We start from the raw sequence: 72089 nt of genomic DNA on the forward strand, positions 1-72089 counted from the left end.
TGGCATGACCCATAAAGCTTACATTAAAAATCCTAATTATATAAACTGATTAAAAAAAATCCTATTTAATCCTTATTATCAATTAAATATTTATTTATCACACTTGCATTTTTGTACTCTCTGTGGGATATGTCCAAATAAATATTATTTACATTAAAATCCGCCTGTCAGTTCAAATATATTTATTTATTGGCCATCACGATTCAAGGTAGATCTCGAAGTACGTACGACTCGAGTAAAAGTTAATTCTCAAATAAAAACTATTTAAATTATATATATAATATTATTAAATATATATTATCTCTATCGTTGGAAAGAGTCCGGATTCAATGAAAAAGTCACCCAATGAACTGAAAGTTTACTAAAGTATATTTTACATATATATAGAACTAATCATACCAAATGGCGTATTATTGTTGTTGCTATTATTTAAAAAAAAAAACTACCGATGGTGGTAAATTCTTTTATATGAGTCAAAAACTTCTTGATCAAGGCGAAAAGATAAATCCAATGATATATATGAATAGACAAAGATCCGAAGAAGATGACAATAAACACCGATCCTCAAGAGTGTATTTCTCACAATATTTCTTAAGCTCCATGTGAGAATCGATCTTATAAATTGTGAAAGATTGTTAGTTTGTATAAGAAATTATATATTTTTTTATTCTTTAAAGAATTGTTATATGCCGTTTGCCCGTTTTGAAGACCAAAATAGCTTGTACACACACACACACAGATATATATATATATATATATATATATATATATATATACACACACATAAAATTACATTTTTAGCCCCTTGTTCTTTTTCTATTTTTTTTAAAACAGTCTACACTATATATACACACAAATAAAATTACATTTTTAGCCCCTTGTTCTTTTTCTATTTTTTTTTAAAACAATCTACACTTATTCTATTTTTGATATGTTAATTACAAAGTTTTATTTTAAATCTTGTAATTTGCATGTTTTATTCATTTTTTTCCTACAAATTTCCTTCAAAAAATGCATATGGGTATCTGTAGCCTTTACATAAGCAATTTTAATGCAGAGATACTAGAATCTGGTAAAAAAAATTATTAAAAAAACGTGGGTTACAATATTAAAAATGTAAATTAATTTTTAATATGACCAAAAGTGAGAAAAATGTAAATTATAAGACGAAAACACAATATTCCGTACATGGTCCAAGAAAATTGTCCAAGAATACACAGCCATCAGTTAATGGACAGACAAACATTGTACAATGAAAGGTTGCCCATGTGATACAGATTATATAAAATGTTACATTCATGTGGTGAATACACCTAATTTTCCATCCACTCTTTCAATAATGCCCTACTGATTTATTTAAAGACTATAATAATATTTACTTATTATTCTTTTTTTTTTATCAAAATTATATAATATAAATTATAGTTTGTAAAGAATAATAATTCTTTGTGGAGTAAGTCTTTTGTGAGACGGTCTCACAAATCTTTATCTGTAATCACAATAAAAAGTAATACTTTTAACATAAAAAATATTATTTTTCATGGATAACACAAATAAGAGATCCGTATCACAAAATACGACCCGTGAGATCGTCTCACATTTAATTTGCCTTCTTTGTGAGATTAGACGCACATATGTAACATACATGGTTCGTGTGATTATAAAAATAAAAAAATATTTGAAAAAAATTATACGAACACGCGATATGTATCAAAATTTGCTGGTATTATATTATATTGCCTTGATGTTTTGATCTGGAATACCGATCGATTAAACTTTTCATTGAATGGATTTAATACAATATTCAAATTCCGAAATAATATTTCCATTTCTTTTTTTTTTTTTTACAGATACTTATAATTGATTTGTTCCTCAACCACTCAACATATGGTCCTTTAAATTATATAATCAGACAGTTGCATGGGCTTAGTGGAGCTAAAGATTTATGATTAAAAAATAAAAAATATAATAAATCATAGTACTTTTTGAAATAATTTTAAAATACATATCGAATCAAATGTTATGGATTTATCATCGTGCACTATGAGGAATAAATTGAGATGGATTTGAATCCAAGATTTAAATAAAATATAAAAATATTTATTGTATTATTGAAAAAATTAATTAGTGCGACTAATTTTGATACGTTAGTTTTCCGGATTTATCCTTTTTCTCCCTCATTTCAATATTATTATCAACTTGTTTGATCTGACATGTTTTCGAATGCATTTGAATTTTAAAATATAAACATATTCTGAAAATACAATAAATTATATATAGATTTTCCATACACCAAGTAAGGATGACAATGACACTGGGCGAGGACAGGTTTGCCAACCCATCTCCGTCTTTCATCCTCACCTCTATACCCATCTTGATCAAGACTTTTTCGGGTTTGAGGATTGCGAGAGATCAAATCCACATCTTCGACCCCATTTCGGTTTTAAAAATATTATTGTGGTAAGACGAGGGCTCTTCGAACCAAAATTTATTATTATATAATATTATTAATGATAATAATATTATTAATATTTTAAATAATAATATTATTATTTTATTATTAATATTATTTTCGAGGCGGATTTGGGGATGATGATAGCAATCTCTCCTCCAACTACTTCAAGAGTTTTTAAAAATCACCGAACCCAAACCTGAAAAAATGGAGCATCTACGTCCCCATTTTCGGTTTTCCCCACACAGCCCCGAACTCGTGGAAAAAGTTGTCATGCCTGACACCAAGTAGTTGACATATAAAGATAGTGAATTAGTGAAACCATATTTTACCCAACATATATATAATTTCCACTTATGCCCATTTTGATAATTATGTTGATAAAACGATATTATAATACCAAACACTAGAAAACCTTTAAGCTATATAAAATAAGTTAATACAATCATTTTAACAACTTATTTTTAAAATAAAACTTTAAATTTACAAGTCATAAAACAACTTATGAGAAATACATTGGAAATTTACTTGTATAAAACCAAAATTCCATGTAATTTTATAGGAAGAAATTAAAAAGAAAAGGTTATTTTATGGCAAGCTGCTAATGTTAAAGCTAGATAACTACCCCAAAATTAAGAGCCCACTTGTTCAAAAACTTGCTTGATGGTCAAATTAATTATTATTATCTAGTTGCTTAAACAATAATCTTGTTCTATAAAGATCTTCAAAAATCTAGTGGCCACATTTTTTTTTAAATTCATTATTTAATTTGTTCATACGAGATCTAACCACGATAAAATAAAGTTATTAAAATGTTATGAATACGTGTAAACACATCAATTGATTCCTTGCAGCACCATCATTTGAAAGGAATGAAGAAGTGAGATTGACAAAGATGTGTAGAATGAGTAGGTCTCTTGTGAGACGATTTCACGAATCTTTATCTGTGAAACGGATCAACTCTACTAATATTCACAATAAAAAGTAATACTCTTAGCACAAAAAGTAATATTTTTTCATGGATGACCCAAATAAAAGACTCGTCTCACAAAATATGACTTGTGAGACCGTCTCAAACAATTTTTTCCGTGTAAAGAATTATATGGTGTGAGGAGATCATAAATTGTCGCATTAATTGATGGCTAAGTTTTATTATTTGGCTCGACCTTTCATTATTCTTTTACAAGATAAATCATGAAGTATCTAGTTTTTGGATTTATTATTAAAAACAAGAAAATTAAATCGAAGGTGAAAGTGAGATATATTTCATTTTTTTACATTCTCCGTCTTGAGCATTGAAAAGTTTGGTCGAAAAAAAGCCACCAAGATACTTCAGATTTAAGCACATTCCATATAACAACAATAACAAAAAGTCTTTATCCTATTAAGTGAGGTCGACTACATGTATTGTTGGGTTGTAATTATTTGATTTTGGTGATAATAAATGACACCTTGTTGAAAATAATATAGTTGAATATTGAAAAAGTAATAGTTGAATATTTGAATGTTGAAAATAAGAGTTGTAAAGTTAGAAATTTGTGTGTGATGATGTAGGTAATGATGTATTTTATTTTTTAGATTATGTGTAATGAAACTCTATAAATAGATCTCTCATTTGTGAAGAAAATCACAATTGAGTAGAGAGAAAAATATTATAAAATGTGTAGTTTGGTAAATTTTGAGAGTTTGAGATTTTTACTTTTTACCATAAATTTTTACTTTTTCACAACACATTATCAGCACGAAGCTCTAAAAGTCCTACATACTTTTCCAAGCTCCAAACAGAAGAAAAAAGTAACAAAAGTAATTATATTTATTTTACTGTTATTTATTTATTGTGTATTTAATATACAATATAATATTATTATTAGAAATAATAAAAATAAATTTTTCATAAACTTGTTATAAATCCTGGGAGGATGTTAAGACGACATCCCACACTCCCGGTAAGGGATACGACAAGTATAAAAGCCTATAAGGTTTTTAAACAAAATAAATTATGACACTCATTAGTAATTATATTTATTTTACTGTTATTTATTTATTGTGTATTTATTTAATATACAATATAATATTATTATTAGAAATAATAAAAATAAATTTTTCATAAACTTGTTATAAATCCTGGAAGGATGTTAAGACGACATCCCACACTCCCGGTAAGGGATACGACAAGTATAAAAGCCTATAAGGTTTTTAAACAAAATAAATTATGACACTCATTATAATATTATGATATGATATATATAATTATTTAAATATGTCTAATATTATATACATCATATTATTACCATAAAATTATACAAATACATACATTTATTTTTTGTACACCAACGGTCATAAACGGTAACAAACGGCTAGTTTTGCCCTATAAATATCATCTCACAAACACATTCAATCACTCCAACTTTCTCTTCTTCTCTAAAAATTATTCTTCATCAAATTTTTCGAAGAAAAAAAAAGATGGCTTTCTCAAGGATATTTTTAATTATTTTGGTTATCATACTCACGAGTCTTGTATTTATCGGAGAATATCCTCCTCGTGCGTTTTCTTTATTTTTACAAATGCTTGTACTTGTTGTTTATCCGTTACTTTGTATTGCAATATTTATTAACTAATAAAATGCATCGTAATTTTTTTTAGTACCACCATGTCAAACTTGACAAAGCTCGAATTCATCGCTCTTGATATTACGGGGAAAAATTATATGCCGTGGACTCTCGATGTAGAAATGCATCTTGAGTCATTGGGTCTAAGTGAGACCATTAAAGAAAATGGCATATGTACGTCACAAGAAAAGGCAAGAGCCATGATATTTTTACGTCGACATCTCGACGATGGATTGAAATGTGAATATCTGACTGAAAAAAATCCCATGGCTTTGTGGAAGGGATTAAAAGAGAGATTTGAACATATAAGGGAAGTTATACTTCCGACCGCCCGGGATGAATGGAATACGTTGAGATTCCAAGACTTTAAAAAAGTCAGTGATTACAATTCGGCGATGTATAGAATAATCTCGCAATTGAAATTTTGTGGCCATGAGATTACTGAATCTGAGATGCTTGAAAAAACATTTTCCACATTTCATGCATCAAATATTACTCTACAGCAACAATATAGAGTACGTGGATTTGCGAGATATTCTGAACTCATCGCATGTCTTCTTGTGGCGGAAAAGAACAACGAGCTATTAATGAGAAATCATCAGTCCCGACCCACTGGATCAACAGCATTTCTCGAAGTAAATGCTGTAAATAAAAATGAATTTAAACCTCGGAACCAAAATCAAATTCAAAGACAAGATTTTGGTCGAGGTCGAGGTCGAGGTCGTGGACGTGGACGTGGACGTGGAATTGGCCGTGGTCGTGGTCGTGGTCGAGGCCGTGGTTTTGAAAATAATAGAGATAGTTATTTTTATAACTCATCTCAAAAGAACGTCCCAAACCATCCACAGAAAAGGCATCATGAGAATACAAGTGTTAATGAGAATCACTCAAAAAGATATGAAAGTTCTTGTTACAGATGTGGTACTCCAGGACATTGGTCCAAAGTTTGTCGAGCCCCTGAGCACCTTTGTAAACTTTATAAAGAATCATTAAAGGGGAAAGAAAAGGAGACCAACTTCACTAAACGCAGTGACCATTTGAGTTATTCAACTCATTTTGATGCTGGTGATTTTATGAATGATTTCTCTGGAAATGATCAACATGTTGGTGGGATAGAAATGAACAATTTTGATGCTGCAGATTTTCTCAATGATTTTTCTGAAAATGAACAATATAGTGATAGAATATAAATGTACAATAATTTGTTTTTCATGTATTCATATAATAATGTTTTATTGTATAATTATGATATGTGTTATATTTAAATATATATTGCCAGTAATTTTATTTCATTGCATATTTTTTTGAAGTTCAAATATGGAAAATGCTATGAGCAAAGCTGAAGTTTGCATACCCGATAGTGGTACAACGCACACTATCCTCCGAGATAAAAGATATTTCTTGGAACTAAAACCAACAAAAACAACGGTGAATACAATATCAGGTCCTGTAGACTTGATTAAAGGATGTGGTAAAGCACAATTTTTGTTACCTAATGGTACAAAATTTTTGATCAATGATGCTTTATATTCACCACAATCGAAAAGAAATTTGTTGAGTTTTAATGATATATATTCCCATGGGTATGATACTCAAACAATGAATGAAGGGAATGAAAAATATATGTGTCTTATCACATATAAATCAGGAAAAAAATATGTGATTGAAAAACTACCAATGCTCCCTACTGGATTGCATTATACACATATAAGTCCCATTGAATCAAACATGGTAATTGATAATTCTTCGATATTAACCAATTGGCATGATCGATTGGGACATCCTGGTTCAACAATGATGCGAAGAATTATAAAAAATACACATGGTCATCCACTGAAAGACCAGAAGATCTTTCAGAATAATAAGTTTCAATGTAAAGCATGTTCTCTTGGAAAACTTATTATAAGACCATCACCAGTCAAAATCCAAACTGAATCACCAATGTTTCTTGAACGTATTCAGGGTGATATTTGTGGACCAATCCATCCACCATGTGGACCATTCAGATACTTTATGGTATTGATTGATGCCTCCAGCAGATGGTCACATGTATGTTTATTGTCAACTCGAAATGTTGTATTTGCAAGATTACTTGCTCAAATAATAAAATTGAGGAATCAGTTTCCCGATTATACAATCAAGAAAATTAGACTTGATAATGCTGGTGAATTTACTTCCCAGACTTTCAATGATTATTGTATGTCTATGGGAATCATTGTTGAGCATCCTGTTGCTCATGTACATACACAGAATGGATTGGCTGAATCATTGATTAAACGTCTGCAAATGATTGCTAGACCAATGATTATGAAAACAAAGCTCCCTATTTCTATATGGGGACATGCAATTTTACATGCTGCTTCATTAATTCGCATCAGACCAAGTGCATATCATAAATACTCTCCATTACAGCTTGCATTTGGTAAAGAACCAGACATTTCTCATCTGAGAATTTTTGGATGTATGGTGTATGTGCCTATTGCACCACCACAACGAAAGAAAATGGGACCTCAAAGAAAGGTTGGAATTTATATCGGTTATGATAGTCCATCAATCATTCGATATCTTGAACCTCAGACAGGCGACGTGTTCACAGCACGTTTTGTTGATTGTCATTTTAATGAGGAAATCTTCCCAATGTTAGGGGGAGAACAGCAACATACCGAAAAAGAAATTACATGGTATGTATCATCATTGTTACATCTGGATCCAAGAACAAAACAATGTGAACAAGATGTACAACAAATTGTACACTTGCAGAGAATAGCAAATCAAATACCAGATGCATTTGCAGACACAAAAGGGGTAACTAAATCATATATACATGCTGCAAATGCCCCTGCTCGAATTGAAATTCCAAAGAAACAAATGGAAGATACTCATGATGTCATTAAACGCCTGAAGCGTGGAAGGCCAGTCGGTTCCAAGGATAAAAATCCTCGAAAAAGAAAATTCATAGAGAAACAAGATGATCACAAAATAAAGAATGATGTTTCTGAAGAAACACATGATGATCACAAAATAGAGAATGGTGTTCCTGAAGAAACACATGATGATGAAAATATTCTGTCAGAACCACAAACTGACGAGAATCATGAAATCTCTATTAATTACATTAATACTGGAAAAATATGGAACCGAAAAGATATAGATGAAATTGATGATATATTTTCTTATAATGTGGCAATCGACATCATAAATGACAACGAAGATCATGAACCAAAATCTTTTGGTGAATGTAAAAATCGGCAGGATTGGATAAAATGGAAAGATGCCATCCAGGTTGAATTAGATTCGCTAAATAAACGTAATGTTTTTGGACCTATAGTCCTTACACCTGAAGGTGTAAAACCTGTTGGATACAAATGGGTTTTTATTCGAAAGCGAAATGAGAAAAATGAAATAGTAAGATATAAAGCTCGACTTGTTGCACAAGGTTTTTCTCAAAGGCCTGGAATTGATTATGAAGAAACGTATTCTCCTGTGATGGATGCAATTACGTTTCGGTATTTGATTAGCTTGGCGGTATCTGAAAATTTAGAAATGCGTATTATGGATGTTGTTACAGCTTACTTATATGGATCACTTGATAGTAATATATATATATGAAAATCCCTGAAGGATTTAAGATGCCTGAAGCACAAAGTTCAAAACCCAGAGAATGTTATTCTGTGAAATTACAAAGATCATTATATGGGTTAAAACAATCAGGTCGAATGTGGTATAATCGACTAAGTGATCACTTGATGAAAAAGGGATATGTAAATAATTCAATATGCCCTTGTGTTTTCATTAAGAAAACAACATCCGGATGCGTAATTATTGCTGTATATGTTGATGATTTAAACATCATTGGAACGAATAAAGAAATTCAAGAAGTTGTGTCATACTTGAAGGAAGAATTTGAAATGAAGGATCTTGGAAAAACCAAGTATTGTCTGGGTTTACAAATTGAACAAAAAGAATGTGGAATGTTTGTTCACCAGACAAATTATACAGAAAAGATCCTTAAACGTTTTAATATGGATAAAGCAAATCCTTTAAGTACTCCAATGGTTGTTAGATCATTAAACATAGAAAAGGATCCATTCCGTCCATGTGAAAATGATGAAGATATTCTTGGTCCAGAAGTACCATATCTAAGTGCCATCGGTGCCTTTATGTACCTTACAAATTGTACAAGGCCTGATATATCTTTTGCCGTGAATCTGTTGGCAAGATTTAGCTCATATCCAACAAAGAGACACTGGAACGGAATTAAACATATATTCCGTTATCTACGAGGAACGACAGACTTGGGACTTTTGTATTCAAAAGATGCTAATCCAAGTATAATTGGTTATGCTGATGCTGGATACTTATCTGATCCACACAAGGCACGTTCCCAAACTGGATATGTATTTACTCGTGGAGGCACTGCAATATCTTGGCGTTCACAGAAACAAACGCTCGTAACAACTTCATCAAATCATGCCGAGATTATTGCACTACATGAAGCAAGTCGTGAATGTGTGTGGTTAAAATCAATGACCCAACATATCCAAATTTCATGCGGATTATCATTCGATGAGAAGCCTGTGATACTATATGAAGATAATGCTGCATGTGTTGCTCAAATGAAAGAAGGATACATAAAAAGCGACAGAACTAAACATATTCCTCCTAAGTTCTTCGCATTCACCAAGGAGCTTGAGAAGAATAAATGTATTGATGTTCGTCACATTCAATCAAGTGAAAACTCGTCAGATCTCTTCACAAAGGCACTTCCTACGTCAATATTCAGAAAGCACATATATAATATTGGGATGCGCAATCTACGAAATTTGTGAAGAATTGTTCATGTCAACATCAGGGGGAGTTTACGTGACTGCACTCTTTTTCCCTTACTATGGTTTTTATCCCAATGGGTTTTTCCAAGTAAGGTTTTTAACGAGGCAGTACAAAAACACGTAATGAAGACATCATCGTATCATGATCATCATCACAAGGGGGAGTGTTGAAAATAATATAGTTGAATATTGAAAAAGTAATAGTTGAATATTTGAATGTTGAAAATAAGAGTTGTAAAGTTAGAAATTTGTGTGTGATGATGTAGGTAATGATGTATTTTATTTTTGGATTATGTGTAATGAAACTCTATAAATAGATCTCTCATTTGTGAAGAAAATCACAATTGAGTAGAGAGAAAAATATTATAAAGTGTGTAGTTTGGTAAATTTTGAGAGTTTGAGATTTTTACTTTTTACCATAAATTTTTACTTTTTCACAACACATCTAACTGTTATAGGATTCAATCACGTTTTAATGTATTTACAAGTACCAGACCGGAGTTAAAGAAGTCTAACTGTACTGTCTTTTAGGGTTCATTTCACCCTACCTTGTGAGGCACTGTCCTCATGAGGTGATCAAAGGCCCAGATTTAAACACACATACACCCCATGAAGTGATCAAAGGCCTAAATTTAATCACCATGTAAAATCAATGGCTGAGATCCTGTGAGGGCACTGCCCGCAAAGGTAGGGTCGAGTTAACCGTCTTTTAGAATCGGATTACCCAAGATTTGATTATAGAAGTGCTCAACATAACTGAAGAAAAAAAAACAACTTTGCTGACAATTACATTTTTTTTTACTGAAAGAAAGGAAATCAATTAGTTATTTATCAAAGTCTTATTTATTAAATGACCAGAATTAAACGGGGATATATAGCTCGGATCAAACTCGACATTTAAGTATCAAACCAGATTTTCTGAAGCCCAACTGGACTCTGCAAGTCTAGTTCATCTGATCTTCGAGATAAATTTAATAAAGTTCAAAGCAATCCTACCTACCAGCTCGGTTGTAAGAGAAGATCTTTTTGACCAATTATGCACGAAAAAAAAGGCTATTAGAAGATCGGATGTCTCCCAAGAACACAAAGAAGAATTGATGCAGCATTCTCTCTCATAAGTATCACATTTTTCCGAGCCGTTTCTACAATTTTTGGTAAGGGGCCAACAATAATTTAATGCAGCGTATGATGTATCAAGAGAAGACTGAGACAAAATTGATTTAGCATTAGATAAAGTAAACTTCGAACGTTGCAAGGATCTGAGCGTTAAAATCAATAGCAACTAAAAATTGAGAGCGTTCTCATTCATTTGAAGACCTTCGAACAACCTACCAGTCTAAAAGCTTTCGATTTTCTCCAGATATTCGAACAAACTTATTTGAACAGATTCTTAAACCGCTCACAATACCTCACATTCAAGTATATTACAAATCATCAAGGATCAACTAGAGTTTCTTGCAATCTCTCAAGTTGTTTAATCATTATTAAGAGTTGTTGAATCCATTGAATCTAAGGACTCATTTACTATTGTAGTTGTTGTATTGTCATTTTAGTGGTGCTAGAAGTTTTAATTTAGGCAAGTAATAATTTCAAAATTTAAGTGGGTCTGTAAAAACCGTTATAAAGCAAAGTCTTCTAATGAAGTTTTTCCTAAATTTAACAAAGGAGACATAAAAGGATTAAACTTCGAACTTCCTTAAAAATATATTGTGTTGCTTTTTTTACGAAATTTATTATTATCTCTTTTACATTGTTAAAAGCTTGGTCATTGGTTTATACCATTATCCAAATCCAGCCGGACATTTCCTCATTTTGAAAATTATTTTTAAGTTGTCCAGTCACATTTATCTAGTCGAAAAAAAAAGCTCTTCTAGTTAACAACTATTGAGTCCGGTTTGAGAACCATCTCAAACTTAAATGTTTCAAAAATAGTTTCAATATCGAGTTTATCTACCCCTCTGAACTATAAACCCGATACTAACAGTTACTGTATAATCATCCATATTTAAATAAATTTTATCCTGAATTAATTGTCATATTGCTTTGTAAACGGATCATCAACATATTTTGTGAATTTTCAAATATGAAGAACTCAGTTAGACATGGGGAAAATTTATTTTAGATGGAATATAGACTTAGTCGGAGCTCTTATGTCTAACATAAGTTATTACAATTACTTGGTTACATTTGGTAAAACATTATTGATGCGAACACGGAAGGTCAAGCCCCAAGGAAAGCATGGGACCCTTTAGAGTTGCCGGAGGGACCAATCACGAGGGGACGACTGAAGATATTCAAGGAAGCGTTGCAAGGGCTTATGAGCAAGGAAGAAGGACTTACATGCGAGGTGCAAAGTGCTGGAGGGTTCGTGATACATGGGAGTAAGTTTGGGAGCCAAAGGAACATTATTCAAGTGATAAATGAAGAGGAGTCCAGAACCATCGGCGCTCGAGCGGCCAAATATTACCAACTGAGCGCCACACTTACTGTCCAAGGAGAAAATTTCCAGAACGCCTCGCGTCCGAGCGGTTATATTCTACCGCCCGAGCGCGAATAGTACAGAAACCTCGGCGCTCGAGCGGTCAAATTCTACCGCCCGAGTGCGAGCCAGTTGCGAGAAAATCTTAGTTTTCTAGTTTAGAGTTTTGGTTATTTTGGCAACTAAATATTGTTATCTTTTGAGTATGTAAAGGATATTGGACGAAATTTTAAAACACAATTCAGATTATTACTTATATTTTATCAAGGTTTTGAGTTTTCTCTCAAACTTTTTCAAAGCTTCGCTTTGTGTTCATCAAAAATCAAACTTATCAAGATTCGTTATTGTGGCATTTGTCGATTGATTTCATACGGATTGTCAAGGACAAATTCTTTGAAGGTTCGTCTGTTTCTCAATTGTTTATCGTGAATATTTGTTGCTAAGTTTCATAATTTAGAGGTGAATATCACAAAACCATACTTGATTCAAAATATCGGGACAACACGAATTATTCGTTCGTTATTAAATTGAAGGCGCGATTCTTATTTAATCGTATTTGCTATTCGTTCGTACAAAGATTCACATCATTTGGTATCAGAGCTTAGGTTCATTGAATTCGAGTAAGTATCATTCTTTCTTAAATTTTCAGATCTGTGTTATTTCTTCGTTATTTTTCAGATCTGCTTTCTGTTATATCGTTCTTCGTATTTTTCTCGTGAATCTTTGATTCTCGAAAATTTGGTGTCTTTTTTTTTTGGAATTTTTTCGAGTAGTACTCAGTCAAAAAAAAAAGAGTACAAAAAATTCCAAAATTCAACATTATTTCTTTTTGGTATCTTGTTCTATTTGCTTCAGAGAGTCATATTCAATAACCTCTCACGATAAAAAAAAATTATCTTCAATTTCTTGTCTACGCAGTCCAAGTGAGTCGATCACATTTGTTCACGAGTTGAAACTTGATTGTTTGATACACTCAAATACAAAGCTTGAAGCCCTTGAGAGAACTCTCGAATTTGAGTAACATTATTTGAGTGCAAGTGAATTTTCTTTGAAGTGAACGGTGAGTATTTGTTGTGAGCAAAAAAATAAGAGAGGAGAGACGAGTGAATTTCTTTGGAGTGACCATGAGAATTTGGGTGAGGAACATTTTGTTTTCTACTAACGTTTTCTTGCAGGTACAAATTTGAAATTAAATGGAGAGGGAGGTATGAGATAATTCGAACCAAGGATTGTCTAAGGTTCAAATGGAGGCGTTGTTTAGGCATTTTAGTAGGATGATGAGGAATGAATTAGAGCCCTTACATGAGAGGTTGGATAAGCATGAAGTGAGTACTAGTGGGAGTAAGAATAAGCCTAAAGATGTGGGTGTAGGAGGAGAAGAAGATGAAGATTATGATTTGGGAGGAGAGGATGAGAGCCAAAATGAGAATTGGGGTAGGAATGGAAGAGGTAGAGGATTCGGTAGAGAAAGAAGAGAAGCCGTACGGGGTAGATATGGTGGGGATAGGGAAGATGGTAACATGGGTAGTATTAAGATGAAAATTCCATCATTCCATGGAAAATCTGATCTGGAGGCGTACTTAGAATGAGAAAAGAGGGTAGAGTTCGTGTTTGAATGTCACCACTACTCCGAACAAAAGAAGGTGAGGTTGGCGGTGGTTGAATTCTTAGACTATGCTCTCATTTGGTGGGATCAATTAGTGACCACTAGAAAGAGGTATAATGAGAGACCCATTGAATCTTGGGATGAGATGAAGAGGGTCATGAGGAAGAGATTTGTGTCCAATCACTACTATAGGGAGATGTTTAAGAGGCTATAAACTTTGAGGCAAGGGTTGAAGAGTGTGGAGGACTACTATAAGGAGATGGAAGTAGTCATGATTAGGGCCAATATTGAGGAAGATAGTGAGGCGACCATGACACGTTTTCTTTGTGGTTTGAACATGGAGATACAAGATCAAGTGGAGCTTAGGCACTACTTGGATCTAGACGAGATGGTGCAAATGGCCATTAAAGTGGAGCAACAACTCAAGAGGCGAGGAGTTGGTCGCACCAATCAAAGTGGGACTTCGTCATCTTCTTGGCGACCAAATGGGTCAAAACGCGATGAAAGTAAAGTGGTGACCAAACCCAAGATGGAGACCAAGCACGAACCGCCTAAGCATGGAGTAAATGTAAATCTGAAACTCCTATTACTCGATCTAGAGATACTAGATGTTTTAGGTGTCAAGGGTTGGATGATATTGCTAGTGAATGTCCTAATAAAAGGGTGATGATTTTAAATGACTCTGGTGAGTATGAATCGCATAGTGAGGGTGATGATGATGATGAGATGCCTGCATCAGAGGATCCTGATGAGGGATATTTGGCGGTGGTAGGTGAAGCACTAGTACTTGGCGGATCATTAGTTCCCAAGTCAAGGAGGATGAGACTAACCAAAGGGAGAACTTATTCCACACTAGGTGTTTTGTAAATCAAAAGGTTTGCAATCTGATCATAGATGGAGGTGAGTTGTACCAATATGGCTAGTAGTGAGATGGTGGAAAAATTGGGGTTGCCTACGTTAAAGCACCCTCAACCATATAGGCTTCAATGGTTGAATGATTCTGCGGAGGTGAAGGTGAACAAACAAGTGTTGGTGTCTTTTTCTATTGAGAAGTATGTGTATGAGGTCTTTTGTGATGTGGTGCCCATGCATGCTTGTCATATCTTGTTGGGTCGGCCGTGGCAATATGATAGGCGGGTGACACATGATGGGTACAAGAATAAGTATTCATTTATGTTGAAGAAGGATTCCATTGTTTTACTTCCATTGTTCCCAAAGCAAGTGTTGGAGGACCAATTGAAAAAAAAAAAAGAGATGAGGCCGAAAAAAGGAGTGAGCTAAAGAGTGAGATGGCCTTTGAAAGTAAAAATGAAATGGCTGAAAAAAAGAGTGATAAAAAGAGTGAGATAGTCATACAAAATAAAAAGGAGAGGAAAGAAAGTGAGGAAAAAGAAAATGAGAGGAAAGAAGCAAAAAAAAAAAATCATATATGGCCCAAAAGAGTGAATTGAAACATTTAATGCACACACATGAACCACTTGTGTTGATTCTTTACAAGGATATTCTCTTTAACACAAGTGATATAGCCGGTTCCCTTCCGAGCATTGTTGTTTCACTTTTGCAGGAATTTGAAGATGTGTTTTCGGAGGATTTACCTCAAGGCTTATCACCATTGAGGGGAATCGAGCACCAAATTGATTTCGTGCCGGGGAGTGCATTGCCAAATCGTCCAGCCTATAGGAGCAACCCGGAGGAGAGTAAGGAGCTTCAACGGCAGGTAAGTGTGTTGTTAGATAGAGGGTTTGTGCGTGAGTCCATGTCACCTTATGTTGTCCATGTTTTGTTAGTTCCTAAGAAGGATAGCTCATGGCGTATGTGTGCAGATTGTAGGGCAATCAATAACATAACCATTAAGTATAAACATCCCATACCTAGACTAGATGATATGTTAGAAGAGTTTCATGGTGCATGTATTTTTAGCAAGATTGATTTAAATAGTGGTTATCACCAAATTAGGATGAGAGAAGGTGATGCGTGGAAAACGGCGTTTAAAACCAAATACGGGTTATATGAGTGGATGGTCATGCCTTTTGGCTTAACTAACGCTCCTAGCACCTTTATGAGGTTAATGAATCATGTTTTGCGTGCACACATAGGAAAGTTTGTTGTGGTTTATTTTGATGATATCCTAGTGTATAGCAACAACTTAGAAGAGCATGTTAACCACTTGAGACTTGTGCTAATCACACTAAGGGCTGAAAATTTATATGCTAACTTCAAGAAATGTGATTTTTGTACAAGCAAACTTGTCTTTCTTGGTTTTGTGGTAAGCTCGCAGGGAATACATGTGGATGAAGACAAGGTAAGTGCTATTCGAGATTGGCCAACGCCTACTACTGTTGGTCAAGTCCGAAGTTTTCATGGTCTTGCAAACTTCTATAGGAGGTTTGTAAAATATTTTAGCACACTGGCAACACCTATGAAGGCGGTAATCAAGAAAAACGTTTCATTCCATTGGGGCGAGGAGCAAGAGAATTCTTTTAATCTTATTAAGAAAAAATTTATTAATGCTTCTTTACTTGTTTTACCTGATTTTGCTAATACCTTTGAAATTCAATGTGATGCTTCAGGTGTAGGTATTGGTGGAGTCTTGATGCAAGGAAGTCGACCGGTGGGTACTTTAGCGAGAAACTCAATGGAGCCGCCATGAACTATCCCACATATGATAAGAAGTTCTACGCATTTGTGAGGACTCTAGAGACGTGGCAGCACTACTTGAGGCCTAAGGAGTTTGTGATTCATACGGATCATGAGTCTCTAAAGCACCTTAAGGGGCAACAAAAGCTGAACAAGCGGCATGCCAAGTGGGTGGCATTCATAGAGGCATTCCCCTACATCATCAAGTACAAACAAGGTAAGGAGAATATAGTGGCCGACGCACTATCACGGAGGTACGTACTAATCTCTACCTTGGAATCAAAAATTTTGGGGTTTGAGCATGTGAAGGAACTGTATGTGCTAGATGAGGATTCTACTACAAATTATTCCCTAAATCATCCATTCATGAACATTTCTATTGGCCACACATGAAACGTGATGTTGAGCGTGTTTGTGAAAAGTGCATCACTTGTAGACAAGCTAAATTCAAAACACAACCACATGGATTGTATACACCACTTCCCGTCCCTAGTGAACCTTGGGTTGATATTTCTATGGACTTTATTTTGGGGTTGCCTAGGACAAAGAAGGGGAGGGATTCAATATTTGTTGTTGCTGATAGATTTTCAAAGATGGCGCATTTTATTGCTTGTCACAAAACTGATGATGCATCTAACATTGCGGATTTGTTCTTTAGAGAGGTCGTTAGGTTGCACGGCATGCCTAGGACTATTGTTTCTGATCACGATGTTAAGTTCTTGAGTTGCTTTTGGAAGACTTTATGGGCTAAACTTGGAACAAAATTGTTGTTTTCTACTACTTGTCATCCTCAAACGGATGGACAAACTGAAGTTGTTAATAGAACTTTAGGAACTCTTTTGCATGCTATTCTTAAAAAGAACTTGAAGAATTGGGAGGATTGTTTGCCATTTGTTGAGTTTGCTTATAATCGTTGCGTGCATTTTACTACAAATTACTCGCCATTTGAACTTGTATATGGTTTTAACCCTTTGACTCCGTTGGATTTGATGTCTTTATCTGTGAGTGAAAGGTTAAACATGGACGACAAAAAGAAGGCTGAATTTGTTAGGGGTTGCATGAAAAGGCCAAGGCCAACATTGAGAAGAAAAATGAGCAATATTCCAAGCATGCCAACAAGAGAAAGAAGAAGGTATTTGAGAAGGGAGATTGGGTGTGGCTACACTTGAGGAATGAAAGGTTCCCCGAGAAGAGACGTTCAAAGCTATTACCTAGGGGTGATGGACCATTTCAAGTCCTTGAAAGGATTAATGACAACGCCTACAGACTCGATCTACCAGTTGAGTATAACGTGAGTTCTACTTTTAATGTTAGTGACTTGTCGTTGTTTGATGTAGGTGACGAACTAGATTTGAGGACAAATCCTTTTCAAGAAGGGGAGGATGATGCGAACACGGAAGGTCAATCCCCAAGGAAAGCATGGAACCCTTTAGAATTGTCGGAGGGACCAATCACGAGGAGACGACTGAAGAGATTCAAGGAAGCGTTGCAAGGGCTTATGAGCAAGGACGAAGGACTTAAAAGCGAGGTGCAAAGTGCTGGAGGCTTCGTGATGCATGGGAGTAAGTTTGGGAGCCAAAGGAACATTATTCAAGTGATAAATGAAGAGGAGTCCAGAAGCATCGGCGCTCGAGCGGCCAAATATTACCGCCCGAGCACCACACTTACTGTCCAAGGAGAAAATTTCCAGAACGCCTCGCGCCCGAGCGGTCATATTCTACCGTCCGAGCGCGAATAGTACAGAACCCTCGGTGCTCGAGCGGTCAAATTCTACCGCCCGAGCGCGAGCCAGTTGCGAGAAAATATTAGTTTCCTAGTTTAGAGTTTTGGTTATTTTGGCAACTAGATATTGTTATCTTTTGAGTATGTAAAGGATATTGGACGAAATTTTAAAACACAATTCTGGTTATTAGTGATATATTATCAAGTTTTGAGTTTTCTCTCAAACTTTTTCAAAGCTTCGCTTTGTGTTGATCAAAAATCAAATTTATCAAGATTCGTTCTTGTGGCGTTTGTCGATTGATTTCATACGGATTGTCAAGGACAAATTTTTTGAAGATTCGTCTGTTTCTCAATTGTTTATAGTGAATATTTGTTGCTAAGTTTCATAATTTAGAGGTGAATATCACAAAACCATACTTGATTCAAAAGATCGGGACAACACGAATTCTTCGTTCGTTATTGAATTGAGGGCGCTATTCTTATTTAATCGTGTTTGCTATTCGTCCGTACAAAGATTCACATCAATTATCAACTAAAGCAACTATATATTCCACATATTTTTATTATTTCTGCTACTTATCGATGTATCAAACTTTATCAATAAAATATCAATATATCAAAAGAATATACCCAATAATATTTATCTAATACTTTAATTACTCGATTTAAAGACCAAGTTTTTATAATAATTTCTTTATGAAACCGTAAGTAATACTATAGGTTATGTTTGGTATGTAGGATAAGATAATTAATTGGATTGATGCCAAAACTCAATGTGAGAATATATAATGTGTTGTGATAAATCATGTTTTGTTTAGTAAGATTTGAATGAGTATGATAAATTTTACATTTTGTGTTGTTGAGACAAAAATACTCTACACTAGCATTGATGACAATTTGATATATAAAATGATATTTATAGCAGTGTCTTCAAAATCATGTGTTCTGTTAATAAATAAATATTTATAAAATTTTAAATTATAGATTATGTATTTATCTGATAATTTATTTTTTAATAAAAATTAATATGATTTTGCATTTTATCTCATTTTTAATATTGATTTCTAATTATTTTTTTCTATATTTTTTAAATTTTATTTAGTTTCATCATGAAATTATTTATGTGATATGTGTGCAAATAAAAAAAATAAACCATCAAAGAATATTAATTTTCGATTTCCTAAAACCCGAGCTGAAAGCAGAACTAAAATTGTAGATCTCTCATGTTGAGTCTTTTGTGGGTAAAATGATAATTTATTTTATATTTTAAGAATTAGATTGTCAATCCCACCAAAATAATGAGATGTCTTTTCAATCAATTAGGTTTTGTTTTTTATCATTAGCTTCTTGATTAATTGGGCCTATAAAAAATGAGACAAACATATATTTAACAATCTATCATTTACTTATTACTCACACCGAACATACCATAAATCTATAATCATGGACTATATAATTACATATTTGAAAAAGTATTATTAGTACTTGAGTACAAAACTTTTGATGGTCACCATAAGCCAAGAATATCATACTTTAGGGATGTTATGGCCAAATTGTCGCCTTTAATTCCATATCAAATGGTCATTACCATTAATTTCTTAATGGACCAGTTGGTAGACAACTTAGTGTGGATCATAATCATTTTATTTTTAATATAAAAATCGGATTTCGAAAGTAAATTGGTTGATCTAGAATTTTAGCGGATTTGGTGGAATATGAAATATTTAATTTAAAGGTGTAGTATTTATTTTCTTTTTTTTTTTCAAATGATGATTCTATAATTGTGGTTAACTTTTTTGGAAAAATAATTAACCACAAAAAGAACTATTTCGGGGGGGAAAATGAATTAGGTAGTACGGATGAACATTAAAGTTTCCGGATAATTCATGCAAGCGGTAGATGGAGTGTCGGGAGGCAGATATGGACCATTATCTTTAAATAAATAAAATTGTTGATTTTTATATTATGTTTTTAGCAAATGAAAATTAATGGTTTGCACAATTTTTGTGATGATACTCGGGTGCTAAATGCTAAATACATTGATTTGTGTGCAAATGATAAAAATCTAATTTTTATGAATTCAAGCGAAATGAATATTAAATTTGACCATTTGTTATTGAAGCTGCTCGGAAAAATTGGGTGGTCTGGATGAGCAATTTGCAGGCAGAGATGTGCTCTTTCCCTGTACGTGATCGTGACCGGGCAAGATGAACCCGAGCTGGAGAGTCTGTAAAACTGAGAACAAAAATGGTAAGAGGGACGTCAGAATAGTTTTCAGTGTGGTCACTTCGATACTCAAGTCAGACAAGTATGCAAGCAGAGGAAAACAAATGAATTCAGGTAAATACTTAAAAATTGCATGTGAGAATTAAATGAACTCTATGATTTTACTTCTGTAGGGCTACTTATAGGGTAACGGAGTAGATGACCATTCAGATTAAATTTAATCATGTTTGCCGATCTTTTGAGTCAAGTGTGAGCGTGATTTTCACCTCTAAACTGTGAAATCTTAGCAACAAATAATCACATGTAAACAATCGAAATCGAATGAACCTTCAAAGAACTCATCTTTTACTATCCGCGTAAGAATGATCAACAAACGCCACAAAGCATAAACTTTGATATGTTAGATTTTTTATACAAAGCAAGAAGCTTTTGTTGTTGTTTGAGAGAAACTCAAGAACAAGGTTAATTCGATGGATAATGTGTATGTAAAGTCAAATAACTCAAGAACAAGGTTAATTTAATGAATAATGTGTATGTAAAGTCAAATATTCATGCATATATGTTTACCAAATAAGCAAGATATGAAAAATTTAGTTACCTAAACAATTAAAACTCTAAACTAGGAAATAAAGATTTTTCTTGTAGCAGGGCGCGCTCGGGCGCGAGATTCTATCGCTCGGGCGCGAGGTTTTCTGGACAGGTCGCGCTCGGGCGGTAAAATGTTACCGCTCGAGCGCCAAGTGTTCTTGAATTCACGTTCTGGACAGTGTCATTGGCGCTCGGGCGGTAGGATTTGATCGCTCGGGCGCGGAGGCTTCTATCTTCCTCTTCGTTTAAAACTTTCACCACGATCTTATGGCACCCAAGCTCATTTCCATGCTTTACGAACCCTTAGAGGCTTGGAACCTTACTTATAAGCTCTTCTCGATTGCTCATTAGTTCATGCAATGCTTTCTTGAACCTCTTTCCAGTCCTTTGAACACAATGTCCGGTCAGATTCATATCATACTACCCTTATTCAAAAATATTTGTTATCAAATCTTGTCTACCTACACAAAAAAGAAGCAAGTTAGTAATAACAAGAATTATATTATCAACATGCTTGCCTTTAAACTCAAGTTTGTAGGTGCTATTGTTTGCACGCTCCATCAACACTGCAAATCCCAACATCACTATCGCTTTTCCTATAAATTCATCAACTTCACCATACACCAAATAATAAATGACACTAAATGATAAAATATCACTAAGTATCACAAATATAAGATTTCTCCCCTTCTTAGACCTAGTCAACACCGAAATAATATCCATACACGTGTACGACCATGGCTCACTAGAAATAAGACGTAGTTCATGCGCGATATAAGAATCTTGCCGAAATGTCAATCTCTTTATGCAATGCATGTTTCACATCCCACTTAATATACATCTTCATATGCAATCAACACATATAATCATGCAATTTTTCAAAGATAAAACTACCACAATACTCCTCAATATCACGTAGCTCATGTTAATGAATATAGAATGAAAAATTTATTCTCCGTAAACATATATTCATAATGAATGAAGAAATTATCATAATCAACCATGCACTTTTCACCACTATCACAAACCAAATAATAATCATGCAAATAGGATACACTAAATGCACTCTCCATGCAATCATTTAACTCGTCACAAAGGTTTGATTCTAGTGCATATATTTCATTGACACGACAGAGTCTCGTCAATTTGACAACTTTTAAGAAATCAAAATCAATAATATTTGGACTTAAATCAGGCAATGTTTCACCACTCTCAATTTCATGCCACTTACACAAGCAAATTGAATGACAGTCATATTTCATAAATATCACAGTTTCAACCCGTTCTCTAAATTCTTGAAAACAAAACAACATATAATCAAGGTAATGAAAAAATTCATACCTCATAGTTGTTGCGGTGGTAACTAATCTTACCTCACCCTGATTGTCTCCAACATCATGTTGATCAGCACTCGCCCTTCCTCCACCATCAGTTCTGGCTTGCCTCCTCATCATGACATCTCATAATCTTGCAAGGGCGAAATAACAATCCTCGGGATTGAACCGGCGATATCATCATAGTGATAATAAACCTCTTTGTACAAAGGTACTTTAAGGGGTTTATACAAAATTAAATAACTCTCAACCTCACACTTTCCACTCTTTTGGGTCTTTAATTTCTTTTTCTTTTTCTTTTCTTTGGTCTATTTTTGTTTTTAACTTTTTCTTTTATCTATATGGCCACCTCACTTTTTTGTTCACTCTTTCTTTCAACCATATCACATTTTTTTCCACTCATTTCAATAAATTTCAATTGATCCTCAAAAACATTTGGCTTAAATTGAACCAATGAAACATTTTGTTCCTCACGAAGTTGATGTACAATAGTTCCTCCTTGCCTACTCTATTCCTCCATAGTACACCTAATGATTCATCTTCCACTGTACATCGTTTTACATCATTCGACTCACCAACTAGTTTGATTCTATCGTCTTCAACTCTATTAACTATAACCTCTAATTCAGGTTCCACTACAAACTCAGCTTCATGTTCAAATTCATCAACAACCTCAACATCCACTTGTAAGCTCAACTGGCGATTTTATTACAGTCATCTCCTCACGTGTACATTGGCTAATACTATGGACAACTTCTAGACACCTACAACATCTAGTATCAAAAGTATGAGGACTAGAAGTTTTAAATGTAACTCGATGTTCATGCCTTGTCTCTTCATGTCTCGACTCAACCATTGGCCTAGCAATGATTTCCTCTTCCAATCTCGTTCGCCAAGTGGATGTCAAAGGATTCTCATACAAGTCATGCTCATCTCTCCTTCCACCTCTCCTATTATTGTGATTTGGAACAAATTGCTTCATCATCACCTTTTCATCCCATCCCACGTAACTGTAGGGTCATTCCCACATTTTCTCCTACCTAGTACTAACTTATCCCACCAAGTAGTAGCATAGTCGGTAAACTCACTATAAGCTCGTCTTACCTTCATTGCTTCGGTATAATCCTCCCGGCTCTCAAATATACACTCCATTTCCTCCCACTCAAGGTACGTCTGTAAATCAGCTTCCCCACTGAAAGATGTAATTGTCATCTTTGTGTCACTCAGTCTATGCCCTTCCTTCTATACCCACTATACTCATCACATCGCCTATCATCATAACGACCCACGTGCAACGCTCTATTCCCTCCAAGTCTACTACCTCCCCTATTCTCACCAACATGTCTATTATACGCCTTCTCTTCCTCGCACCACCTATACCTTTCACATAAGAGCTTAAACCCCTTCTTCCACATTATATCCAACTCCCCTAACATCGTTTGAAATTGACCATCGTTAAACATTATACCTGCAAGAAAATGTTAGTGGAAAACAATAAATAATAAAGTTTTCTCACCCAAATTCTCATTAGTCAGTCCAATAAAAAATTCACTCGACTCTTTTTTTTTCCTCACTACAAATACTCATCGGTCACTCCAAAGAAAATTCACTCGCACTCAAGTATTTTAACTCAAATTCGAGAGTTCCATCAAGGTGCTCAAACTTTGTATTTTTATATATCAAACAATCAAGTTCGACTCGCGAACAATTGTGATCGACTCACTTGGACTACGTAGACAAGAAATTTGATTTTTTTTTTACTGTGAGAGGAACTTGAATATGACTTACAAAAGAGAATAGAACAAAATAGCAAAACCAATGTATGGGATATTTTCGAATTTTTTGTAATTGTATTTTGTCCTCTGCAGAAGTGTGATTTTGCAACTCGAAAATCCCAAGAAAAATCTCAAAATTTCGAGAATCACTGATTCACGAAAGACAAGAAATGATATAATAAAACAGATCTGCAAACGGAACAAAATAATAAACAGATCTGATAATAACAATGGATACTTACTTGAATTCAATTAACCTAAAGCTCTTATACTAAATTATACGAATCATCGTATGAAGAAAGGCAAACACAATTAAATTAGAATTGCGCCCTCAATTCAATAACGAACAAGAATCGTTGTTGTGTCCCAATCTTTTGAATCAAGTGTGTACTTGATTTTCACCTCTAAATTATGAAAATCTTAGCAACAAATAATCACAAGTAAACAATCGAAACTCGAAGGAACATTCAAAGAACTCGCCTTTAACAATCCGTGTAAGAACGATCGACAAACGCCACAAAGCATAAACTTTGATAAGTTTGATTTTTGATACAAAGCAAGAAGCTTTTATTGTTGTTTGAGAGAAAACTCAAGAACAAGGTTAATTCAATCAAAAATGTGTGTGTAAAATCAAATATTCGTGCATATATGTTTACAAAATAAGCAAGATATGAAAAATATAGTTATCTAAACAATTAAAACTCTAAACTAGGAAGGAATATTTTCTCGCAGCAGGGCGCGCTCGGGCGCGAGATTCTACCGCTCCGGTGTGGGGTCTTCTGGACAGGTCGCGCTCGGACAGTAAGATGTTACCGCACGGGCACCGAGTGTTCTGGAATTCACATTCTGGACAATGTCATTGGAACTCGGGCGGTAGGATTTGACACATTTCGGGCACGGAGGCTTCTGTCTTCCTCTTCGTTTAACACTTGCACCACGATCTTATGGCCCCCAAGCTCATTTCCATGCTTTACGAACCCTTCGATGCTTGGAACCTTGCATACAAGCTCTTCTCAATTGCTCATTAGCCCATGCAATGCTTCCTTGAACCTCCTTCTAGTCCTTTGAACGTCGTGCCCGGTCAGATTCATATCACTTGGATTCCATCAAAAATCCTTACTACACCTTCTGCTTTCTGTGATCCAAAATAAGGACTCCCATTGACCTGGTGCTCTCTATGGCTTTGTTGAGATGATTCTCGTGATAACCATGAACTATATTTGGTTGAAATTGTTCGCCTGAAGAAATGTTGGTACATCATCCCAACATTCGAGGACGCTACACCATTTCCAGAATGATTATAGTGAAATGAGCTTGTCCTTGCCGCATTATAACTAGCATTGACCTCAAACATTTTTCCTTTGGGGGTCCAACACTTTCTTACTTTCCTCTTTGGAGTCATATGTTTTTTGTTTTCATTTATGATTCAAAAATGCCTATAAATTTGATAAATTCACATTCCCAGAGACCATGGGAGGAAACATATAACTACCAACGACCATGGCCTATTTATTTTTGGGGGATTTAAATATTCTTTTTTTTTATTTTCTCATGCAAAATAGTCTTCAAAATAATATAAGCTTTAGTAGCATGATTAGATGAATTATGATACTTACAATAAGTTTTGTCTTTCGATTCTTCTTTGAAGGTTTGTGCCCCCGAGCATCTACTTCAGTATTCACTCCCTGAAAGCCATTGTCATCCACATCCTTGTATGATCCAGGTTGATGGATATAATCAGTCACAACAACATGATTTACTGGTTGCCATTTATATTTTCACATACATTTGATTGATTCTTCTCGCCAAAACCTCTTCTATTTTGTGTGGTGGCGTGAACCCTTTATCACGATCAAAGAGTATCAAGATTGAGTGATGAATGTTACCTGCGTTGGAACTCCCTAAAATGTGTTCTACCTTTTTTGGTTGGTTACTACCCTGACTTGCCCTAGAATATCTAATAGTCTGACTCATTATCTTCACATAAGCTAGGATACCATTGGCAAGATGCTTTGACACTTTCTCTAACTCCCTTGAGTTATTTTCTCTAGTATTCATTTGGAGATTATGAATTTCCTTGATGCAACACGATCGTCTAATTAGTTCACTCAATCATGCCTTGAACATGAACTTTTATGCAATCTCTTCGATCAAAGGCTCCTCAAAATGCTCTATTTCCTTTCTCGGAGCTTCTTCGTGTCTTCGGCGGCATACTTTTTATCCCACCGAGCATGAAAATTTTTATGATGATGCAGTCGTACGAAGTTCTAAATGTATCAACTTGTGTGAAAATAATAAAAACAGAACTTCTATGAATTCAAGTAAAGTAAATACTAAATTTGACCGTTTGTTACGATCTTTTAAACTAATATGCATTAAAAAGAAAGAAACTAAACTGGAAATTGATTAAATAAATCCCTTGTATTCATGAAACAATACGAATTCACAAACTACAATAAATTGCAATAAAAGTTGGTAAAGAAACTAGAATGAAGATACTGAAAAACTAGAAATCCAAATGAAAGTCTAATAAATGCTTGAGCAGTTCTCTCCCACGATTTCCAATGTTTCATGTCGTTCGTTGTACATGGGCTTCATGGTCAGTGATAAGAGTCCAGAGAATTTATCAATCTTTCAACCTATTAGTCGCTCAAAATCTTTTACTCTAATGGGCTGAAAATATTTCCTAATTTTTTGGGCTCTCAATCACACTGTCTTAGGCCAATAATTTATATTTGGTACAAACATTTACATATCAATCCATATACTTCATTAACAATACCACATTGCATGATATATTTAGTGTGTGACTATTTTATGATTCTTTTGTTTTAATATATGAAAATTTGTATTTTTCTTGTCTTATACGTTTGGTGTCGTAATTTTGATTTTTATATTTTCAAATATCTTATGATATTGGTACTTTATTGCAGCACTAAACACGTCAGCATCACACTTCGCATTTGTGACACATCAACGTCACATTGGAAAAAAAAAATACTAAAATTACCCAGAAAAAACATAAATAATTGACTAAAACTGGAATTTGATAACATAGATGATCAAAATCACAAAAATGGAAACATACATGATAGACAATCGAACAACGTCGAATCAAATTCCAGCCCAGAACACTTAATTGTCCAGTTTGGAATGGTGCCATGCGTAAAAAAAATCTTAAGCATACTCCAATGTGAAAATAATCTCTCTCGTATGCATCCTGGATTAATTGGACTAGTTCAGCTATATATTACTACTAATTACCAACCCAAAGTATACCCAAAGTTTACTGTTAATAAATTGGGCCATAATATAGAAAAGGCCCGGCCCAAAAATGGTCATGGGATAAAAAAATTGCTTCACTCCAATTATAGCCCGATACAACGTGTCAATCCAATCAGGGCTATTTGAAGTAGTAGATTATATTTGTTGGTTTAATAATGTAATATAATAATATTAGTAGTTTATTATTGTTACACGAATTTTTATAATAATGATTAAATTTTGTAACATATAATAGATAGTTTGAGTAAAATATTTTTAAAAATATAATTTTATTCTAAAAAATTTAACTATCGGTGCTTAATAAAGAAAAAACTAGAATTTTAATAACGATTTATTTAGTAAAAGTAATTTGTCGAAAATAGAGGAAAATACGTTCATATTAATTGGGTCTTACTTTTTCATAGATCCAACGCTGACTTCACATAAATTTTTTGTTTCTCGAAACAATAGTGGTCATTATATCTACAGAAATAGGGATGGCAACTAACGGGACGAAAACAAACTTGTCTGATGCCCCCAAGAGAACCCGGGCCCGGGTATGGACCCTGACCCGGAAGGTTCTCGAACTCGGGCAAGATCAGAACGGGAAAAAGATATTGAAGTACAATTACCTTCAGTGACCTGGTGGGAAGGACGCCCGGGGAGTAATCAGCTAATATCCGGGGTAAAAACTTCCCGGCTCAAGAAACACCTCAGAGGCACTCGGGTGGAAAACACCCGAGAAAAAGACGCATTCTCTCCTTGATCACCACGTCTTCCTGACATCGCGGAGCCTATTTTACCCCATTCCATGACCAGGTCAACTCTTAGTACGTGTCCCACTACTTGACAACGTGGCCCATGACCCCGAATCATGGACCACTATCCGAATTCGGCGGGTAAGTCATCTACCTGCCTCATCTATAAAGACCCCCCGTAAGTACTACAGAAGAGGTAACTCTTTTTGGAATACTCACAAGCACTCACAAATATTCTTACTCCCTCTAAGTTTTCCTTTGCGTACATTACTGACTTGAGCGTCGGAGTGGATACGCCGGAACAACTTCCGGCGCTTCCCTAACGTTCTGTGTTTTCATGGTTATTACTCAAATCATCCCGGGCACTGTCCTCCAGGTGACAGGGAACTCAACCACCCCGGACCATCAGTAACTTGCAAGAACATCCGCACATATATCCAAACACTTGACTTGGCAAATCGCCCACCCGGCTATTACCCGATTTGCCCGGTTGACATCATTGGCGCCGTCTGTGGGAAAACTGTAACTAAAGACGTAGATATGGTTACCACTCGTAAAACTACGGGGAACCACTCTGGTCCCCAAAATCCGGAAGGAGGTCAAGAAAATTCATTGCCCAGTCACCTCCCAGAGGAGTTGGCTCAGTTGATAGCTGCTGCGGTCCAAAAAGCTCTTGCCGAAAGGGGCCTACCTGAATCCAGTCACTCAAAGGAAAATGAGGCAATGGGAGAGTCTCCTCTTGAAAAAGAGAGAGACCGAGAAGAGAATTCCCAGGCGTTTTCCAAAGCTCCTACCTTTGCTATGATCCAGGAGCTAGAAGATTTAAAGAAGAAAGTGAAAGAGCTGGAAGCTAAAGCAGGGTCATCTCAGGTTTCAGCCCCGGATGCCTCCCAGGGATGCCCTTTCTACCTGGAAATTGTGAGTGAGCCCCTCCCAGCCCATTTCAAAGCTACCAAAATACGGGAGTATGATGGAAACTCAGACCCTGACGAGCATCTCACCCGGTTTGAGAATGTGGCCATGTTACATTGCTACTCTGACAAAATCAAGTGCAAGGTGTTCCTCACCACTTTAGTAGACTCTGCCCAGAGGTGGTTCGAAAAGTTGAAACCCCGGAGCATACAATCTTTTGCAGGTTTCAGAGACACTTTCTTGCACCACTTTAGCAGCAGCAAGAGGTATAAGAAGACCGCCTTTAGCTTGTTCGAGATAAAGCAATCCGGTGATGAATCTCTTCGGGCGTACATTCGCCGGTTCAATAAAGCATCCCTGGAGGTGCCGGCTTGTGCTCCTGAAACCAAAACTACAGCGTTCACTCAGGGACTCAAGGAGGGAGATTTTTTCAGGTCTTTGGTGAAGAAGCAGCCCGGGAATTTTGAAGATCTGCTGTCCCGGGCAGAGAAGTATATAAATATGGAGGAAGCACAGCGGCAGAAAAGGGAATCTACCCGTAAAGAAAGGGGTGACCGGGTGGTAAAAACTGATGACCACACCCGAGGAAATAATCTTGGGCGTTTTTCTCGATACACCCCAATGAAGCCACACCGGGGTGAAGGAATCCATATTTGCGACAATGAGAAGAAAGCCAGGTCATACCAGTCGCCCCCAAACCTGTCCTATATCACGAAAATATGCTCCTATCACGGAGAATGTGCCCACAGCACGAGCGAATGCCGGAAAATGAAACGGGCCCCTTCCCAGTCGGGCCCTGGTGCTTCGGAGCAGGTAACGAAGAAATCCCGGGGACCACCATGGGTGAACAGGGATGCAGGGTATGGGCCGGGGAACAAAGGCCCGATCAGACAGGAGAGGAAGGGTGATACCGGTCAAGTATCTCCAAGCAAGGAAAATAAGGACGGAGGAAGGTCACCGACCCTCGGGGTGATTAAAATGATTTCGGGAGGATCGACAGATGGAGACTCCAACCGAGCCAGAAAGGCACATTCCCGGCATGAGAGTTTCGGAGTGGAAAATACAGTAAGGAGTGAAGGACCGGTCATCAGTTTCGGCCCTCGGGATCTTCAGGGAGTCAGTCTCCCACACAACGATGCCCTAGTCATCCAAGCGAAGGTGGCAAATTATGACATTCGCCGGGTCTTCGTCGATTCAGGGAGCTCAGTGAACGTTATTTTCCTGGAGGCCCTGGATCAGATGAACCTGGAAGACTACCGTTTGCAGCCAGTAGAAACGGCGTTATTCGGATTTGCTGGTCACACTGTTTATCCCCGGGGGGAAATCACCTTGCCCCTCACCATAGGAGCTGAAGACCTTCGAAAGACGGTGATGACGGTTTTCACGGTGGTAAATGCCCCCACATCTTATAATATCATCTTGGGCAGGCCTGCTATGAATGCCTTGCGGGCCGTGGCCTCGGCTTACCACCAGAAGCTAAAATTCCCAGTGGGGAATAGAATCGGAGAAGTAAAGGGGGACCAGCCGTCCTCCCGCAAGTGCTACGCGGAAACCGTCAAAGTTGAAAATAAAAGAACCCGACGAAGTGGAGAGAATAGGAGACCAGGGAAGGAGGAGGTGCACTTTACCCAACAGGTATACATGGTGGAGGGAGAGGAGCAGGAGGAAGTAAGCATCTTACCCGGGCAGTCCTTGAAAACAACAAGGATAGCCCGGGATCTTGAGCCAGTAACCCGGGCTCAATTACTACAGTGCCTAACAAAGAATGCGGATATCTTCGCATGGTCCTCATCAGAATTGATAGGGATCTCCCCTCACGTGGCTGAGCACAGGTTAAATATCATCCCGGGCTCCCGGGCAATAAAGCAGAGGAAGAGGCACTTTGGTCTCGAAAAAGACAAAATAATTGCGGAACAGGTGGGAGAATTATTGGAAGCCGGGCAGATCAGAGAGGTCCAGTTCCCCACCTGGTTATCCAACGTGGTCTTGGTTCCAAAATCATCCGGTAAGTGGCGAATGTGCGTTGATTTCAGGGACTTGAATAAAGCGTGCCCAAAAGACTGCTACCCCTTGCCCCGGATTGATCAACTGGTGGATTCGACATCGGGGTATGAATTGCTGTGCTTCATGGATGCCTATCAGGGGTACCATCAGATCCCCTTGGCCCGGGAAGATCAGGAGAAGGTTAGCTTCATTACCTCGGGAGGAACCTTTTGCTATGTGGTCATGCCCTTTGGATTAAAAAATGCCGGGGCCACATATCAAAGATTGATGGACAGGATATTCACCAAGCAAGCCGGGCGAAATGTAGAGGTTTACGTGGACGATATCTTGGTGAAATCTCGAACACACAATGAGCTCATCCCAGACCTCGAAGAGACTTTCTCTACTCTCCGAGAGTATGGGGTGAGGTTAAACCCGGCCAAATGCACGTTTGGGGTTAAGAGCGGCAAGTTCCTCGGGTTCATGGTCACCGAGAGAGGAATCGAGGTCAATCCGGATAAAGTCAAGTCTATTACTGAAATGGCATCCCCAAAGTCAGTCAAGGATGTGCAGAGGCTCACAGGGAAAATCGCCGCCTTATCACGTTTCATTTCTCGATCTGCACACCGGAGCTACCCCTTTTTTCAAGCTCTAAGGAAAGCCAAAGAGTTTGGTTGGGATGAAAAATGTGAGAAGGCTTTCGAAGAATTGAAGAATCATCTCGCCGGACTCCCTGTCCTTGAGAAGCCTGGACCCGGGGAGAAACTTTGGGTGTACCTTTCGGCCACTGAGCATGCTGTTAGCTCTGTACTGATCCGAGAGGAAGGTACCGATCAAAGGCCGGTCTACTATGTGAGTCACGCGCTCAAGGGGCCCGAGACCAAATATACGGAGGTAGAGAAGGTGGCCCTAGCTCTGGTGATCACAGCACGGAAACTCCGCCCATACTTCTTGTCCCATCCTATCACTGTGCTGACTAACACCCCTCTCGGGAGAATCATGACTCAGCCCGAGATCTCGGGAAGGCTAGTAAAGTGGACTGTAGAATTGGGAGAATATGACATCGAGTACCAGCCCAGGAAGGCAATTAAGGCCCAGGCCTTGTCAGATTTTATCACCGAAATGATTGTTCCCGAGGCTGGCGGAATTTGGAGAATATTTGCAGACGGGGCCTCCTGTAAAGATGGCAGTGGAGTGGGAGTACTATTGATATCACCCACCGAGGAAAAAATACAGTTGGCAGTGAGGTTGGACTTCCGGGCCTCCAATAATGAAGCAGAATACGAGGCCGTTATCATCGGGATAAAAGCGGCCCGGGATGTTGGAGCTACCCGAGTCATTATTTATACGGATTCCCAGTTGGTAGCCCAACAAGTAAAAGGAGCATATGAGGCCCGGGAGGATAAGTTTATAAAATATCTGACTATCATCAGAGAATCATCGGCACATTTCACAGATTGGAGCATAGAACAGATTCCCCGAGAGAAAAATACTGAAGCCGATGCCCTGGCAAAAATGGCGGCTTCACTCGCTGATTATCGGGAGCCGGGTATATCTTACCACACTAGCCTGGTATCCTCAGTGGATACCGAGCCTCCTAAAACCCGGGAAGATGATTGGGCCACCCCCATCCTTGACTACATCTCCCGGTCCCATCTACCCGAGGATGCCAAGGAGGCCAGTCAAATCAAAAAGAGAGCAGCTCGTTTTGTTGTGATCAATGACATCCTATACCGGCGGTCTTTCCAAGGTCCCCTTCTCAAGTGTATCTCCGGGGACGAGTCCATTTATGTTCTAAGGGAGATTCATGAGGGCTGCTGCGGAGATCATCTTGGAGCAACCTCCCTGGCTAGGAAGGCTTTGCTCGCTGGATTCTGGTGGCCTACTGTAGTATCCCGATGCCTAAATTGAGTAATTATTGGATTAATTATATTCTGCGAGTTCGGAAGGAACGAACCAGGATCGGACCGTCCGAAGAGGTTCGGATCGTCCGACGTGGGTTCGGATGGACCGTTCGGTTCGGTGTCAGACCGAGTCTTGTCAACAGTAGACCGTGTCAGGGTTCGGATCGTCCGAAGAGGTTCGGATCGTCCGAAGACAGGTGGCTGGACACGTGGAAGACATGCAGAGTTCGGAACGTCCGAAGTGGATCGGATCGTCCGAAGTGCACAGGATCGGATCTTCCGAAATGGATCGGATCGTCCGATCGTCGTCTATAAATAGAGGCGCGAGGCTTCACTTTTCAATTACCAATTCCGAGAGTTCCAGAGCGTTTTAGTCGTTTCTGATGGGTTTCTAGCTTTTCCCGAGGTTCGGGCACTAGCAGGGAGCTACTGGCTTTGTAGCGGAGCTGTGCTCTAGTTGGGAGCTAGCGGCATCAGTGGGCTGACTACGGACGCAGGTATGGTTCTAGGTTCCCTTGAGATTTGGAAGTATCTATTAGTCTAGTTAAGGCTTTTAGATGTGGTTTAGTGATATGGTATCACTTGGATTGTAGGCTTGATTCTAGGGCTGATTACTAGGATCTACTGGTTTGAGGTACGGAAGTACTATCCGAGATATCCTGGTTGAGTATGCTTTACTATGTGTTGCATGTTTATGTGTTGCATTATTATCTGACATATGATGCATGGTTTATTATGCGGCATTTGCATAATCATGTTGGGCCTGTTTATCTTTTGAGATAGCCTGTTCAGAGGGTGCTCAGCCCTCGGTTGTTGTGGATGGTTGGACCCCGTTGGCCGACGGTGGTCAGGATACCGGTATATCCACAGGTTTATGGTATGGGAGCCACCTCCTGGTGCGACGGCGCAGAGTGCTACATACCTTGACGTCATTTGCCTGAGCAGTTTTTCGTTATACCCAGACCCTGGTATCCAGTACATTTTGCATACATGCATGTCATAGTCTTGTATACTCATTCTTTCGGTACTGAGCGTTTTATGCTCACGTCCTCGGTTTATCTCTGTTTTGGACACCCTATTCGATGGGGCAGGTCTCAGGTTGGACGGTCCAGGAGGGAGAGGACAGGGAGCTAGCAGGGGTTGACCTGTAGTTGCTGGTATTTTATTCTTGGGATTTAGTTTGATTTGGTTGTTTTAGTATTCGTACTTACTGATTCGATCGGGCTGTATATGTTGTTTTTCCGCTGTTTATCTGATTCAGTTTTATTAAGTTAATTGCATGCTTAAGTTCTGATTAGTAGGTGATTCTGGAACGGGTCACTACACCTACTATGCATCAAGATTCTGCCCGGGTGGTCCGCTCATGTGAGGGATGCCAAAGGAATAGCAACATTAATCACCACCCAACTGCCCTGATGAAGCCTATCCGGGCCTCTTGCCCTTTTGATCAGTGGGGCCTGGATATCGTGGGATCCTTCCCTGTGGCCCGAGCTCAAAAAAAATTTTTGCTCGTAGGGATTGATTACTTCTCTAAATGGGTGGAAGCAGAGCCCCTGGCTAAAATCACGGAGGGAGAGGTTCTTAAATTCCTATGGAAAAATATTGTCTGCAGGTTCGGGATTCCCCGAAAGCTTATATCTGACAACGGCAGGCAATTCCAGGGGAATAAAGTCAGGGCTTGGTGCGAGGAGATGAAGATTACTCAGGCTTTTACCTCAGTTGCTTACCCACAAGCCAATGGGCAGACTGAGGTAACCAACCGCACTATTGTCCAGGCACTCAGAGCTCGATTATACGGAGTTGGAAAAGACTGGGTAGAAGAGTTGCCCAGTGTTCTTTGGGCATACCGTACCACACCTCGAACGGCTACTGGGGAAACACCATTCAGCCTGGTGTATGGTTCTGAAGCAGTGCTCCCGGCCGAGATCGGGCAAACCTCAACCCGGGTGCACGCATATCCGGAGGATAATGATAAGGCCCGGGCCAATGAACTCGATCTCATTGAAGAAAGGAGAGAAAGAGCGGCAATCAAAATGGAGGCTTATCGGCGTCGGGTGATGAAAACTTATAACCAAAGGGTCCGACATCGGGAATTCCAGATAGGAGATATGGTCCTGAAAAAAGCAAATCCGGCTGGAGATGTTGGCAAGCTTGAGGCCCGATGGGAAGGTCCTTACAAGGTGGTGCGCAAAGTTAGCTCAAGCACTTATTATCTTGAAGATGGGCAAGGCCGTCCTCTCAAAAGGCCCTGGAATGCTTTCCATCTTAAGAAATATTTTCCTTAGAAGTTTTTGTAAATCCCTTGTAAATACTTGGCAATAAAAAGCAAGCTTCAGGAAAATTTATTTTAAAGGGCCCGGGTGGTACCATGCCCCGGCCTCCCTTCAATTTATTATAAAGGGCCCGGGTGGCACCACGCCCCGGCTTTCTCTTCAGTTTATTATTAAGGGCCCGGGTGGTACCATGCCCCGGCTTCCCTCCAATTTATTATTAAGGGCCCGGGTGGTACCAAGCCCCGGCTTCCCTTCAGTTTATTATTAAGGGCCCGGGTGGTACCATGCCCCGGCTTCCCTCCAATTTATTATTAAGGGCCCGGGTGGTACCAAGCCCCGGCTTCCCTTCAGTTTATTATTAAGGGCCCGGGTGGTACCATGTCCCGGCTTCCCTTCAATTTATTATTAAGGGCCCGGGTGGCACCATGCCCCGGCTTCCCTCCAATTTATTATTAAGGGCCCGGGTGGTACCAAGCCCCGGCTTCCCTTCAGTTTATTATTAAGGGCCCGGGTGGTACCATGCCCCGGCTTCCCTCCAATTTATTATTAAGGGCCCGGGTGGTACCAAGCCCCGGCTTCCCTTCAGTTTATTATTAAGGGCCCGGGTGGTACCATGTCCCGGCTTCCCTTCAATTTATTATTAAGGGCCCGGGTGGCACCACGCCCCGGCTTTCCCTTCAGTTTATTATTAAGGGCCCGGGTGGTACCATGCCCTGGCTTCCCTCCAATTTATTATTAAGGGCCCGGGTGGTACCAAGCCCCGGCTTCCCTTCAGTTTATTATTAAGGGCCTGGGTGGTACCATGTCCCGGCTTCCCTTCAATTTATTATTAAGGGCCCGGGTGGCACCACGCCCCGGCTTTCCCTTCAGTTTATTATTAAGGGCCCGGGTGGTACCATGCCCCGGCTTTCCCTTCAGTTTATTATTAAGGGCCCGGGTGGCACCATGCCCCGGCTTCCCTCCAATTTATTATTAAGGGCCCGGGTGGTACCAAGCCCCGGCTTCCCTTCAGTTTATTATTAAGGGCCCGGGTGGTACCATGCCCCGGCTTCCCTTCAATTTATTATTAAGGGCCCGAGTGGCACCACGCCCCGGCTTTCCCTTCAGTTTATTATTAAGGGCCCGGGTGGTACCAGGCCCCGGCTTCCCTTCAGTTTATTATTAAGGGCCCGGGTGGTACCATGTCCCGGCTTCCCTTCAATTTATTATTAAGGGCCCGGGTGGCACCACGCCCCGGCTTTCCCTTCAGTTTATTATTAAGGGCCCGGGTGGTACCATGCCCCGGCTTCCCTCCAATTTATTATTAAGGGCCCGGGTGGTACCAAGCCCCGGCTTCCCTTCAGTTTATTATTAAGGGCCCGGGTGGTACCATGTCCCGGCTTCCCTTCAATTTATTATTAAGGGCCCGGGTGGCACCATGTCCCGGCTTCCCTTCAATTTATTATTAAGGGCCCGGGTGGCACCATGCCCCGGCTTCCCTTCAGTTTATTATTAAGGGCCCGGGTGGTACCATGTCCCGGCTTCCCTTCAATTTATTATTAAGGGCCCGGGTGGCACCACGCCCCGGCTTTCCCTTCAGTTTATTATTAAGGGCCCGGGTGGTACCATGCCCCGGCTTCCCTTCAATTTATTATTAAGGGCCCGGGTGGCACCATGCCCCGGCTTCCCTCCAATTTATTATTAAGAGCCCGGGTGGTACCAAGCCCCGGCTTCCCTTCAGTTTATTATTAAGGGCCCGGGTGGTACCATGCCCCGGCTTCCCTTCAATTTATTATTAAGGGCCCGAGTGGCACCACGCCCCGGCTTTCCCTTCAGTTTATTATTAAGGGCCCGGGTGACACCACGCCCCGGCTTTCCCTTCAGTTTATTATTAAGGGCCTGGGTGGTACCATGCCCCGGCTTCATGTCAATGTATTACTAAGTTGGAAAGCCCGATTACCTTCCAACACTTGACGGATTCTTCTTATTTACAAAACAAAGACCCAGGGACGAATAGGAGAAATTTCATTAAGGAAAAGTATTACAACTACCAGAGGAAAGAAGTGCAAAAAATATTAAGAAGCAGTCTCTGGCCCCGAGTCCTCCTCCACCTCGGATTCCTCTTCAGCCGGGAGCTCAGCACCGTCCTCGGGCAGGGAGTTAACAGCCCGGGCTAAGTCCAGTATGCCTTTCTTTTCCAGAGGCAGAAGGCCGGCTTCCCTCACTTGCGCTTTGCATTTATTAAAGCCCGCCTTGAAATAAGGAAAGGCTTTATTTATCACCAGCTGCTGAAATTCTGCAGTAGCAAGGAAAGCAGCCCGCCACTCCTCTTCTAAAATGGCCCGAGCCTTAAGATCCGCTTCCCGGGCTGCAAGAGTAGCCTCCAGCTCAGCCACCCTCTGAGTGGCCAGCACAAAATTATCCAGGGCAGCCCGTGCATCTAAATCTAACTTTTCAACCCTGGCCTCTGCCTTCTCCAATTGAGCCTTCAGCGAGACGATTTCTGCCCGAGCCTCCCCGAGCTGGCCCTGCAAGCAGTCTATTGTGGTGCTCTGGCCAAGGAGGGCATCCGCATGGAGCTCTTGGAGCTGAACTATGCGGGCCTGGGCCTCATCATGGAGAGCCTGGGCGGAGGCTGCCCGGGCCTCAGTGCTTTTTTGATAAGCACCCATCTTCTCAAAGGCCGCTCTAGCCATTTGCCCGCTCTGGGAATAAACCAAGAAATGCATAAGGAAGAAAGTATACAGATGAAGCAAAGAAGCAGGAGTGGTGGAAAGAAAACATTTACAGCTAGTAGGAGATTGAAACTCTCCATCATCAGATCCCCGGCCTTCGAAGCCAGAAGCATGGTCTCATCGGCAGGAGTTGCCACTCGCTTCAGCGTGTGGAAGCCTATCGACGAACTTCCGGCCGAGAAAATGGTCTCGGGCACTGCGGGGGAGGGGGAAGTAGTGCCATCTGTAGACATTGGCGGGATAAGCCCGGACCCCTGAACCACCCGGGGCTCAACACGGACAAGCTCTTTTGAAGCTTTCCTTTTCTTAGTGGTTTGGAGGGGCCGGTCTGAGGACTCGTCCTCCCCTTCGATTAGAATAACCCCTCGCTCCTTGGGCTCGGAGGTCTTGGCAGTCTGGACGTTAGGAGAGGTACCAGCCTGCCCGGCCTCAACAGTAGCCAAGGTCCCTTTTTCGACAGGCCTCTGGGATGCCAGCTCCTCCTCGACCCGGTCTTCAGTAGCCGCCTGGGATGAAGACCCCCGCTGCTCTCGTGCCTTCCTTTCAGCAGCAGCGGCCTTCCGGGCAGCTTTCCTAGCCGCTTTTTCCTCAGCCAACTTTTGGGCAAAGGCCTCTTTCATCTCAGCGTCTGCAGGAAATAAAACAGCCCGTTAGATTATGTGATCTACCAAGGGAAAGGCAGCACAATAAGGGTTAGCGAAAGGAACCTACCGGGGCGAAAGGCATCGAACTCTTCGATGATGCGATCGGTAGGCTCCTCCACCCCGGGGCTCAGACCGTAAGTCACCAATAAATTTTCACCAAGGAGGGCAGAGGAGCTATACACCTTACCGCCTACCACCTCCTCACACTGGGTGTAAGAGTCAAGTATGCGGTGGTTCTCAGGAAGACCCGGTTGATCAGGAAGGGTAGAAATAAACCCAATCGGGCATTCAGGGAGTTTAGCAGGACGAATGTAAAAGAACCGACGTTTCCAGTCCTTGACAGAAGAAGGAATATCTCCGAAAAGTTTATGGTGAGACCGGGTCTTGAACGAAAAGGCGTAATCGCCAATGTAGCAGATAAAGAAAAAATTAAAAAGGCAAGGCTCAAGGGGAATGTCGGGGTGCATGGAGAGGAGGGTGAAAAAACAGGTCATCATCCTAATGGCATTAGGGTGAAATTGATTGAGAGGAATGCCAAGAAGGGAAGATATCCCAATGAAAAAAGGGTGAAGGGGAAATCTGAGGCCATTGATGACCTGGTCTCGAAAGAAGGTAAGATAACCTTCTGGTGGCTTGTCAGCCCGATCACTGGGACCAGGGATGACAATAGCATGGTCAACAGGGATGGAGCCAAGGATGCGGATCTCCTCGGCGGATTTGGCTCGGAGAGAGCTCACCATGGTAGAAAACCATGGCAAGGGGCCAGAATCAGTAGCCCGGGCAGGAGAAGGAATAGCCCGGGCTAAAGGTTTCGAAGAAGTTACCTTCTTCTTTTTCTTCTGGGGACGGGAGGGCCCAGCTCCGCGAGAAGTTTTAGATTTTTTGAGGGGAGAAAAAGGAAGAGTTGAATTTTGAGGACGAAAAGTAGAAACGGGGGAGGCAGAAATCGGGGGACTATCGCGCAGGGCCTCCGACTCAAATTCCGAGGAGCCCTGATAGATATTACCCGAAGTAGAAGAAGTACGGGAGGAAGACATAATGGAAAAAGGGGAACTTACGCGGTGTTTGGAAGAGAAGTGGTGGTTTGATCGCTGGGGATTGATCGGCAGTATGACAGAGTTGCAGACGCGGAGGCTTAGTGAAAATTGGCGAAAGTAATGACGGGTTGGGGAAGGAGATATATATAGGAGCAGAAAAACGACCTGGGCCGTAGATCTAGCCATGATCCAAAGGTCCGCGTCGGTTCAGAAAAACACACCCGGATCACGGATCTCCGCCGTTGATCTGGGGGGATATGAATGATCAGATTCGCATCGTAAGTCGCACCTAGCAGGTGAAAGGACGTGTAATTATGAAGGTGTCAGACTTATCGGGTCCTCGGGAGACGGAACGTTGCCGACCGTTAGAAAGGAAAAAGGAACACGTGTCATCATGACATCCTACATGTCCCTCAAAAAAGATAACGGGCATGTTACCTCGAACCCGGGAGGTTTGAAGCCCCGGCAAGTCATTTTAAGCCAGGGAGGTTTGAAGCCCCGGCGAGTTATTTTAAGCCCGGGAGGTTTGAAGCCCCGGCAAGTCATTGTAAGCCAGGAAGGTTTGAAGCCCCGTAACTCGCCCGGGAGGTTTGAAGCCCCGGCGAGTTATTTTAAGCCCGGGAGGTTTGAAGCCCCGGCAAGTTATTTTAAGCCCGGGAGATTTGAAGCCCCGGCAAGTTATTTTAGACCCGGAAAGTTTTGAAGTTATTTTGAGCCCGGGAGGTTTGAGGCCCCGGCAAGTTATCGTTAGTCCGAAAGGTTTTAAACCCTGGTTTTTTACTTTAAAATCCATAAACTTGAAGGAAGAGCACAAGCGAAGTGCGCAAAATAAAATTTTATTAATAAAATCGGTGAAATATCGCAGTAGCCAGCCTAGAGCCTACATGATCCTCCCAGTCCGACATCCAGCTATGAAGCTCAGGGAGGGGAAGGTTGGTAAAGGACTCGGTAGCGGCAAGCTTGCGCAGCTGTTTCCACTCCTTCCGCAGCATCGCCTGAAGCAGAACTTGATCAGTGGCTAGCTCGGTCACGTGCGTCACATAAAATATCCGTTTGTATCTCCTGGCCAATGCTCTCTGTGGCCTGGTAAAGGCCAGACCGTCTTGGAAGGATTGCACAAGATTATGAATCTTATGCCAAGTGGACATAACTTTCGCCAGAATAAACTCCTCGATGGTCCTCTTCAACGACTCTAAATGAACGCGCGTAGAGGGTGGCAAGTGACCATACGGACTGCTGTTAACAGTAGTTTCACTTGAACTCGGCATGATCGAAACAATCGCTCTCACTTCGCCTTCATCTACTTATTTATAGGCAAAAGGTCGGTAGTCTGGAGGAAACCGAAAAGTTTCCAACCATGTGAAACGACTACGCATTTATGGAGGAGAGATTAATCGCGACCGTTGGTTTAAGCATGCGTGTTGGATCAGGAAACGCCTAAAAAATTGTTCCAGGTAGTCAAAGGGACGCGAACAAATATCAATGTCACAGCGTCATTATTACCTTGGGAAATGGGGCGTCCCTCGGCGGAACTTTAGTATCAAAGATCGAAATTTGTGTAGGGGACACCATACCGAGGGGCGGGAAGTCTTAGGGTATCGGCACTCATCCAAGCCCGGGGAACACGAGTCCCCGGCATTTCATGGAGCCCGGGAAGCCCGAGGCTCCCGCAGGTGATTCACAGCCCGGGGAACGCAAGGCCCCAGCATTGGGGTTAATCGCCCGGGAGATATCAAGTCCAGAAGTTTTTAGTAAATTATTTCAGATGGTTTTGCCCCGTTCATGATGTGTCACTGGATTTACAGTGGTTATAAGCCGAGTGGTGATAGAGGAAAAGGAACTAAAATAAATTCTTATTCAACCATATACATTGGCGCATACTACATCGTCATATTTCTCTTCTATTACAATTATTCGTATCTTCAACCAAGCCGACAGCGGGGGAGTGGAGCCTTGCATGAAGCTGGAAGAGCCGAGAATGTTCTTCAGGAGCTTCAATTCCTTCCGAAGCATCAGCTGATATACATGACCATCCGTGAAGATGTCCACCCACTCAGCTAAGTGTAGTTGTTTGCGCACTTTCCTTAGTTTGGATGCCAGGGCAGGAGTGGTGGCTTCCCCGGAATCGTAAAGAAGTTTCAGTTCTTGAAGCTCTTCCCAATAGCCAAGAACTTCGTTCAGTACTTCATCTTCTATGATGGACTTTTGAACTTCCAGATTGGGCTCCCTAAGGGCTTCGGTCATCCCGGGAGTTCTCGAGCTGCTAGCATCGGCCATATTTATGGAAGTAATTAGCAAGGGATAGGGGATACCAGATATATATAGGAAAGAGGAATATATCCCGATCGTTGATTCTCGAATATATCTACGGCTAGGGTGAATATTGGAAGTTGCGCAGGGCAGGCGAAAAGACAGGCGTCAATATCGAGATATTGTAACAGCCCTCGAAACGCGGAACGTTGAAAATAAATTTGAATTTTAGGGCTTACGACGACATCAACAAGGGTATCCACATCTGCAGAGTCATAGAAGACTCCTGTATCACCAGGAGAACATCTTTTATTAATCGGGACAGCGAGATAGACTCTAGCCCGACTTTTTTAGGAGGGAGTGGTGATGCCCCCAAGAGAACCCGGGCCCGGGTATGGACCCTGACCCGGAAGGTTCTCGAACTCGGGCAAGATCAGAACGGGAAAAAGATATTGAAGTACAATTACCTTCAGTGACCTGGTGGGAAGGACGCCCGGGGAGTAATCAGCTAATATCCGGGGTAAAAACTTCCCGGCTCAAGAAACACCTCAGAGGCACTCGGGTGGAAAACACCCGAGAAAAAGACGCATTCTCTCCTTGATCACCACGTCTTCCTGACATCGCGGAGCCTATTTTACCCCATTCCATGACCAGGTCAACTCTTAGTACGTGTCCCACTACTTGACAACGTGGCCCATGACCCCGAATCATGGACCACTATCCGAATTCGGCGGGTAAGTCATCTACCTGCCTCATCTATAAAGACCCCCCGTAAGTACTATTATTACTCAAATCATCCCGGGCACTGTCCTCCAGGTGACAGGGAACTCAACCACCCCGGACCATCAGTAACTTGCAAGAACATCCGCACATATATCCAAACACTTGACTTGGCAAATCGCCCACCCGGCTATTACCCGATTTGCCCGGTTGACATCATTGTCATTTTTATATTGAGTATGTTTCTTGTAAGACAGGCTCACGAATCTTTATTTGAGACGGATCAACGCTACCGATATTCACAATAAAAAGTAATATTCTTATAGCATAAAAAGTAATATTTTTTCATGGATGAACCAAATAAGATATATGTCTCACAAAATACGACCCGTGAGACCATCTCAGACAAGTTTTTGCCTTTCATATCCATCTTGATCCCAGCTTGTTCAAGTTTAGGGATTATATGAAGCTGAATATTCGGAGATCAAATCCTCATTCATATTTCAAAAATAATAATGGGATGAGACGCTTCCAGATATTATTATTATTATTATTATTATTATTATCATCACCATCATCAGTATTTTAAAAAAATTCAATATTTATTTAATAATGTTAATAATAATATTTTCAAAAAATAATATTATTAATATGATTTTTGAATGAGCTGAGGATACCATTTCCGTACCTGTCCCTAACTATTTCAAAAAAATTAACCCAAAATAATCAAAGAAATCCGCCTCCGTTTTGGGTTTTCTCCATGGGACCTCGAACCCATACGAAAAATTCACATCCCTAATCAGAAGGTAATACCCTAACGTTAGGTTTAACTATAACCAATTTTAGTTAAGCTAAATATTCTTATAGCAAATTTATATTTGAAGTCCCCCATTAAACCCTTTTATTTTTAATCGAGTTCGGGATTATTATTATTTTTTTTTACTTTAGATCTTAAAATTGGTTTTCATAATGCGATTTTCTTCGTGAAAACAAAAAGATACAAATAGTTTTTCAAAATTACACACTTTATAAAGAGATCATTATTAATTTTAAACCAAAAGCGAATCTCAAACTCAAACATGTTAGAGAAGAGCAAACTCATCGCGAACTCGAACTCACAAAACTTTACAGACTCACTCACGCTTGGTGCACATTGATTGTCACCTAAAAGCTTTAACTTGTGATTCAACCTAACATTATGGTGTATAAAACCTCAATCAAGACAATATTACTCCGTATCCGTATTCGTTTCCGTGTCATGCGGAAATAAACAAACAACATGACGCACAGATGGAGTTTTGGTGCGAATGTTACAACCACCTGAGAATGCAGTTCCATTTGACATCAGCGGTACCAAGAATATGGTTCAACCGCAATCAATTTTCAAACCCAAACAAACATTGTCAACAATGCAGAATAACCACTTCTATTCATGCCCATTGTGTTTGTGTCCAAACATAAAAATTTCATCTTTTCACTAGGCGAGACAGATCGTGTTGCACGAGGGAAAAAAGATCGCGCCATGGAAGTAAACGACGACATTTCATGCATTGTGCACGTAAAATAGCTCGTGCTGGAATGTGATAACGAAAGGGATGAGAGAAGAGGCGAGGAAATAACTTCGCCTATACATTCCTGTTAGAGTAGATGCCCTGCAAGCCAACGGTTGGCTAGGGAATTTGTTGACTCAAGTGTAATAAACAATCTTTATTTTAATATAATTTAACTTTTAATGGTTTCGTGATACTTTATCTGTATACCCATGCAAGCAGCATAGATAAAGTCCTTGATTATGCTTTAATACAAATGAATCGTAATTCGATGTTGAAACTCATTTGTAAACACTGCATATTCTAAATTCGTTCCTAGTCGATTCAGCCGCCTAAAACATGGATAAAGGTCGCTTGAGCTCGAGACTAGCATCTGTGATGTTGTGTACTGCGTTTCTTGGTAAGGGCATAGAGATGTCCAAACATACAGATGGGTAGTCATATGATGATTATACCGAACAACCCTCCCTCGGACTTTCCAAGTGGTTATCACTCATCGAGAGGATAAGTCCGTGGTTATGATTGTACACCATTAGTCCTTACGACCCGGGACAACACTGAGGCTCTATATGCTAGGGCTGTGCTTTGACTCGTTTACCGGCTCCAGGAGAGTCATCAGGTGGCGAGGTTGGGTACAGTTGCGACACATATAGGAGCCAGTGCATTGTAGTCGGGGATTCACCGCTCACCTACGGGTGTGGATATCCTATGTGATCTAATGAAATAATAGTGCATGGAATCTCTGGCCAGAGTATGAGATGTACATTGGAGAAGGAGTTCTCCAAATAGTACACGCGATGCCACTATTATAGTTATCACATAGTTATCGAATTAATATGCAACCCTCGATGAACCAATGGTTGCAGATTCGATCGGGATATATGAGATGAAGGGACCGTACTGTACGTTAATCATAATCGACTGGTTCTTGCAGGCACTATCAGTGATACCTAGGGGATCATGGGGCGATGCTACTAGACGCTCCTACCATGATCCGATGGGTGCAATCAGAAATGAGTTCTGACATTCTTGATCAAGGTGTTGATGAATAGAATGGGGCTAACTAGGGTAAGCCCGAATAAGAATAAATGTTATTCTGAATCACAAGGAGTTGTGAACCCACGGCTAGCTGTATCCCTGAACCATTGAGGGTCACACAAGTACTGGATTGTTTGTTCCCGTTGAGAGAATAAATTCAAGAAGTTGAATTTATATTATATAGTAAATTCAAGGAGTTGAATTTATGATAAATAAATTTTGAGAGAATAAATTCAAGAAGTTGAATTTATATTATATAGTAAATTCAAGGAGTTGAATTTATGATAAATAAATTTTGAGAGAATAAATTCAAGTAGTTGAATTTATAAAATTTGATAATTTAATTTATTAAACTCAAATGTTGGGTTTATTAAATATTAAATTTTGGAGGTGATAAAATTCAAGGAGTTGAATTTATAATTTAAATAATAAATTCAAATGTTGAATTTATAATGTATTTAATTTATTAAGCTCAAAAAGTTGAGTTGATTAATTAATAAATTAAATATGGTGGATAATATGTTTAATGGGCTTGTAGGGGTACAAGTCCAACATATTAAATAATTAAAGTTTTAATGAACTTTGATTAAATTAATTAAACTAGTTAGACTAGCCCAATTAATTAAATCAAGCCCATTAATGTTAATTATGTAATTAGGGTTTAATTTAATCATAAATAATACATGTTGAGCACTAAACCCTAGCCACCACAACATCCATTCACGTGAGACCCATCTCCAATTGAAATAGAATTCGACCACCAAAAAGAAACTCACGTGAACCTCCCCTTTCATAGAGATTTTCGGCCACTTGGTTTTGGGAAAAGAATTTCATTTACTTAATTAATTGGATTAATTAAGTTAAATGAAGGATTTGTATTAAAATAAGGATTTTTCTTATCCTTGAGATATGGCATGAAATCATGAGAATGGGATTCTCTCTTTTTCAACAAAAATTCCTTTCGGCTCTTCCAATAATTTCTCTCGAAAATTCCCTCTCAAAAGTCATGAGTATTTCGGCCACCATGAATGGTTTTGGAGTTGTGCCGTCTCTCGATTTTTAATCTCCAACGATAAATCCTTCTACACTTTCTAGTGCAAGTTAGAAGAGGAACAAATATTCCAGTCGTGGACCGGATTAGGAGATTTGAAGAAAAGTTCGTAGGGATTCATCAAGAGCTAGATCCGTAATACCGGATCAGTTGGTGCCAAGTGATTTAATCACCAAAGGTATAACTTTTAACATCCTATGTATGTTTAATTATAATAAAATCATACGAGCGTCCAAACAATTATTTTGTTTTTCAAAATAAAATAAAAATTTTAAAACTTCCGCTGCGTTTGGGCGTGTAGAAAACGAGATCCAACAATTCCAACATCAGTTCGTGTATTATGGAAAGGACGTTCAGGATAAACATGTTGAAAGCGAGAGAAATAAAAACTGCGAAAGCACGAAAATTCTAGTTTTGTTCAAGAAATGCACAAGCAAACACTAATGTACAAACCTACTTTCATTCCATGAGATGCAACTGAGATCATAGCATGACACTTCAAAGCATTCAACAAAAGAAAATCTTTGATTAAATTTTAAAAAATGGAACTCAAGATTACCTGAGAAAACGTTCAATTGAATCGTGAGTAAAATCTGATAACCCCTCCTATCCTCCTCCAACTCCGAAATAAAACTAAAATAATAACAGTTCCAGTAAATTACCCATTACCAAGACAAGCCGGAGCGTCTGGGATCCAATTTTTGTAACTATGACCATAATACAACGGCACAAACGGCGCCCTGATCATTGCATGTTCAGCAACCCATCACAGCACAATTATAAACAAAACTTCCAGATCTTTTTCGGCCAAGCAAATCCCAATGCGGTAGACCTTCGCTTGGAATCCAAGAATTAACTTCAATAAATCCTTCACCAGCATTCCTCGGCCCCCCAATCACAATCAGGCGATCACCGCACGCCCTAAATGCTATACCCCAACCATACATTGAATCCGTACGTTCTGGCAGTCTTCCAATGGTAACCCAAGTTTTTCTATTTTTCTCATATTTTCTTACTTCCATAACGGCATGATCCGCTGCATATAATTCATTATTTACAACAGCGATCAATGGTGGTGCTTCTGGTGTAGCAGGAGTTTCATCTCCCGCCACAGCCGTGGGCACTGGGGACATGTTAAGGATTTCGGTCCAAATCCCGGTTTCCAAATTATATTCCTCCCCGCAAGTGAGAGGCTTCGAATCTGCTCCTCCAATCCCTCCAATCACATAAAATTTCTTGTCCATAAACACCCCTGAACACATTTTCCTCGGTTTGTTCATGCTTGGAAGTGTGGTCCATCTTCCCAATTCTGAATTATATAGCTCCGCAGAATCTAGGATGTTTCCTAGCGAATCGCAACCACCAGCTAATATCGCGATCTCCCCAAGGCTTGCAGATCCAAACAAACACCTAGGTGCATTCATACGCATTCCAGTGGTCCATGTGTTTGTCAACAAACTATAACGATAAATCACGTGGGACATAAGATCTTTTCCGAAAACAAGAAGCTCTGTTCCAACAGCCAAAGATTCCTTATCCGAAAACAAGAAACAATCGTTAGGAGTCATTCTAGGCAAATGCATCCAATGTCGACGACTAGGGTCAAAGGCTTCCCACTCAAGTAACTGGCAAGAAAAATAAACCCAATGTTCGAGCACACCATTTAGCCTCCTCAATCTATACAGCTCGCCACTTCTAATAAGTGAGCGAAAACTCCCGTTCAAGGATGCAATCGAACCATAATCTGCTCTAGAGCACCTGATAAGACAACTAATAGAGTTGTCGCGACCAATAGCAGAAATTAATGAACTCGAATCGGAATTATCACCCGCATGTCGCTGAAAACTTGATTGATCTGCCAGGTCAACAAGGGAAATCGAAAACCCTCCAATGGACAAAGACAAATCGATTTGATCCCCAGATTGGTTACACACTTTCTTCACAACAACAATCTCATCTCCATTAGTATCTAATGCTCTCTTGTTCTGATGAACCTCACGTTTCTCCAGCCGGTAATTCATGCAATGCCAATTGCCTTCTCGTTCGCAAGTCCTCCGATAGTCCCTCGAAACCAAACAAGCACGATCTTCCAACATGTCTTAACTTGATCCAAACTCAAAAGAAGCAACCTTTTTCCCCCCTATTAACACCAAACCAAATACTTCTTTCTAGTGTACACTGCGAAATATTGGCAAGTATTAACACAAAATCCGAAAAGAAATTTTAAAAGCTCTCAGCTTTATGCAAAATTCAGGAAACCAAACAAATAAAAATCCAACAAGGCAACTAATTTTAAGCAATGCACACGCCCTTATAAACGGATTATATCACAAAGTAAAAGGAAAAAAAATTACATAAACAACCACCACTGATCCAAAACAAGTCCGGCCAAATACCATCAACGAAAAAAAATGCAATCTTTGGACAAAAACTGCAAAAAATTCGTCAAAATAATAAAAAAAAAAACCCCAGATCCAAGAACACCACAAAAGGTAATAAAAATAAATTTCAATCAATTTAAACATGCTAGATCCAGAAAAGCAATACCGATAGTTCTCCAAAACTCAGATCAAACAAAAACCCAACATCCAAATCCTTGAAAAGGAAAATCAAAGCCAAAGCTAGAACCTTGCACTCGTTTTGCAATCGATCACTTAGATTAGATCTATCAATAAAGTTCAAGGAAAGCAACAAAAAAAGGAGGGGTGGGGGAACCTTTCGACACAGTCATATATAACAAAAGGAAGCTGCAATTAAAATAATACTAAACACTATAAATCAATAATCGATCACAAAAAAAATCAAGAACGGATAAAACTTACAGATGATGGATAAAAACGAGGAAGAGAGCTTTTTATTGAATACAACAATCCTTCCTTTCTCTCCCCCTTTACATGTATCTATGCATGTGTGTGTGTGTGTGTATATATATATATATATATATCTCCGTGTATTATTTTTCCTCTTATCCCTTCCACCTCCTTTTTTCCCCACTAGTTCTGAGCTGTATTAAAGTTTGTATACAAGTGAAAGAGTGAAAAGAGAGAAGTGCAGCTTCAATTCTTGGTGTCGTAAGAGAAATCCTTTGGATTCTCTCTGCAAATCAAGCAAGCCTTTAAATTTGTGCTTTGGGGGCATAGCCTTGGGGAGTTCGGAGGACCCTTTTCTCTCTCCATATTTTATATTCTTTTTTTTTTCATGCTCTTATTTATATATTTCTTCAGCAATAAATAACTTTAACATTTCTTGCAAAATATTCTCAAAAAAAAAAAACATTTCTTGCAAAATTATTTCAAATTCCATGAATTTTTTCTAATATTTATATTCAGATATACAGTACATTTCTCCTCAAATGAATGCATTAATTGTTAAAATTGGAGTACTCTGATAATATTTGTAATAAATTTTCTTCACAAACTGGTTTGACTTGTATCAATTCAATTATACAAAAACATATTATGAATTTTGTACTTGTGAGATGCTTAGGTGGTGACCAGTAGGTGTACAATTTGCTATGTTCCATCATTGGATTAGTAACAACAAATGGATTTTTTTTATAGCTAAAATTAGTCACAATAATTCAATTATTAAATTTTATAGATTATTCTATTTATTATTAAAATAAGTGGTTGTATTATTATTCCAACACGTAATTTGCCCGGTTGGCTGCTTTTTGTATTTTCCATTTTAATGGAGTTGAAAAATACTCAAATAGAGGTGGTGTTTGGGGCCCATCTTTATCCTGGCTGCGGCCGTGGGGGCCATCGGAGCCCTCCTGTAGTCGGCGGCGACACTCGTTTCGTCGTTGGATTGGAAAGTGAGACTTACAGTGATGGAACCGTCTCATGGCTATGTATTTAAGAGATATATCGATCTGATTTATATTTATCGTGAAAAATAATATTTTTGAAATGAAAATTAATATTTTCATGAGTTGGGTCGAATAAGATATTTGCATCACAAAACTGACATGTGAGATGTGTCTTGTGAGACGGTGTCGCATAAAGTTTTGTTTTTTTAATATTGGGTCCTAATTATTTATTTAATTAATTATCAAATCGATTAAAAATTGATGATTTGGATTCTATTGTCGTGATATATTGAAATGGGTATTTATTCTCAAATCCCATGTAGTGGTTTAATAAATTGAATTAGGGTGAAGAGCCTTTTTCGTATCTTGGTTGTCATTATGAGATTTTTTTCATTAATTTCAGTTATACTTATTATATTCGACTTATATTTCTTATCGAAACAATAACTCCAAAAACACCGGCTTATATATCAATTTTGTGATACAGAAATCTAACACAAACCGATTTTTGGAAACATATTTCAAAAATATCACTTTTATTTGTAAATATGTAGTGATATAAATCTGTGAGACCGTCTCACAGAATAATTAATCTCTTATCAAATGTTTTTTTTTAAAAAACTTAATTATTTCATTACAATATACACTTGATCAGTTTATACTCTTGAAAATTTGTTTTGAAAACATAATAGGAAAACACCCAAATCTAAATCTTTCTCGAGTAGATTTCTTGTGAAACGGTCGTACGAATCTTTATTTATTAGACGGGTCAACTCTATCGATATTCACAATAAAAAGTAATACTCTTAGTATGAAAATAATTATTTTTCATGGATGACTCAAATAAAATATCAATCTCATAAAATACGATCCGACCGTCTCACACAAATTTTTGTTCTTTCTTTATGATCCCCTCCACCAAAAAACCAATAATTTCTCCGCCGTAATGGAACACTCCACATGGGAAATATACAGGTAAACAAGCAATAGTGGTATTTTAATTTTCATGCACAAAGTTATGCCGGACCAGGAGAGATAGAGATACTCGTGGTACACTGTCCGCCGTTGGATCCTTCGGAATGTCACAATGTAATCATATATAAAGATCCATTATTCTCTAACACGCAAAATAAATTATCATTACAAGGGCAACTTTTCTGCGAACATAAATTTTTTTAATAATTTTTTTATTCGAATCCAGACTTCTCTCTTATTTAAAAAATAATAATATATGTTATTATATTACTACTACACGAGGAAATAAAAATTTACCACTTGATGTTAAAATGGATAAGGATAACACTATATTATATTCTATGATTTATTTTCACAGATCAAATACACTATCAAGTGTGAATAACGTATGAGTGTTACTTTCTATCTTTAGAATGCATCGAATTTTTCCTAATATCCATCTCTCCATGATAGTCAACATTTGTGGGAACTTTTTTTTTTAATTTCAACCTATATTTGTTAAGAAAAAAACTTGAGTTAGACGGTCTCGCAAGTTGTATTTTGTGAGACAGATATCTTATTTGGGTCATCTATGAAAAAAATATTACTTTTTATGTGAAGAATATTACTTTTTATTGTGAATATGGTTGACCCATCTTACAGATAAAGATTCGTGAGACCGCCTCACAAGAGACCTACACATTTGTTAAAGATTGGGAATTAAACTTAACTTAACCCCAAAAAATAGCTTAATGAGAAAATTGTCTAAGTCTATATATGTGATTGTTTAGGTCCATATATGCAGCTTTTAGGAATTTTATCTCACCGATATGAGGACAACTAGCACACACCTCTCACGCCTCTTGAATGAACATCTGAAGCATGTCAAGAGCATGAAGTTTGCGAGTGGCCAAATTGGAATGAACATTTGGAACACAAAATTTACAAGTGGTCAAGTTATGGATATAACGGATGGTCACTTAAGGATTTGAAATCTGATACCATGTTAATATTTGAATTTGGATATAACTCAATCTCAAAGTAAGCTTAAAAAAAATTGTTCAAATCCATATATACAACTCTTGGAAATTTTATCTAAGCAACTAACAATATTCTTACCTTTTATTGGTTAAGTCGATGCTACCTAAGAGAACACCGCCTCCACATGATTTGAATGGACAAGATTCACACACATATGTGATTTTTTAAAAATTAGTGGACCCCGTATATGTGTGACTATATTTAGGCCCTTGATTCTATCACATAGATAGTGTCCCTACATGTAGGATGTAATCAACCTTTTTTTTTTTTTTTTTTTTTTGAGAAGTAATCAACCCCTTTTATTACATATACCGGCACCACTTTTGACCATTCATACATTATCTACGACACGAAATTTAACGTTAAATAAGTCAATGAGAAAAAGTTGTTAAATTCTAATAATGAGTACGCGCTCAAATTAAACGTATATGCGCTCAACTAATTTTGTGGAGTGACCGATTCAAGTCATGATAAACTTTTTAAAAAAAATCTAAATATATTACTATTTTAAAATATAAAATAATTAATGAACAAATTTTCAAAGAATCACATATTATTTCGATCACAAAAAAATATGATATATATTAAATTGAATATGTTTTCAAAAAAAAATATTAAATTGAAAATGAGAGGAATTCGAAATGATTTAGCATTCTTTGTCACACAATTACAAGGTTTTAAAATTGAATTTTATCCAATCATGTGAGTTCATTATCTTTGACTATGTGGGTTCATTTTCTTGGACTTTTCATGCCATTCATTATCAATCATTTTGATGTTTAATATATAGTTTTATATCTAAATTATTGTCGGTAATTTAATTGTTTTCATTATATTCAATTTTAATTATCTTACACTACCTAAGTTATTTATTTATTTTTACCACCAATTACTAAAAAAGTTAATTAGACAAATAAATTTACTATTTTATCCTTGTTTAATGAGTCTTGTATATTTATATATAATAAAAAAACATTATATAAATATATTTTAGTATCAACATCAAAATTTTCTACATACACGCGTGCGTCACGTGTCAAAAAACGTTAGTTTTTAAATATAAAGCAGAATTTTTGTGATATAGTCTTATAAAGACATATCGATCTGATATATATTTATTTTATGAAATTAATATTTGTCGACCACGACGACTAAAACGACCTTTGTTATTACTAATGTCTTTGTAGATTTACCTTTATTGAAAGGATAAAAAAGGTTGGATGACATTGGATAATTATAATTTGACCCACCTTCTCTGATGTGATCCTTGTAGTATTAGGCGCCCCTCACGAATTATAGAAAGAAACATTCAATATTCAACTTTATCTAAATCAACAACTCCACAACACAATATTAATTAATTATTGTAATGCAAAACATTATCAAGTGATATCTTGTTTTTTTTTTAAAAAAATTATTTGTCTCACGAGTTAATTTTATATGACAGATCTCTTATCATGGAAATATTATTTTTTTACGCAAGAAATAGCAATTTTTATTTTTAATATGGATTGTTTTGACTCGTCTCGTGCGTATAATATCTAATGTGAAACCTATATTTTTAGATGGGGACCAACATTGGTACAATCGTAAAAGCAACTGAAAGAGAGATGTTAAATGGGCAGGCTTCGTTGCCATTTCCAAGTTGTTCATAGGTAATTCGCCTAACCACTTTTTAGTTGCGTGTACGATTAAACGGTGTCGCGTAGCAACCAAATGGCTGACTCGTGCGGACCATGTGGATAGGCGGAGCCCCGCTTTTCTCCCACACGGCTCCAATCTGAAATTCGCACGTGCTGGCCGTTTATTTTTAGCTACCCAATAACCAAACGACACCTATAACCTTCCCCGAGCCACGTGGTGGTGCTCCCCTTGTCCTCGAAAAGGCAGCTAAATTATTAATTCCCTAAAAAAACCATTAGTAGCAAGGTTCGTGAACGAATCATATCCAATCGAATATGAAAAAAAATAGAATGTCAAAAGCAAAAATTTGTGTGATACTATTTTATGGGTCGTATTTTGTGAAAAATATATCTTATTTAGGTCATATATGAAAAATTATTATTTTTCACTGTGAATATCGGTAGGGTTGACCCGTCTCACAGATAAAAATTTGTGAGATCGTTTCATAAGAGATCCACTCAATTTTATATCAGCATAGTTAAATTTTGTTATTCATGGATTTCGCATAAATTAAAGCTCAGTTCGAACTTTGTTAAAAATATTCCAGCATATTTAGAAACCATTCGAATTATTACTTTAAAACATAAAAATTTGAAAGTTATTTATTTAATAAAAAATTATATTATATTTATAAATATTATATATGTCAAAAACTATCCAACATATTATTTGAACTCGAACTCAACTCGAAAAAAGTTCGAATCAACGGCGTGACTCGATCACATGTGCCTCATTGTGACTCGATCACATGTGCCTCATTGTTAGATCCATGAAATCTACTTTATCTTATAATACGTTTTTTTAATTTACATTTTTTTAATACTAATAATAATAATAAATATATATTTTGTAGTACGTAACGAATAATAGCAGAATCAAATCTCAAGATGTCGCACACCTTTTCTTGTTTATTTTATTATATTGGGAAATCTTGTCATTTTTTTTAATGATTATGGGGCCCACTAAATTAATCCACAATTAAACTTCCCCATTACCAAACAAAGAGAGAAAAATTAATTGATTATTACAACAAGTGTTAGGAAATCCGCCTGTGCCGGCTTTAAATCCCATTTCGTGTCTAATTATGTCTTCAAAAATTGATTAGTTAATAGCCATCATGTGACACTAGCCACTATGTACGTGGAATTGATTATGCACGTCTCATCATGTTTCTAAGTATGATTAGTCGTGCACGATTAACTTAATTTTCCCAAAAACCAAAATGAATTTATTTTTCGACCATCGAACTAACAATCTAAACACTATGTTTCAATTATCCGTTTCATTAGTCACGCACGATTAACTTAATTTTCCCAAAAACCAAAATAAAATTAATTTTCGACCATCGAACTAACGATTCAAACATTATGTTTCGATTATCTGTTTCACTACAAAATTAAAATCAAACAACTCTCACTCGGCCCAACAAGATTCCACATGCACTAATCACTACTTATTAACGATTTAAATAATCGTAATAATAATAATCATCCAACCGCATACGCCCACGTGTCATCGGATTGTTTAATGACTCGTGGTTGTTTGTTTAAGCATTATTGGGTTGAGGAAAAGGTCCATTATTGAAATTTCGCAACTATTATAAATAATTATACATAGAAATGATTCGTACCTGTTTGCTAACTTTTCTACGTACCTGTTTGCTAACTTTTCTAAAATTGGTCTAAATAATATTTGTTAGATGGCATTTAATCACACTCGGGACAAGTTCAATTCCATTAGGTTCGAGTAAAAGAAATTATTTGATTTAACTTATCAATACTTTCTAAGGCGAATATTTTGTATATGTGAGACTTGTGTAGTGCGATTCAGTTGACTGGTGTGATTTGCAAGTTGTGTTAGTCCGAAGATTTATCTAATGTACAATATATAATTCGTTGGATATATCTCGAGTTCTAATTAGCGTGAATCAAACTCAATTTAGATTGTGTTTGTTAATTAATTTCCTAGGTTAAACGCTATAAATTTGGACCATATTATTTTTAATACAATAGTTTACTTGTTGATTTTTAAAGTACTTGTATATATATATATATGGGATGTAGTGTGCATGGTTTTTTTACGTGACATGTTGCCTTATTAGTTAGGGAAAGCTGTTAAAACAAATTAGAAAGTAATGTACAGGGCTTTTATATATATATATATACACACAATTTTCAAATTAAATGGCAAATAATTTCACCACCTTATTTTTTCCCCAATATTAATAAATAAATATAGGGAAACAATTATATTCTTGGTTCTGGTTGATGGGATGTCGCTTCGTTATTTTTCTACATAAAATAATTAACAGAAGTTGAGTTCTTTTAAATCACACAAAAAAATTAACACAAAAACTCTTGTGAAACAGTTTCACTGATCAATTTCGTAGGTCGAATATCTTATTTGGGTCATACATGGAAAAATATTACTTTTTATGCTAAGAATATTTTTTTTACTATAAATATCGGTAGGATTGACCCGTCTCACGGATAAAAATTCGCGAGATCATCTCACAAGAGACTCACATGAAAAAATTTATACTAATTTATGAATAAAAATTGGTATGCCGTCAATGCTTGCCTAACAAGATTATAAGGATCTTTTAAATAATTGAAAAAAAAAATGTATTTTATATTCTATCGAAAGGAGAAAAAATCTCATCGCTCACGTATTATTTTTTGTGTAGAATCTTGATTATGATTTTCGAGATTAAACATCTCAAATTGATTTCAACTTGAGATGGAGTTTGATTTCAATCTCCGTAAAAGTATTAATTGAAACCACAAATTTTCTTTCAATTAATAATTATGTCAAATTGACGAGCTATATATTGAATGAAATATTTTTAATTTGAATTTAATTAGTTCAAAATAATTTTCAACATGGAAATGTCTTTTTGGACCTACAAATATAATGAGTAGAGCTACGATAAAAATGACTATAATATAATATGACAAAATCTTATGTGAGACGGTCTCACATGTCGTATTTTGTGAGACGCGTCTTTTATTTAGGTCATCCATGAAAAATTATTAATTTCTATGCTAAGAATATTACTTTTTATTGTGAATATCGGTATGGTTGACCCGTCTCACAGATAAAAATTCGTGAGACCATATCATAAGAGACATACTCATATAATATTACAGTGCAACTCAAATATTTCAAACCGTACGTACATCAGCATAAATATCATATTTCGATTCCTCTACTCAATTATCACATGCACCCAACACATGGACGATCACGAGGCAACCCTTCACAACATGAGCATTTACTAGAAGTTAGGTATTTGGCACATATATATTTAACATTGCATGCACACAACATGATTACACTTAATTAGGTGTGTTTTTATGTCATCTTGAAAATTCAAATTTATCAAAGAAAGAACAAGAAATCCGTGAGTTCCGCCTAAGCAAATGTACTGACTTTGATTCGAAACCCACACAAATATATAAAGTCATTTCCCCATTAATTAAGTGACGGCCTTTAATTAATCGGTGATTCAAACCATCTCCAAATATTTCTTTTACTTCCATTTCAAATGTAATCGATCGAGCTATTCCACAGTTTCTTGCATCATTTTATATATATTCTTCGTATCAAAATAATCATTAAAAAAACAAAAACGTTGGGATGGCTAACTTCGACAGTATAATATTTTTTATCTGTTAAAATATTTTATAAGTAACGTGTCATTTTATTAAAAAGTCATATCTCTACGATCAAAATCCAACTAAATGGAAGACATTCGATCCTTGTTGCCAGTTTGCATCGAAACAATTATAAACAAGTGGCTCCTGTTTATGCACTCGAATGTTCATGTGGTGGCATGCAAAATTTTGACTCTTGGTGTTGGTCACACATATGGAAATTTGAGATAATATCAAAAAAAATAAAGAATAAATTGGACACCGAGATTTACGTAAAAAAATTTCTAAAAATTATTAGGGTAAAAACCACGGGCAAGATTAAAATATTTTCACTATAACATTTTATGTTGTACAACCACTCACTGTGTTTTCAAATAGAACACACACTTTAATACAAGATAACAAAAACCTCACAAATATTATAGAACTAATCACTCAAATGCTATAAGATGAGAGAAAACTCGAAGAAGGGATACTTGAATTATGAAGGAATGTATCTATTTATAAATGCAATTCCTCGTCTGAACGCATCCTTCTGTTTCAAATATTTTTCGGCCATTTCGACAATAATTTAAAATGTGCGCCAACTTATTTTGATAGAATGACTTTGCCGACATTTCTCCCACTTGGATATTTTATTGAGAATCAAACACATCTTCACACATCATTTCAATCTTACCATTACCCGGTACTTATGTTTCTGCTAGGTCACTTGAGGATCTATGTAACGTACCGTACTTTTAAACTATTTAAAATTTGCGAAAAAATAAAATTTTTCTCGGATATGAAATAAATCTTCAAATTTCGATTAAAATAAACTGTTCATCCAAATTTTTTGCAATAAAAGATCACAAATAAAGTTTGCTAAAAATACTTGTTCAAACAACGTGAAGAAATCTCGTAACAGTCAGAGTATTAAAATCGTCATGCATAAAATCTTAAGACATTGGCGGTCCTCGGGTTTAGCCTCATGCGCAGTCCAATCCGGCTCATTGGTCCCCACCTCTCGTCTCCTCATACTCGTCCTCACATGCATCAATAAAATCTTGTGAGTTTAAAAACTCAATACCTATAAACTGAGAATAACAACTAATACGTAATAAAACCACATGTAACTTAAAAGTAGAGCATACACACATAAACTTGAATGTAATAACATAACATAGACGTGCCATCATCAAAAAAACTTTTCATAAACATACTTGCAACATACATACTTGAACATGCATAAAATTCATCATTTTGCGTAGAGATATGTTTCAAAGCAAGTGACTCATACATAAATGTGCCTAATCAGACTAAACCACAGTACTGGGCTGGCAGGAAAAATCCACTATCACATACATAAGATCCCCGGTCATGCTTTACCGGGTGGATTGGTCCCTGGTCATAATTTGCCGCTTTCCAATCCTGATCTAAACCCGGTCATGCTTTACCAGGGTGGAGAGGTCCTCGGCCACGTTCACCGACTTCCAAACCCGTTCATAATTGGTCACAAGACATAGCATACCTAAAAAACATAAAATATTTTCTTTTGCACGTCGAACATACTTATATGGCATTGAGGGATTTGTCGCATCTCGTTTGGGGCCACTGCAGCACATACTAACATGATTACATGCACTTAATTTTTTCATTTCTTAGACGTAATAGTCGTGCTCACCACCAAAGATGACAATTTTCTTATGAAGTTCTAAATCGCTCTAGACTTGACCTCGTTTAATCATCGTACTAAACCATGACATCAACCCCCCAAACAAATCCTAAAATAATGTGTGAACCTTTCCCAAACATGGAAGACATGGACCTAAGAAGAAGTGGTTTTAAAAACATAGACAAGCGCCTAGGCGCTGGGCACTGCTGCGCTGCAGCGCTGGCAGGGCCGCAGCCTCAGTGCCGTGACGCCAGGCAGTGCGAGTGCTGGGCGCTGCGGAGCTCTCCAAGAGCGCTGTGGCGCTAGCTCTGCGCGCACTCGACTCCAAATGCACAAATTTGATGCAAACTTTAACCCACGCCTTATCGACTTGAACCGAGGCAAATTTTAACCCACGCCTTATCGACTTGAACCGAGGAAAACTTTAACCCACGCCTTATCGACTTGAACCGAGGCAACTGGACTCGACCTAGGACCCTATGACAATGTTCCAAACTGGTGTCTTGTCGTTGTGCCACCAAACTTAAATTTCTACTCTCTAAATAAAATTAGTGTAATGGTGAGTATGGTCGAATTCACAGGGAACAAGAGATGATTTCTTTGGAGCAAAGTACAAATAAAATGAGGGATTTTTGTATATTGATTAAATAAAATACTAAACTAAATTTATCCAAGAAAAGAAAAGCTGTCGTTGTGCCATCAAACTTAAATCCCTCCTCTATAAATAAAATTAGTGTAATGGTGAGTATGGTCGAATCCACAGGAAACAGGGATGATTTCTTTCGAGCAAAGTGCAATTAAAATGGGGGATTTTTATATATATTGATTAAATAAAATACTAAACTTGTTGTGGGGACCCGGACGCAAATCATTTTCTTAATCATCATTGGGATATAATTATCAATTCTGATAAACAGGGTCTAAAAATTTTTCTTGTTAAAATGCATCTGCGGAAGGTAATGGAATCTAGATAATATACATCTCAGTATAAAATACATTTCAGTATAAAAGTACAATACTGTACAATCTAAGTCTAAGGTTCGGTTACTAACTTCAAGTAATAAACCAAATCTACAGTAAGTCCGGAATCACCACGCTAACTCGTCTTCTCTCATCAGCTTCTTGACCCCGATCCAGCCCCACCTGTTGTCATGCACACATACAAAACAAGACAACAGCCGGATAACTCTGGTGAGAATAAATCCCAGTATAAAACATGGTAAACATGTATATACATAAAGTAAATCATGAAATATTCTATCATGATTAAACTTAAAAACAATAGATTTCATGATCTATGAAATCAACTCAAAATAAGCATGCAACACAAATCAATTAAACATGCTACTCAAATCAAATCATAAAAACATGCTATCATGACTGAAATAACAATGGGTTTCATAGTCTATGAAACCACATCCATAGACGCATGTAGTTCTAGTCAAATCATGTCTAGACTCGACTCAACTATAACTCTAGGGATCCCGGTGTGAATAAGACGTCAATGGCTGTCACCTACCCTCCCACTCGGGGTGACTGTACGTCTTATTCCTAGACTTCGGTCTGAGCTGTATCAACGGCTGCAATAGGAGTCAAAGCTGCTCCTAAGCTGAGATACACCGAACGTCTAGAAGTCTGACTATCTGTTAAACTTTCCTATCTCAAATGCAATGTATAACAATCTGTAAACAAAGCATGTTCAATTCAAAAGATTTGAATATAAAGTCTATAAACAAATCATAATTATATCGGAAGATAAACAATAATCAAGTATGTGATTTTATTGGGAAACTCAAATGAGATCTGATTTGAGTTATATCTTCCTAGATATCACATGAATTATACCTTTGTCGTCCCGGTCTGACGAAGACGATGATCTGTATTCAAATCTGTCCATATCTAATCTGAAAAGACAATATCGAATACGTAGCATCAATGAATAACTCAATTCACAATCTGTTCTGATCAATATTCAACTCAGTACATAATCTGATCAATATCTGAACAAAATACAATCTGATTCATATCAACGATATCACGATGAAATCTAAATCATTACTGAATCTGATCAATCCAAATCAACTGATCTTGCGACGTCATAACAATACAATCTGAATAACCCCGTCGATCTCAATATCACAGATATAATACTGGAATTCATAATCGGTGTCAATATAACTCATAATCTGAATACTAACACAATTCTGATATAGAATCTCAGTTAATATCTTTCAAAAATCATAACAATTACATAAACGGTCTGTTCTTTAATCTGACTTCAATTATATAATATCTACGGCAGTAGAAATACCATATCTGAATCATATTCAATTCTGGCAACATAATATTTTCAAAACATCTCAAAACGTAACAAAACTTACGTACAGATGAAGCCTGCGTTGCTAGGAACACAGTACTGAAGTCGGATTCGAATTCTGATACACGGATATTTCAAAATCACAAATCTAAAGGCGTAAGGATTTTCTCTCCAAAAGCTTCGCCCCTTTCTGAATTTGTGAAGAATGAAACGTGTAATTCATATATATATTATATACTGTATGCAAATTCTGAAACGTGGCTTCATTCTTTCCGTTACACGTTAGACCACGGGTGCGTTCTGTTCTGTACCGCGGGTGCGGTGTCAGCACTGCGGGTGCGCTCTGGCTAGCACCGCGGGTGCGGTCTTGCCATTTCCAAAAACCCCCAACTTTCTGCCACTCAACCGCGGGTGCGGTCTTGGTTGCACCGCGGGTGCGGTGATGCTTCGGCCTCACCTTCCAAAATTCCATTTTTAATGACCGCGGGTGCACTCCTGCTCTGGGCGCGGGTGCGGTCTTGCCAACTCTATTTTCTCATGTCTTTTTTTCCCTCATTGCATGTCATGCATTCTCATATCTTCCGAGTCTCTCGTTAATGAAGATTGATAATCTTGGTTTATCAATTCCATAATTCTTGGGCCTTACATTTCTCCCCCTCTTAGATCCGAGTTCGTCCTCGAACTCATACGTAATCAATTCAGTTATATCAGAAGAAATGTATAACAGATTTTAAATCAAACCCTCCTCTCACTGAATCCATGGTGAAATCTCTTTCTTATATCAACTTCTGATTCCAAATCTGAACTAAGCCTTCTTGAAATATACTATCATAATACTTCTTAAATTAACTCTGACAGAATCAATCCTGCCATGTTGGTTATACAACATCCGTATAAACCAATCTACAGTTCATAGTAAATCAATACTATTGACGGTTATCAATTCTGTTTAGCCCGATTAAGGATATATTCAATCTTCCACTCCAAATACCAAGCATCATCATCCGATGTTGGTTTATCAAATCTGTCATTTCTGAGCTATCTTTATTACTTTCCGAATCTTCTTTATAAGGACTCTGTAGTACTCACTGTACAATGTGTCGTCTGTAATTATCTCAGTACTCTTTTGATAGCTATCACCACACAATCACCCATAAAGTAACAATACCTCATGTCAACTAGTGCTAGCATCCAGCACTACCGCTTTCTGGATATCTTCCATATCTGTATAGTACACACTGGCTATCCGTCAATCGATGAAAAATCTGCGAAATAACGTATTGTATACTCTGCCATATGTGCCAAATAATTCACAATCACAATCTGATACATTTTATTGCAACATTCTGTGCAATCTGATCATTTCTTTGACATCAATCTGTGTCATTTGCTCAAGTTTGTACATCATCTTGTACAAACTAATAGATATAGATTGAACAATCTGTCAATCACAATCATATCATATCATAATCTGGAAAGTATTGTAGTAATCTCATTACAAAATTCATCAAATGATACTCCCCATTTCTCATCAGAATATACAAATTCTGTAATAAATTTTCTGATTTCTATCTTTCTGTCTTTTCTTTTAGCGATTCCGACATATCAGTACAATTTTCTGCCAACATTTCAATACAAATTCTGTCACAGCTGATCTAATCTGTCTATATCAATATTATCTGCTCGAATATAATACATTCTCAATCATCAGAATGAAAACTGAATCCATTACGGTGCATTTCTGACCCTATCTGTGATTTCAGATTCGAACTACTGACATAAACAAATCAGCTAAGAATCATAAATTAAAGAAGAAATACCTACCTGGTATTCGGCTCTGACTATCAATATCAATTCTGTTATACAATACTGAAACATTCTGATATCACAAGCTAATCAGTCCTAATACAAAACACAGAATCACATATATCTGTTACTCTGATCGATGCACTATTCTGATTATCGAAATCAAGTTTTGAACATTCTGAGCACCTTTCTGAATAGCTGCACCTCTCGAAAATAACTCTGATACAATTGAACTGTATATATTCTCAACGGTTCACAACAATCTGTATCATATACGGATTCAAAACAACAGTAATATCAAATCAGATATAAAATATCAGTAACCTATACAGATCTAGTGAGTTCAGTGAACTCATAAAACAATGATTTCTGGTAAATATCTTCATGTCATTCTGATCAACTGCTATATCTCATCTGCAATTAAAATGTGCTCCCAACCAATATAAGGTATCACGAATACTGTTTTAAAACAATAACAATACACAAGCAGATACAAAACAACAGTTGAATGAGATAATCTGTCAAATCAGACACCATAAATTTCCGACATTTCTGATGTTTCTGATCCCCATATCTGTCAGTCACTGATCATAACCGCAACTGTGTCAAAGTCAATCTGTATACTAATTTCAGATATCACCTACTCTGAATACAATCTGTTTCAAGCGGAATTCTTATCTGAATAGTTTCTGTATACCATAATTCTAATTCTCAGAATATTCACTACCATATCCAGATATTCAACTTTTTCAATTCGGTATTTGTTATTCTGTATATTCAATATCATTCTGTACTGAATCTAACATACAAACCATACCTAATCTCCCTTCAATTCTGAAGTCTATCTTTTTGAGATCACACAAATCTGAAATCTTATCTAGGCAAATATCAGCCAACTCGTATATCACTGGCGAATCTGCCAATGCAAGGCTCGATTTCAGTAGGTCTACTGAATACATAGGGATGCGATCTGCTCCTTTCTGTATTAATCGAGTCATATACAATACAGTTATCAAAGGAATTCTAAATCTAGAATCCTTATCGTGGTATCTCCACTGATCAGTCATTTCTGGTCTGAATCTTACCATTTCTGGAACAAATTCTACAATATGTCTGTACTTGTTCAACATATTAATATCAATAATGTGTTCAAATCAGAAAACAAAAGTACATCATAATCTGTCTCTATTTCATTCTCATCTTACTGTAGTATACAATATATACAGAAATCTCTGATATCAATATTTCCTCCACAAGCAAGGACATCAATACTACAGTACATACAAACCCAACAGATACAGCATATCTTCATGCAACTCAGTCAAAGATATTCTTAACAAATGCATTAGTATATATCAATACATATGCAATAGCATCATAAAGAATAGTACCTGTTGTGAATTCTGGATCTGTGTTTTCAATTGAACTCTGTTCCCTACAATCTTCGAGAACGCTTCTGGGGACAGACTTTAGCAAAGTGTCCCGGCTGTCCACAAATATTGCATCTACCAGTCACTCCCTGGCATTGCTCGGTGGGATGTCTCCATCCGCAACTCCTGCAATACACTCCAGTATGGCTTGGACCAGAAACGCTGGAGCTAGATGAACCGCTTCCTAGCTTCTTGAATGGTTTCTTCCGAGCTTTCAGCAAATCTTGCTTCCCACTCGTACTGCCGTGATCATATCGGAGAGGGGATTGCTGTGTCTGGGGTTGCTTCACACACAACCTCCCTAGCTGTCTAATCAGACTCGCCTCAGCTCTCTTCGCTCTACTCAGGATGTCAGCAAAATGGTAAGGTTGCTGCAGATTCATAAATGCAACTACCTCCGAATTCAACCCTCTGATGAACTGATTTACTATAGCTTCATCATTTCCAGCTATCTGAGGAGCAAAATGCAGTAGAGTAGAGAATTTGGCGGTATATTCATCAATATTCAACTGACCTTGGCTCAAATTCTCAAACTCTGCTTTCTTGTCCTCTCGGTACGAGGCTGAGAAAAATCGTCGATAAAATTCAGTTCTGAATATTTCCCACGAAATCACTGTACCTCTCTGTTCCCACATTCTTCTACTGGTAATCCACCAACTCCTGGCGGATTCTCGTAACTGATAAGGCACCATTTTAACTCTTTGTTCATCTGTACAATAAAGTAAATCAAACAGTATTTCTATGTCATCGAACCAGTTCTGACAATCTTCGGATGTCTCGATACCATTCAGAATCGGTGGCTGCAATAACTGAAATTATTTCATCTTTATTTCCATCTGAGTTTCTGATGCATCTATCTGTTCAGACGAAGTACTATCCCTTTCTGGAATTCTCCGAGGCGGTATATCTGAATATCAAAAAAATCAATACACAATCTATATAATCTGTCTCAGCCCTCCTCTGATCATATACCTCTGATTCAGACTCGGTTCTGATTTAGTCTTGGTAATGACATGCTGCAATCAACTCAGATAACAAACAACATGTAATAGGGAAAGCAATAAATCATGCTAGCACACATCATGCAAGTCAGCATTAACATAAATCTCATGCTAGCAATCACATGCAAGGAAGACAATTCAATCTACCCCGCTCATTCTCTACTATCTCATTCTAAAAGATCTATCAGTTCTGACTATCTCAATCTAAAGGATCTATCAGTTCTGACTATCTCAATCTAAAGGATCTATCGCTCTGATACCACCTGTTGTGGGGACCCGGACGCTAATCATTTTCTTAATCATCATTGGGATATAATTATCAATTCTGATAAACAGGGGCTAAAAAGTTTTCTTTTTAAAATACATCTGCGGAAGGTAATGGAATCTAGATAATATACATCTCAGTGTATAAAATACATTTCAGTATAAAAGTACAATACTGTACAATCTAAGTCTAAGGTTCGGTTACTAAGTTCAAGTAATAAACCAAATCTACAGTAAGTCCGGAATCACCACGCTAACTCGTCTTCTCTCATCAGCTTCTTGACCCCGATCCAGCCCCACCTGTTGTCATGCACACATACAAAACAAGACAACAGCCGGATAACTCCGGTGAGAATAAATCCCAGTATAAAACATGGTAAACATGTATATACCTAAAGTAAATCATGAAATATTCTATCATGATTAAACTTAAAAACAATAGATTTCATGATCTATGAAATCAACTCAAAATAAGCATGCAACACAAATCAATTAAACATGCTACTCAAATCAAATCATAAAAACATGCTATCATGACTGAAATCAATAACAATGGGTTTCATAGTCTATGAAACCACATCCATAGACGCATGTAGTTCTAGTCAAATCATGTCTAGACTCGACTCAACTATAACTCTAGGGATCCCGGTGTGAATAAGACGTCAATGGCTGTCACCTACCCTCCCACTCGGGGTGACTGTACGTCTTATTCCTAGACTTCGGTCTGAGCGGTATCAACGGCTGCAATAGGAGTCAAAGCTGCTCCTAAGCTGAGATACACCGAACGTCTAGAAGTCTGACTATCTGTCAAACTTTCCTATCTCAAATGCAATGTATAACAATCTGTAAACAAAGCATGTTCAATTCAAAAGATTTGAATATAAAGTCTATAAACAAATCATAATTATATCGGAAGATAAACAATAATCAAGTATGTGATTTTATTGGGAAACTCAAATGAGATCCGATTTGAGTTATATCTTCCTAGATATCAAATGAATTATACCTTTGTCGTCCCGGTCTGACGAAGACGATGATCTGTATTCAAATCTGTCCATATCTAATCTGAAAAGACAATATCGAATACATAGTATCAATGAATAACTCAATTCACAATCTGTTCTGATCAATATTCAACTCAGTACATAATCTGATCAATATCTGAACAAAATACAATCTGATTCATATCAACGATATCACGATGAAATCTAAATCATTACTGAATCTGATCAATCCAAATCAACTGATCTTGCGACGTCATAACAATACAATCTGAATAACCCCGTCGATCTCAACATCACAGATATAATACTGGAACTCATAATCGGTGTCAATATAACTCATAATCTGAATACTAACACAATTCTGATATAGAATCTCAGTTAATATCTTTCAAAAATCATAACAATTACAGAAACGGTCTGTTCTTTAATCTGACTTCAATTATATAATATCTACGGCAGTAGAAATACCATATCTGAATCATATTCAATTCTGGAAACATCATATTTTCAAAACATCTCAAAACGTAACAAAACTTACGTCCAGATGAAGCCTGCGTTGCTAGGAACCCAGTACTGAAGTCGGATTCGAATTCTGATACACGGATATTTCAAAATCACAAATCTAAAGGCGTAAGGATTTTCTCTCCAAAAGCTTCGCCCCTTTCTGAATTTGTGAAGAATGAAACGTGTAATTCATATATATATACTGCATGCAAATTCTGAAATGTGGCTTCATTCTTTCCGTTACACGTTAGACCGCGGGTGCGTTCTGTTCTGTACCGCGGGTGCGGTGTCAGCACCGCGGGTGCGCTCTGGCTAGCACCGCGGGTGCGGTCTTGCCATTTCCAAAAACCCCCAACTTTCTGCCACTAACCGCGGGCGGTCTTGGTTGCACCGCGGGTGCGGTGATGCTTCGGCCTCACCTTCCAAAATTCCATTTTTAATGACCGCGGGTGCACTCCTGCTCTGGGCGCGGGTGCGGTCTTGCCAACTCTATTTTCTCATGTCTTTTCTTCCCTCATTGCATGTCATGCATTCTCATATCTTCCGAGTCTCTCGTTAATGAAGATTGATAATCTTGGTTTATCAATTCCATAATTCTTGGGCCTTACATTTCTCTCCCTCTTAGATCCGAGTTCGTCCTCGAACTCATATGTAATCAATTCAGATATATCAGAAGAAATGTATAACAGAGTTTAAATCAAACCCTCATCTCACTGAATCCATGGTGAAATCTCTTTCTTATATCAACTTCTGATTCCAAATCTGAACTAAGCCTTCTTGAAATATACTATCATAATACTTCTTAAATTAACTCTGACAGAATCAATCCTGCCATGTTGGTTATACAACATCCGTATAAACCAATCTACAGTTCATAGTAAATCAATACTATTGACGGTTATCAATTCTGTTTAGCCCGATCAAGGATATATTCAATCTTCCACTCCAAATACCAAGCATCATCATCCGATGTTGGTTTATCAAATCTGTCATTTCTGAGCTATCTTTATTCCTTTCTGAATCTTCTTTATAAGGACTCTGTAGTACTCACTGTACAATGTGTCGTCTGTAATTATCTCAGTACTCTTTTGATAGCTATCACCACACAATCACCCATAAAGTAACAATACCTCATGTCAACTAGTGCTAGCATCCAGCACTACCGCTTTCTGGATATCTTCCATATCTGTATAGTACACACTGGCTATCCGTCAATCGATGAAAAATCTGCGAAATAACGTATTGTATACTCTGCCATATGTGCCAAATAATTCACAATCACAATCTGATACATTTTATTGCAACATTCTGTGCAATCTGATCATTTCTTTGACATCAATCTGTGTCATTTGCTCAAGTTTGTACATCATCTTGCACAAACTAATAGATATAGATTGAACAATCTGTCAATCACAATCATATCATATCATAATCTGGAAAGTATTGTAGTAATCTCATTACAAAATTCATCAAATGATACTCCCCATTTCTCATCAGAATATACAAATTCTGTAATAAATCTTCTGATTTCTATCTTTCTGTCTTTTCTGTTAGCGATTCCGACATATCAGTACAATTTTCTGCCAACATTTCAATACAAATTCTGTCACAGCTGATCTAATCTGTCTATATCAATATTATCTGCTCGAATATAATACATTCTCAATCATCAGAATGCAAACTGAATCCACTACGGTGCATTTCTGACCCTACCTGTGATTTCAGATTCGAACTACTGACATAAACAAATCAGCTAATAATCATAAATTAAAGAAGAAATACCTACCTGGTATTCGGCTCTGACTATCAATATCAATTCTGTTATACAATACTGAAACATTCTGATATCACAAGCTAATCAGTCCTAATACAAAACACAGAATCACATATATCTGTTACTCTGATCGATGCACTATTCTGATTATCGAAATCAAGTTTTGAACATTCTGAGCACCTTTCTGAATAGCTGTACCTCTCGAAAATAACTCTGATACAATTGAACTGTATATATTCTCAACGGTTCACAACAATCTGTATCATATACGGATTCAAAACAACAGTAATATCAAATCAGATATAAAATATCAGTAACCTATACAGATCTAGTGAGTTCAGTGAACTCATAAAACAATGATTTCTGGTAAATATCTTCATGTCATTCTGATCAACTGCTATATCTCATTTGCAATTAAAATGTGCTCCCAACCAATATAAGGTATCACGAATACTGTTTTAAAACAATAACAATACACAAGCAGATACAAAACAACAGTTGAATGAGATAATTTGTCAAATCAGACACCATAAATTTCCGACATTTCTGATGTTTCTGATCCCCATATCTGTCAGTCACTGATCATAACCGCAACTGTGTCAAAGTCAATCTGTATACTAATTTCAGATATCACCTACTCTGAATACAATCTGTTTCAAGCGGAATTCTTATCTGAATAGTTTCTGTATACCATAATTCTAATTCTCAGAATATTCACTACCATATCCAGATATTCAACTCTTTCAATTCGGTATTTGTTATTCTGTATATTCAATATCATTCTGTACTGAATCTAACATACAAACCATACCTAATCTCCCTTCAATTCTGAAGTCTATCTTTTTGAGATCACACAAATCTGAAATCTTATCTAGGAAAATATCAGCCAACTCGTATATCACTGGCGAATCTGCCACTGCAAGGCTCGATTTCAGTAGGTCTACTGAATACATAGGGATGCGATCTGCTCCCTTTCTATATTAATCGAGTCATATACAATACAGATATCAAAGGAATTCTAAATCTAGAATCCTTATCGTGGTATCTCCACTGATCAGTCATTTCTGGTCTGAATCTTACCATTTCTGGAACAAATTCTACAATATGTCTGTACTTGTTCAACATATTAATATCAATAATGTGTTCAAATCAGAAAACACAAGTACATCATAATATGTCTCTATTTCATTCTCATCTTACTGTAGTATACAATATATACAGAAATCTCTGATATCAATATTTCCTCCACAAGCAAGGACATCAATACTACAGTACATACAAACCCAACAGATACAGCATATCTTCATGCAACTCAGTCAAAGATATTCTTAACAAATGCATTAGTATATATCAATACATATGCAATAGCATCATAAAGAATAGTACCTGTTGTGAATTCTGGATCTGTGTTTTCAATTGAACTCTGTTCCCTACAATCTTCGGGAACGCTTCTGGGGACAGACTTTAGCAAAGTGTCCCGGCTGTCCACAAATATTGCATCTACCAGTCACTCCCTGGCATTGCTCGGTGGGATGTCTCCATCCGCAACTCCTGCAATACACTCCAGTATGGCTTGGACCAGAAACGCTGGAGCTAGATGAACCGCTTCCTAGCTTCTTGAATGGTTTCTTCCGAGCTTTCAGCAAATCTTGCTTCCCACTCGTACTGCCGTGATCATATCGGAGAGGGGATTGCTGTGTCTGGGGTTGCTTCACACACAACCTCCCTAGCTGTCTAATCAGACTCGCCTCAGCTCTCTTCGCTCTACTCAGGATGTCAGCAAAATGGTAAGGTTGCTGCAGATTCATAAATGCAACTACCTCCGAATTCAACCCTCTGATGAACTGATTTACTATAGCTTCATCATTTCCAGCTATCTGAGGAGCAAAATGCAGTAGAGTAGAGAATTTGGCGGTATATTCATCAATATTCAACTGACCTTGGCTCAAATTCTCAAACTCTGCTTTCTTGTCCTCTCGGTACGAGGCTGAGAAAAATCGTCGATAAAATTCAGTTCTGAATATTTCCCACAAAATCACTGTATCTCTCTGTTCCCACATTCTTCTACTGGTAATCCACCAACTCCTGGCGGATTCTCGTAACTGATAAGGCACCATTTTAACTCTTTGTTCATCTGTACAATAAAGTAAATCAAACAGTATTTCTATGTCATCGAACCAGTTCTGACAATCTTCGGATGTCTCGATACCATTCAGAATCGGTGGCTGCAATAACTGAAATTATTTCATCTTTATTTCCATCTGAGTTTCTGATGCATCTATCTGTTCAGACGAAGTACTATCCCTTTCTGGAATTCTCCGAGGCGGTATATCTGAATATCAAACAAATCAATACACAATCTATATAATCTGTCTCAGCCCTCCTCTGATCATATACCTCTGATTCAGACTCGGTTCTGATTTAGTCTTGGTAATTACATGCTGCAATCAACTCAGATAACAAACAACATGTAATAGGGAAAGCAATAAATCATGCTAGCACACATCATGCAAGTCAGCATTAACATAAATCTCATGCTAGCAATCACATGCAAGGAAGACAATTCAATCTACCCCGCTCATTCTCTACTATCTCATTCTAAAAGATCTATCAGTTCTGACTATCTCAATCTAAAGGATCTATCAGTTCTGACTATCTCAATCTAAAGGATCTATCGCTCTGATACCACCTGTTGTGGGGACCCGGACGCTAATCATTTTCTTAATCATCATTGAGATATAATTATCAATTCTGATAAACAGGGTCTAAAAATTTTTCTTTTTAAAATGCATCTGCGGAAGGTAATGGAATCTAGATAATATACATCTCAGTGT

At 37.8% G+C, this 72089-nt stretch overlaps 2 protein-coding genes across 4 annotated transcripts; one reads left to right on the forward strand and one right to left on the reverse strand.

Annotated features, from left to right (window-relative positions):
- The first annotated feature begins 27851 nt into the window (after positions 1–27851).
- On the forward strand, positions 27852–33086 carry LOC140835291 (uncharacterized). Its single transcript, XM_073200781.1, has one exon. It carries the CDS (start codon positions 28821–28823, stop codon positions 33084–33086), a length of 4266 nt encoding a protein of 1421 aa, XP_073056882.1. The 5' UTR covers positions 27852–28820.
- Positions 33087–46862: 13776 nt separating this feature from the next.
- Positions 46863–49547, reverse strand: LOC140833800 (F-box/kelch-repeat protein SKIP11-like). Of its 3 annotated transcripts, none has more exons than XM_073198223.1 (2): positions 49179–49547; positions 46863–48496 (listed from the first exon to the last, which is right to left on the reverse strand). In XM_073198223.1, exon 2 carries the CDS (start codon positions 48450–48452, stop codon positions 47112–47114), a length of 1341 nt encoding a protein of 446 aa, XP_073054324.1. In that variant the 5' UTR covers positions 48453–48496; positions 49179–49547; the 3' UTR covers positions 46863–47111. The 3 variants fall into 3 exon arrangements, with proteins under 3 accessions (XP_073054324.1, XP_073054322.1, XP_073054323.1); XM_073198221.1 differs by having other exon boundaries at positions 46863–48534; positions 49179–49545; XM_073198222.1 differs by lacking the exon at positions 49179–49547 and adding an exon at positions 48904–49159 and having other exon boundaries at positions 46863–48534.
- Between the last annotated feature and the right edge of the window lie 22542 nt (positions 49548–72089).

The sequence above is a fragment of the Primulina eburnea genome, chromosome 6 (assembly GCF_022965805.1).
Source record: "Primulina eburnea isolate SZY01 chromosome 6, ASM2296580v1, whole genome shotgun sequence".
NCBI classification, from domain to species: domain Eukaryota; kingdom Viridiplantae; phylum Streptophyta; class Magnoliopsida; order Lamiales; family Gesneriaceae; genus Primulina; species Primulina eburnea.

What these genes read in the sequence shown, in the direction of transcription:
- LOC140835291 (XM_073200781.1), top strand. Translation starts at nt 28,821, where the DNA reads ATGGTTACCACTCGTAAAACTACGGGGAACCACTCTGGTCCCCAAAAT.
- LOC140833800 (XM_073198223.1), bottom strand. Translation starts at nt 48,452, where the DNA reads ATGTTGGAAGATCGTGCTTGTTTGGTTTCGAGGGACTATCGGAGGACT.